This window comes from Hordeum vulgare, chromosome 5H, assembly GCF_904849725.1.
Source record: "Hordeum vulgare subsp. vulgare chromosome 5H, MorexV3_pseudomolecules_assembly, whole genome shotgun sequence".
NCBI lineage: Eukaryota > Viridiplantae > Streptophyta > Magnoliopsida > Poales > Poaceae > Hordeum > Hordeum vulgare.
This window is the reverse complement of record NC_058522.1, coordinates 569,106,636-569,178,724: the sequence shown is the minus strand read 5'-3', so window position 1 is coordinate 569,178,724 and position 72,089 is coordinate 569,106,636. Positions and strand designations below refer to the sequence as shown.

Genomic DNA, 72,089 nt, shown 5'->3' with positions numbered 1-72,089 from the left:
GGTGGTTGAAGCTTTTTTCACCAACGGTTGAAGCTTTTTTTACACCGGTTGAAGCTTCTTTCCAACTGCCGACGCTGGTTGTAGCAAAAGTCAACATCGTGTGTAGCACGGCAAAATACAGGTTGTTGCAAAATTGGACGCTGGTTGTAGCAAAACTCAACACCGTTTGTAGCACGGTAAAATGCAGGTTGTAGCCAAATTGGACACCAGTTGCAGAAAACTAGACACCGTTTGTAGCACAGAAAAATACAGTTTGTAGCAAAATTGAACGCTGGTTGTAGCAAAATTTGACAACGTTTGTAGCACGACAAGTGCGGGTTGTAGCAAAAAATGGACGCTGGTTACAACAAACAATAAGTATGGTTCCAGCTCTGGATTTGGCCGGTTGAAGCAAAAGAAAATGCTGGTTCCAGCATCGTTGTCCACTCGTTGGCACCGCAAACCTTCACCATGGTCGTTCATAGAGACTCGTCGGCACAGCTCACAACGGCGTCCCCCTCACGGTCCCGGCATCACCTTGCAGTAGCAGCAGCAACAAAAACGGGTGCAATTTTTGGTTGCGATGTGACCTGACGGCAGCCTGGAAGCATGCTGGCCGGAGTAACAGCAGCCAGCAGCAGCAAAAAGAAGAAGAAACAAGACACTGGTGATGTGCAGGAGCCATCTGGAAGAAGAAAGAAGAGGAAGGATGGGTGGGATTCATGCGAATGGGTGGCTGGGAGCATTTGCGTGAGAAGATAAGGCCGCACGGGCAAAAAGTGTGTGTGGCCAACGGAACATAGCGATCGTGTGGCTCGCGATGCATGATTTCAGATTCAATCATGTGGCTCGCGACAGGCCGGCCGAGGTGTTTCGGTCGGTGCGTCGTTTTCAAATGTTTCCCAAACTAAAAAGATGAATGACACAACTCTTCCAAAAAAAAAGATGAATGACCGACACTCTTGTTTTGTCCATAGAAGTATAAAGAAAAGATGAATGAGCAACTCGATGATCCCTACGGCGAGGGGGGAATGAACATGTATACGGGGTAAATAAATTCAAACAATAACTGAATTTGTTCAACAAAAAATGTTGACTGTTTCACTAGCGTGTACACGTTTTGCGATGAAAATACATTCATAATATTCTAGGAAACGGGTGCCATTTCATCATGAAAATGTGCAAGTAGGTACTCCCTCCATCACAGTATATTAGGCCTATCTTCAAAATCAGAATTTTTTAGAAATAAGGCGCATGGCATTAATTAGCCTATTAATTAGGACATTTTATGTTTAATTAGACCCTAATTTCATTCCATTCCCATACAAGTGTGGAGTTCACACGGGTTCACATGCATGGCTGCATGCAAGTGTGAATAGAAATCTGCATGCCTCCTCTCTCTCTCTTTCCTTCTCTCCTAATCATTCACACGACCTGCATGCCTCCTCTCTCTCAACTCGCGGCGCACGAGGAAGAAGGAAAGTAGGAAACGCGAGGGGGAGAAGAAGGAAACCGGTGCATGCAGCCAGTTTAATGGACGGGGAGTACTATGCGTCAATTTTACGTATGATTAGGCGCATCTACAGCTAACTGGCTCGGTTTTTCCTTCCAATTAGAAAACACCTAGGTCCTAGAGCCCTCTGAGTTGCGCCTAATAAACTGTAATTAAGGGAGTAAGAAAGTAAGCAATGGTCATTTAAAAAACACATTTTTTTCATTTATGGGATTTTACTATAATGTCATAGTAAACTCCCCAAGATGCATCGAGAGGTATCGCAGAATTCCCATACATCGCTACACTCTTACAAAGATATAATGTCAATGTCAATCATCTACATTGACTACTCATACAAACATATAATGTCAATCATCTACATTGACTACTCATACAAAGATACAATGACATTTAGGTTCGTTAAGTGGAGCAGTAGTGTTTCGTCGAGGAAAATAACAAATTTGGGGTGACATTTCGGGGTAACATTTGATGTTCAAGTTTATTGTTTTTGCATAGGGCAAAATATATAACCTTTTTGTCTAAAAATTTGCAGGTAGCATTAGAATGTGACTATAAATGCATACATTTTTTGTTGATTTTTTTATATTTCAAAAATTATTTTTCTTGAGTAGGAGCAAATGCTTCCGGGAGTCAAATTGGATTTCCCGAAGGTGAAGTCCCTATCCAAAACTAGAGGATTACTTTTGTTTCTTTATTCAGTCAGACACGGATGTCATTTCATCATGAAATTGTGCAACTAAGCAAGAAACTAAACCGTGTCATTGCGAAAAAATACAATATTTTGAACCTTTATCCTATTTTTGGGATTTTATTGTTCATCCCAAGTCTACATCCTCCCGGAATGAGACTGACATTTATATACCCGGTCGAACTTCAAGTCGCACACATGATACATTGCCCCATACTTTTTTGAAAAAAAAATCCAACACCATTTCCGAGAACTCTGAGGGCAGCATACAAGGCCGGGAAACGACTATGACAGACATGCCCACGTGTTGTTCGATGAAATGGTCGACCAATATCTGATACATTCTTGCCCCATATGTCATTGCATCGCTCGTTTCGTTTGTTGCACATACTATTGGATCAATATAGGGATGGTAGTTTCATTAAGATGCATACACTACTAGTTTCATTGAGATGCATACACTACTGCAAGAAGGTCCTAAGACGTCACGTTAATAAGAGACCCCTCGACCAAACTATGTGCGATCCATCAATCGCAAACGGTATAGTTCTAACTCCATCGTCAATACCAAAACCAACAGAACATATTTTTTGGAATTTTTGGAGTCGGTTTTCTTACCATTTCATGTACCTACTCCTTTAACACGTTTCTGGAGCTTCTATAAGGTCTCTCTTATGTGCTCCTCCGGTGTTATCACTTGGATAATGTTAGTTTCAACATTAATGGACGTACCTCAGATGTAATGCTTAATTCTCTGTCCATTTATCACTCTCAAATTTTTGCCTTCGAAGTTATTGATCTTTATAGCGTTGGAGCGATAGACCTCCTCGACAACATATGGGCCTTCCCATTTGGAGAGGAGTTTACCTGTAAAGAATTTGAAACGACAATTCTACAAAAGCACTAGATGTCCTACATTAAATTCTCGTATTTGGATTCTCTTATCGTGCCATCTTTTTACTTTTTCTTTAAATCACTTGTCGTTTTCATAGGTTGTGTCCTCCATTCATCTAGTGAGGTAATATCAAAATAACCTCTTTTCACCGGCAAGTTTAAAGTCATAGTTAAGTTCTTTAATTACCAAATAAGCTTTTTGTTGTAACTCAAGAGGTAAATGACAAGTTCTTCCATAAACCATTTTATAAGGAGACATCCCCATGGGATTTTTATAAGAAGTTCTATAAGCCCATAAAGCATCATCAAGTTTCTTAGACCAATTTTTTCTAGATCTATTGACAGTCTTTTGCAATATTAGTTTTATTTATCGGTTGCTCGATTCAACTTGGCCATTAGACTGGGGATGGTAAGGTTATGTAATTCTATGGTTAACATCATATTTAGCCAGGAGTTTACGGAAAGCACCATGAATAAAATGCGAACCACCATTAGTCATTAAATATCTAGGGACTCCAAACCTCGGGAAAATGATTTATTTAAACATTTTAATAGAAGTGTTATGATCAACACTACTAGTTGGAATTGCTTCTACCCACTCAGTAATGTAATCACAACAACTAAAATATGAGTATACCCATTAGAGGAAGGAAAAGGTCCCATAAAATCAAAGCCCGGGACATAAAATGGTTCAATAGCAAGTGAGTAATTCATAGGCGTTTCGTGACGTTTACCAATGTTACCAACTCCTTGGCATTCATCACATGAAAGGACATACTTACGAGCATCTTTAAAAAGAGCAGGCCAATAAAAACCGGATTGTAATACCTTGTGTGCAGTTCTGTCACCAGCATGTGTACTCCGTAGGCCTCAGAATGACACTTCCTTATGATCTATTTCTGTTCATGCTCAGGTATACAATGTCTAATAACACCATATACTCTTTCTTTATAAAGATGTGGGTCATCCCAAAAGTAATGTCGTAAATCATAGAAGATTTGTTTTCTTTTGTTGATAGGTGAAGTTAGGTGGAATATATTTAGCAACAATGTAATTAGCATAATCCGCATACCGAGGAGTACTATGTGAAGTGTTTATAAAAACAAGTTGCTCATCAGGAAAATTACCATCAATAGGCAGTGGGTCATCAAGAACATTTTCCATCCTAAACAAGTTATCAGCTAGAGGGTTTTCAGCTCCTTTCCTATCAATGATATGTGATACATCTCCAACGTATCTATAAATTTTGATGGTTCCATGCTATTATCTTGTCAGCTTTGGATTTTTATATGCATGAATATGCTATTTTATATATTTTTTGGGACTAACCTATTAACTCAGTGCCAAGTGCCAATTTCTGTTTTTTTCATGTTTTTGACCCTTTTTCAGACGGAGCCTAAATGGAATAAAACTTTACGATGATTTTTTGGACCAAAAGAGACCCCCGAAGGTTTGGAAGAAGGCCAGAAGAGCCACGAGGGAGTCACAAGCCCGAGAGGCGTGACCCCCTAGGCCGCACCTACCAGGCTTGTGACCTCCTCGTCGGCCCAACCGACGTAATTCCACCGCCATAAATTCCTATAAATTCAGAAACCCCCCAAAAGAAACCTAGATCGGGAGTTCTGCCGCCGCAAGCCTCTGTAGCCACCAAAAACCAATATGGATCCCGTTCCGGCACCCTGCAGGGGGGGGGGAATCCATCTCCGATGGCCATCTTCATCATCCCGGCGATCTCCATGACGAGGAGGGAGTAGTTCTCCCTCGGGGCTGAGGGTATGTACCAGTAGCTATGTGTTTGATCTCTCTCTCTCTCGTGTTCTTGAGATGTCTTGATCTCGATGTACCGCGGGCTTTGCTACTATAGTTGGATCTTATGATGTTCTTCCCCCTCTCCCTTCTTGTAATGAATTGAGTTTACCCTTTGAAGTTATCTTATCGGATTGAGTCTTTGAGAACACTTGATGTATGTCTTGCACGTGTCTATCTGTGGTGATCAACTTGCGGGTTTGTGACATTGGGAACCTATGCATATGGGTTGGCACACGTTTGGATATTCATGTCAGTACTCGATGTATGTTTTGCTGATCAACTTGCGGGTTTCGTGACATTGGGAACCTATGCATATGGGTTGGCACACGTTTTGACTCTCCGGTAGAAACTTCGTGGCACTCTTCGAAGTTCTATGTGTTGGTTGAATAGATGATTCTGAGATTGTGTGATGCATATCGTATAATCATGCCCACGGATACTTGAGGTGACAATGGAGTATCTAGGTGACATTAGGGTCTTGGTTGATATGTATCTTAAGGTGTTATTCTAGTACGAACTCTATGATGGATCAAAGGGAAAGAATAGCTTCGTGTTATTTTACTACGGACTCTTGAATAGATCGATCAGAAAGAATAACTTTGTGGTGGTTTCGTACCCGACAATAATCTCTTCGTTTGTTCTCCGCTATTATTTACTTTGGAGTGACTCTTTGTTGCATGTTGAGGGCTAGTTATATGATCCAATTATGTTATCATTGTTGAGAGCACTTCACTAGTGAAAGTATGAACCCTAGGCCTTGTTTCCATGCATTGCAATACCGTTCGTGCTCACTTTTGTTACTAGTTACCTTGTTGTTTTTGTAATTTCAGATTACAAAAACCTATATCTACCATCCATATTGCACATGTATCACCATCTGTTCGCCCAGGCCGTCGTAATTTTTCAGATTTTTTGAGGTACCAGAAGTATACGAAGTATACAGATTGCTACAGACTGGTCTGTTTTTGACAGATTATGTTTTTTATGAGTTGGTTGCTTGTTTTGATGAAACTATGGTTATTATCGGGGGGTACTAGCCATGGAAAAGTGAGAATACAATAGCCAAACACCAATATAGATGGAATTTAAGTTTGCTACAGTACCAAAAGAAGTTGTAGTTTGTTTTCTTGTACTAACGTTATCACGAGTTTCTGTTTAAGTTTTGTGTTGTGAAGTTTTCAAGTTTTGGATGATGTTCTCATGGACGATGAGATAAGGAGTGGAAAGAGCTCAAACTTGGGGATGCCCAAGGCATCCCAAGCCAAATTCAAGGACACCAAAAAGCCTAAGCTTGGGGATGCCCGAGGAAGGCATCCCCTCTTTTGTCTTCAATCCATCGGTAACATTACTTGGAGCTATATTTTTATTCACCACATGATATATGTTTTGCTTGGAGCGTCCTGTATCGTAGGAGTCTTTTCTTTTTGTTGTGTCACAATCATCCTTGTTGCACACCTTTTTGAGAGAGAGAGAGACATGCACTCATCATGATTTTGCTAGAATGCTCATAGTGCTTCACTTATATCTTTTGAGCTAGATACTTTTGCTCTAGTGCTTCACTTATATCTTTTAGAGCACGGCGGTGCGTGATTTGGTAATTGTCTTATGCTATAAAAGTAGTCCCAAATGTGATAGGTACCCAAAGAGGATGCAAAAACCTCCATCTTCATGTGCATTGAGTAGAAAGAGAAGTTTTGATTCCTCTCAATTAGTTTTGAGATGTGGATCCGGTAATATCGAGAGCTATGTTAGTAGGATGTTGTGAATCTAGAGATACTTGTGTTGAAGTTAGTGATTCCCGTAGCATGCACGTATGGTGAACCGCTATGTTAGGAAGTCGGAGCATAATTGATCTATTGATTGTCATCCTTTGTGTTGAGGTCGGGATCGTGCGACGGTTAACACCTACCAACCCTTCCCCTAGGAGTATGCGTTTAGCACTTTGTTTTGATTACTAATAAAAACTTTCGCAACAAGTATGTGAGTTCTTCATGACTAATGTGAGTCCATGGTATAGATGCACTTCCACCTTCCACCATTGCTAGCCTCTTTAGTGCCGCGCTATTCTCGTCGGTACACAAACCCACCATATGCCTTCCTCAAAACAGCCACCATACCTACCTAATATGGCATTTTCATAGCCATTCCGAGATATATTGCCATGCAACCCCCACCATTCCGTCTCATGACTTGTGCCATCACTCTTGCTACCGCGACAACAGACCTTCCCTCGCAACGGCGCCAGGAATCCTGCTGCTACGGGCTACGCCTATAGGGACTTCCTTGGCAAATATGCAAAGGATTTCCCCGCGGCCTTGGAGCCTTGCGTTGGTGTTCCCTTGAAGAGGAAAGGGTGATGTAGCACAGAGGCGGTAAGTATTTCCCTCAGTTTGAGAACCAAGGTATCGATCCAGTGGGAGGATCGGGTCAAGTCACAAGTACGTGCACAAACACAAAGAGCTTGCACCCAACGCTATGAAGGGGTTGTCAATCCCTTATAGATTGTTTGCAAAGTGAGAACTGAAAGCAAAAAGTAAACAAACCAAAGTAAAAGTGAACGTGGAGACGATAGTTGTGAATAGACCCGAGGGCCGTAGTGTTCACTAGTGGCTTTTCTCATGAAAGCAAGTAGACGGTGGGTGAACGAATTACTGTCGAGCAATTGATAGAACCGTGCAAAGTCGTGACGTTATCTATGGCAATGATTATATCTATAGGCATCACATCCAAAACAAGTAGACCGATACCTTTTGCATGTACTACTATTACTCCACACGTCGACCGCTATCCAGCATGCATCTAGTGTATTAAGTTCAAAAGAACAGAGTAACGCCTTAAGCAAGATGACATGATGTAGATGGACAATCTCAAATTTTTGATGAAAGCCCATCTTGTTACCCTTGATGTCAACAACATGATGCGTGCCTTGCTGCCCCTTCTGTCACTGGGAAAGGTCACCGCACGGTATGAACCCAAAACCAAGCACTTCTCCCATTGCAAGAATCATAGATCTAGTTGGCCAAACAAAACCCAAGACTCGGAGAGACTTACAAGGGTATCAAATCATGCATATAAGAAATCAGCAAAGACTCAAATATAATTCATAGATAATCTCATCACAAATCCACAATTCATCGGATCTCGACAAACACACCGCCAAAGAGGATTACATCGGATAGTTCTCCATGAAGATCATGGAGAACTTTTTATTGAAGATCCAAGAGAGAGAAGAAGCCATCTAGCTACTAACTACGGACCCGTAGGTCTGAAGTGGACTACTCACGAGTCATTGGAGAGGTGATGATGTTGATGTAGAAGCCCTCCAACTCCAAAGTCCCCTCCGGCACGGCACTGGGAAGGGTCTCCAGATGAGATCTTGCGGAAACGGAAGCTTGCGGCGGCGGAAAAGTGTTTTCGTGGATGCCCTGATTTTTTTGCGATCTTAGGGAATTTATAGGCCAAAGAGCTAGGGCAGGGGAGCGCCAGGGAGGCCACAAGCCTGGTTGCCGCGGCTCCCCTGGCCGCGGCAACATGGCTTGTGGGTTCCCTGTGGGCCCCCTGCCTTGGCCCTCAAGTCCTCCGATCTTCTTCCGTTCTGGAAAAAATTATTTCGGGGATTTTATTCCGTTTGGACTCCATTCCAAAATCAGATCTGAAAAGAGTCAAAAATACAGAAAAACAGGAACTGACACTTGGCACTGAATTAATAAGTTAGTCCCAAAAATATAAAAGGTATACAAAACATCCAAAGTTGACAAGATAAGAACACGAAACCATCAAAAATTATAGATACGTTTGAGACGTGTCAATTCTCATGTTGCCATTGCATGATCGTAAGATAGCTAGCAAGATGTTTTCAACATCATACGCCATGCTAGATCGTTGCACATCCCGGTATACTGCCGGAGGCATTTACTATAGAGTCGTCATCATTTTGAGCTTTGAAGCTGTGAGTAAATAAAAGTGTGATGATCATCATTATTAGAGCATTGTCCCATGTGAGGAAATAAAAAAAAAGGCCAAAGAGCCAGAAAAGGAGAAAAGAAAAGAAAAGAAAAAAGAGAGTCCTAAGAGCCCAAATGAAAAAAAGAGAAAAGAGAGAAAAAGAGAGAAGGGACAATGCTACTATCTTTTTTCCACACTTGTGCTACATAAAAGCACCATGTTCTTCACGATTGAGAGCTTCTTGCTTCGTCACCACCATATGCTAGTGGGAATCTTCATTATATAACTTGGCTTGTATATTCCAATGATGGGCTTCCTCAAAATTGACCTAGGTCTTCGTGAGCAAGCAAGTTGGATGCACATCCACTAGTTTTCCTTTTGAGCTTTCACATACTTATAGCTCTAGTGCATCTCTTGTATGGCAATCCCTACTCATTCACATTGATATCTATTAATGTGCATCTCCATAGCCCTTTGATATGTCGAGTCAATGTGACCATCTCCTCCTTTTTGTCTCACAACCACCACCACACTCTATTTCACTTATAGTGCTATATCCATGGCTCACTCTCATGTATTGCGTGATAGTTATAAAAAGTTTGAGAAAGTAAGAGTGCGAAAACAATTACTTGGCCAATACCGGGGTTGTGCATGATTTACATTAGTTGTGTGAGGATGATGGAGCATAGCCAGACTATATGATTTTGTAGGGATAACTTTTCTTGGCCTTGTTATTTTGAAAGTTCATGATTACCTTGCTAGTTTGCTTGAAGTATTATTGTTGTCATGTTAATAGCAAACTATTGTTTTGAACCTTACGGATCTGAACATTCATGTCACGTGAAAGAAGTTGCAAAGGACAACTATGCTAGGTAGCATTCCACATCAAAAATTCATTCTTGATCACTTTCCTACTCGAGGACGAGCAAGAGTTAAGCTTGGGGATGCTTGATACGTCTACAACGTATCTATAATTTTTGATGGTTTCATGATATTATCTTGTCAAACTTTGGATGTTTTGCATGCCTTTTATATATTTTGGGACTGACTTATTGACTCAGCGCCAAGTGTCAGTTCCTGTTTTTTTTCATGTTTTTTACCCCTTTCAGAGGACATTTTGAAACGGAGTCCAAACGGAAGAAAATCCCCGAAAAGATTTTTTTCATAACGGAAGAAGATAGGGAACCTTGGGAGCCAAGGCAGGGGAGCCTGAGGGGCCCCACAAGCCCCCACCCTGCGGCCAGGGGGTAGGTCGCGGCCCACAGGCTTGTGGCCCCCCAGGGCGCCCTCTGCCCTAGGGGTTGCGCCTATATATTTCCCAAAAATCCCAAAAAAATCAGGAGATCATCAAAATCACTTTTCCGCCGCCGCAAGCTTCAGTCTCCGCAAGATCCCATGTGGGGCACGTTCTGGTGCCCTGTCGGAGGGGGGATTCGGACATGGAGGGCTTCTTCATCAACACCATGACCTCTCCGATGATGCGTGAGTAGTTCACCATAGACCTACGGGTCCATAATTAGTATCTAGATGGCTTCTTTTCTCTCTTGGATCTTCAATACAAAGTTGTCCATGATCTTCATGGAGATCTATCCGATGTAATCTTATTTTGCGGTGTGTTTGTCGAGATCCGATAAACTGTGGATTTATGATCAAATTATCTCTGGATCTTATTTGAGTTTCTTCTGATCTCTCTTATGCATGATTTCATATCCTTGTAATTCTCTTCGAGTTGTGGGTTTTGTCTGGCCAACTAGATCTATGATTCTTGCAATGGGAGAAGTGCTTGGTTTTGGGTTCATGCCGTGCGGTGACCTCACCCAGTGACAGAAGGGGTAGCGAGGCACGCATCATGTTGTTGCGTTCAAGGGTAAAAAGATGGGGTTTTCATCATTGGTTTGAGATTATCCCTCTACATCATGCCATCTTGCTTAAGGCGTTACTCTGTTCGTCATGAACTCAATACACTAGATGCATGCTGGATAGCGGTCGATGTGTGGAGTAATAGTAGTAGATGCAGAAAGTATCAGTCTACTTGTCTCGGACGTGATGCCTATATGCATGACCATTGCCTTAGATATCGTCATGACTTTGTGCGGTTCTATCAATTGCTCGACAGTAATTTGTTCACCCACCGTGATATTTTCTATTTTGAGAGAAGCCTCTAGTGAACACTATGGCCCCCGGGTCTACTCCACACCATATTTTTAGCATTACACTTTTTATTTCGTTGCACTTTCCGCCTTCAGACCTCACTTTGAAAACAATCTTGAAGGGATTGACAACCCTTTTGAAGCATTCAGTGCAAGCTTGTTTGTGTTTGCGCAAGTACTCTGGACTTGACGAGACCCTTCTTCTGGATCGATACCTTGGTTCTCAAAACCGAGGGAAATACTTACTGCTCCTGTGCTGTTATGACCCACAAGTATAGGGGATCAATCTTAGTCCTTTCGATAAGTAAGAGTGTCGAACCCAACGAGGAGCGGAAGGCTCTGATAAATGGTTTTCAGCAAGGTAATAACTGCAAGTACTGAAAGTAGCGGTAACAAGTGGTGAAGTAGTGAGGTGAAACGTAGCAAGCGAAAAGTAACAAGTAACAAGTAGTAGCAATGGTGCAGCAAGTGGCCCAATCCCTTTAGTAGCAAGGGACAAGCCTGAACAAAGTCTTATAGGAGGAAAAACGCTCCCGAGGACACACGGGAATTTCTGTCATGCTAGTTTCATCATGTTCATATGATTCGCGTTCGTTACTTTGATAGTTTGATATGTGGGTGGACCGGCGCTTGGGTACTGCCCTTACTTGGACAAGCATCCCAGTTATGATTAACCCCTCTCGCAAGCATCCGCAACTATGAAAGAAGAATTAAGACAACGTCTAACCATAGCATTAAACTAGTGGATCCAAATCAGCCCCTTACGAAGCAACACATAGACTGGGGTTTAAGCTTTTGTCACTCCAGCAACCCATGATCTACTTACTACTCCCCAATGCCTTCCTCTAGGCCCAAGTATGGTGAAGTCTTATGTAGTCGACGTTCACATAACACCACTAAAGGAAAAGACAACATACAACATATCAAAATACCGAACGAATACTAAATTCACATGACTATTATTAGCATGACTTATCCCATGTCCTCAGGAACAAAAGTAACTACTCACAAAGCATAATCATAATCATGATCAGAGGTGTAATGAATAGCATCAAGGATCTGAACATAAACTCTCCCACCAAGTAATCCAACTAGCATCAACTACAAAGAGTAATCAACACTACTAGCAACCTTACAAGTACCAATCGGAGTCGCGAGACGGAGATTGGTTACAAGAGATGAACTAGGGATTGGAGAGGAGATGGTGCTGATGAAGATGTTGATGAAGATGCCTCCCCTCCGACGAGAGGAATGTTGGTGATGACAATGGCAATGATTTCCCCCTCCGGGAGGGAAGTTCCCCAGCAGGATCGTCCTGCCGGAGCTCTAGATTGGATCTGCTCAAGTTTGCCTCGTGGCAGCGGCGAAACCACGAAAAACCTCCCGATTGATTTTTTTTCTGGAACGAAACCCTTCATATAGCAAAAGAGGGGGCCAGTGGGCCGTCAGGGAGCCCACAAGCCCTATAGCCGCCACCAGGGGGGTGGCGGCTACCAGGCTTGTGGCGCCCTGGTAGCTCCCCTCTGGTACTTCTTTCGTCCAGTATTTTTTATATATTCCCAAAAAATTCCACGTAAATTTTCAAGGCATTTGGAGTTGTGCAGAATAGAGGACTCATATTTGCTCCTTTTCAAGTCTAGAATTCCAGCTGCCTGAATTCTCCCTCTTCAAATTAACCTTGGAAAATAAGAGAGAATAGGCATAAATATGGTACCACAAAGTAATATAACAACCCATAAAGCAATAAATATCAACATGAAAGCATGATGCAAAATGTACGCATCAACTCCCCCAAGCTTAGACCTCGCTTGTCCTCAAGCGAAAACCAAGTTCTATAAACATGTCCACATGTTTAGGGACGAAGGTGTCGATAAAACATAATACGGACATGAGGGCATCATGATAACACATAGAACAACAATACATCATAAAGATTCTTATGGGAAACTAACAATTCCTTCACAAAGCAAAGTATGAAGCAAAAACCTTACCGAGAAGTAACCAATAAGAGTCCAAAGTCATTGAAGCATTGCAATTTATCATAACATCACAAAGAGTCAAATAAGAGCTTGTAAGGCAAACCCACATACTCAATCATCTCTTTTTATTTTCCACAATTGTTACAACTCACGTGGTACTCATGGTATCAAAGTTTCAGCTGGATACAGAGGAAGATAGGGGCTTATAGTTTTGCCTCCCAACCATTTACCTCAAGGGTAAAGTCAACAATAATAAAGCATAGGCACTCAACTCCAAGTTGATATATGAATATAGATCTTTCCCAAGCATGTGACGGTAGCCAAGACAAAGGCAAAAATAGGGAATTGGTGAAGATCACCATGACTCTTACAAGGACAAAAAGTAAAGGTACAAGATAGGCCCTTCGCAGAGGGAAGCAGAGATTGTCATGCGCTTTTGAGGTTTGAATGCGTGTCCTCTTAGTGCGGAGGAACGTCACTTTATATTGCCTATTGTGATAAAGAACTTTATTATGCAGTCTGTCGCTTTTATGTCTTCCTCATCACAGGTTCGTACAAAGCTTATTTTCCACACACTAATAGATCATACATATTAGAGAGCAATTTTTATTGCTTGCACCGATGACAACTTACTTGAAGGATCTTATTCAATCCATAGGTAGGTATGGTGGACTCTCATGGCAAAACTGGGTTGAAGGTTTATGGATGCACAAGTAGTATCTCTACTTGGTGCGGGAGTTTTGGCTAGTATGAGGTGGAAGCAACCGTCACATGCTGAGGGATCGCTAATCATATAACATTGTTTGGAACCAAGCAAACACAATTCATTATGTTGTCTTCCTTGTCCAACATCTACTCCTAAGCATGTAATAGTTTGGTGAGTGCTCACAATTGTAAAAAGTGTCTAAGATGATATATTTATATGTGAACATCTCTTTCCTTATTACTTCTTATTAATTGCAACAACGACTGAGGTCTATGTTGGTTTATTCTCAACAAGTTTTAATCATCTTACGTGTCATATGTGAAGCTATCACTTCCCATAAGATCATCTCATGATCTTTCATGCTATCGTTCTTTTCATACTTTTGATCACGACACAAAGCAAAGCCCTTGACTAAGATACTCTTCATTATATAGCTCACGAGCTCGAATACATCGGGGGAGAGACAAGGCAAAAGACTCAAACTAAACACTAAAGACTTATTCCTCTAAGAGAAGAAATAAAAACTGAAAAGGAAAGAACTAAAACAAAGGTAAAAGCAAAAGATAAAAAGGTGATACGATACCAGGGCAACTCCCCCAAGCTTGGCACAAACCAAGGGGATTGCCCATACCAATGCTTAGTTGGCTTCCTTTGGTGGTGATGGTGGTGGTGTTGTTGCAACAGTCTGATCCTCCGTCTTCCAAGGCATAGGTGCTCCATCATGGCAGGATGAACGAGTCGCCGGAATCCTCAAATCTACAGCCAACCTTATTGATTTAAATCTATACTCATACTCACAGTTTTGGTTCTGCAGGTCATAGATCTGGCCGTGAAGTTGGTCAACCCTGTCAAAGAGCCTGGAGAGGTGTTTCCCAATGTCAATGGCATCCATCTTGTGATTGCTGGTGAACTCCATGATCATCATGTGGTTGGCGTTGAGTCCACACTCCACCATCCCTTGGCACTTGAAGACTTGTTGCTCCATTGCTTCGAGCCTCATCTCCATGCTTCCGGTCTTCTTAGGCCCCTCAACATCACGGATGTGCAACATCCCCTCGCTCATCTTGATAGATTGAGGGTGTTTCATCACTTCCGTGAGGTAGGGATTGATGACCTTCTCGAAGATCTTGTCCTTAGGAGCGTCTGGGAAAGTCATGATGATCTAGATCTGCCACAGAAACAGGCTCAAAATGAAAATAGAGGAAAAATGCGCGATACGGAGATCAAAACCCTCGGGCGTATATATATATTGATTTTTCTGGGCCAGAAGGAGTGCTCCGCAAGAAAACGGAGTCCGGGAGGCACATGAGGTGCCCACAAGCCCTCTAGCCGCCACCAGGGGGGTAGGTGGCGGCTACCAAGCTTGTGGCCGCCTCGTGCGCTCTCCGGACTGCCTTTTATTTTTCTAATTTTCCAAAAATTCCGAAATGGAGGAAATTTCCTATTGGAAAAGTTTCGGAGTCCAATTACTTACCGAAACAGACACCTCTTCGTTTTGAGGGTCTGAAACAGGCTGATAAGCATCGCTTATGTACTCCTCTGGAGTTATGATATTGATGATATTGGTCTCAACATTTATGGGAGTACGAGAGATGTAATGCTTGATTCTTTGCCCATTTACCACTCTAGGAAAATTTCCTTCCCTGTTATTGATTTTGATGGCACCGGAACGATATACTTCCTCGATAACGTAAGGACCTTCCCATTTAGAGAGAAGCTTGCCTGCAAAGAATCTTAAGCAAGAATTGTATAGTAGGACATAATCACCTACATTGAACTCTCGTTTCTGTATTCATTTATCGTGCCATCTCTTAACCTTTTCCTTGAACAACTTGGCATTCTCATATGTCTGGGCCCTCCATTCATCTAATGAGCTGATATCAAACAACCGCTTCTCGCCGGCAAGTTTGAAATCGAAGTTGAGCTCTTTGATTGCCCAATAAGCTTTGTGTTCCAGCTCAAGAGGTAAATGACAGGCCTTACCGTAAACCATTTTATACGGTGACATGCCCATGGGATTCTTATAAGCAGTCCTATAAGCCCATAGTGCATCGTCAAGTTTGCTAGACCAATTCTTTCGAGATCTATTGACAGTCTTTTGTAGGATCAATTTGATCTCCCTATTACTCAACTCCACTTGACCACTAGACTGAGGATGATAAGGAGATGCAACTCTATGGTTGACATCATACTTAGCGAGCATCTTGCGGAAAACACCATGAATGAAGTGTGAACTGCCATCAGTCATCAAATATCTAGGGACTCCAAATCTTGGGAAAATGACTTCTTTAAGCATCTTAATAGAGGTGTGGTGATCAGCATTTTTAGTGGGGATAGCTTCTACCCACTCAGTGACATAATCCACAACAACTAATATGTGAGTGTACCCACTGGAACTCGGGAAGGGTCCCATATAATCAAAGCCCCAGACATCAAATGGTTCAATGACAAGTGAATAGTTCATAGGCATTTCCTGACGCTTACTGATGTTCCCTATTCTTTGGCATTCGTCATAAGACAAGACAAACTTAAGGGCATCCTTGAAGAGAGCGGGCCAATAGAAACCTGATTGCAATACCTTATGAGCAGTTCTATCTCCAACGTGGTGTCCTCCGTAGGCTTCGGAATGACACTTCTGCAGGATCTGTCCGTGTTCATGTTCAGGCACACAACGTCTAATAACACCATCTACTCCTTCCTTATAAAGGTGAGGATCATCCCAAAAGCAGTGTCTCAAATCAAAGAAGAATTTCTTGTTTTGCTGATAGGTGAAACTGGGTGGTATGTATTTGGCTACGATATAGTTTGCGTAATCAGCATACCATGATGCACTATGTGAAGTGCGGATGACATTTAACTGCTCATCAGGGAAGCTGTCATCAATAGGTAGTGGGTTATCAAGGACATTTTCTAGCCTGGACAAGTTATCTGCTACAGGGTTATCAGCACCCTTTCGGTTAACGACGTGCAAATCAAATTCCTGTAGCAGGAGAACCCATCTGATCAGCCTAGGCTTAGCATCCTTCTTCTCCATAAGGTACTTAATAGCAGCATGATCAGAGTGAATAGTGACTTTGGAGTCAACTATATAAGATTTGAAATTTTCACATGCAATCACGACTACTAAAAATTCCTTTTCCGTAGTGGCATAGTTTCTTTGGGCACTGTCTAGAGTTTTACTAGCGTAGTGAATAACATTCAACTTCTTGTCAACTCTTTGTCCTAGAACAGCACCAACAACATAATCGCTAGCGTCGCACATGATTTCAAAGGGCAAGTTCCAGTCAGGTGGTTGAACAATAGGTGCAGTTATCAAAGCCTTCTTAAGTATTTCGAAAGCTTCCTCGCAATCCTCATAAAAAACAAAAGGAACATCCTTCTGCAAGAGGTTGGTAAGAGGCCTAGAAATCTTAGAGAAGTCTTTAATGAACCTTCTATAGAAACCAGCATGACCTAGGAAACTTCGTATACCTCTGATATCTGTGGGGCAAGGCATTTTCTCAATTGCATCAACCTTAGCCTTATCAACTTCAATGCCTCTCTCAGAGATTTTGTGTCCTAAGACGATGCCTTCATTAACCATAAAGTGACACTTCTCCCAATTCAAGACGAGGTTGGTATCTTTGCATCTCTGTAAGACTCGATCAAGGTTTCTGAGGCAATCATCAAAGGAAGACCGTAAACGGAGAAGTCATCCATGAAAACCTCAACAATCTTTTCACAAAAGTCAGAGAATATAGCCATCATACATCTTTGAAAGGTGGCAGGTGCATTGCATAAGCCAAATGGCATACGTCTATAAGCAAAGGTACCGAAGGGGCAGGTGAAATTGGTTTTCTCCTGATCAGATTGTGCAGCAGGTATTTGCGAGAAACCTGAATAACCGTCTAGAAAGCAGAAGTGTGTGTGTTTGGATAGCCTTTCTAGAATTTGCTCGATAAACGACAAAGGATAATGGTCTTTGCTGGTTGCCTTGTTCAGTTTCCGGAAGTCTATCACCATCCTGTAGCCAGTAATAATCCTTTGTGGGATTGATTCATTCTTATCATTAGGAACGACGGTGATACCTCCCTTCTTAGGTACGTAATGTACTGGACTTACCCAATCACTATGAGCAACATGATAAATGGTTCCTGCTTCCAGAAGCTTTAATATTTCTTTTCTAACGATCTCTTTCATCTTAGGATTTAATCTCCTTTGATGATCAGCAACTGGTTTAGAATCAGGATCGGTTTTAATCTTGTGCTGACATAGAGTGGGACTAATACCCTTAAGATCATCAAGAGTATATCCAATAGTAGCACGGTGCTTCCTCAGAGTTTTTAGTAACTTCTTCTCTTCTTGCTCTGAGAGGAGAGCACTAATAATAACTGGATATATCTCCTTCCCATCAAGATAGGCATACTTAAGAGTATCAGGCAACTGTTTAAGCTCGAACACGGGATCACCCTTTGGTGGGGGAGGATCCCCAAGCAGTTCAACGGGCATATTATTCTTGAGAATAGGATATTGTTCTAAGACAATTTTATCTATGTCATCTCTTTCCTCCATATGCATATCATTTTCATGCTCAAGCAGATATTGCTCTAAAGGATCCGTAGGAGGTACGCCAATAGAGGCAAGAGCAATGATTTCATCCCTACCAGACGACTCTTTTTCATGGGGTTGTCTTCCAAACTTGGAGAAGTTAAATTCATGAGACACACCCTCGAAACTAACCGTGACAGTCTGCTTAATGCAATCAATGTGAGCATTGACAGTGTTGAGAAAGGGTCTACCGAATATGATGGGGCAGAAGCTATCTTGTGTAGTACCAAGGACGAGGAAATCAGTAGGATACTTCGTCTTACCACACATGACTTCTACATCTCTCACAATTCCCAGAGGGCAGATAGTGTCTCTGTTAGCTAGCGTAATAGTGACATCAATGGGTTCTAGCTTAGCAAGTGCGATCTCATCTTTGATTTTATCATATAGGGAACGGGGTATTGCACTAAAACTAGCTCCCATATCACGTAAACCATGGTAACAGTGATCTCCTATCTTGACAGAAACAACGGGAAGGCCAACTACAGGTCCGTATTTGTCTTTCGCGTGAGGTTTAGCAATTCTAGCGGAGTCCTCACAGAATTTGATAAGATGCCCATTTATGTCTTCGGCTAAGAGATCTTTGATAATAGCAACACTAGGTTCAACTCTAATCTTCTCAGGGGGTGCAAGTGGTCTAATGTAACCCCTACGTATCACAGTTGGAGCTTTAGAATAATCCTTTATCCTAGCAGGGTATGGTGGTTTCTCAGCGTAGGCACAAGGAACAACAGGATCACTAAAAGCAATGACTTTCTCTTCAACTAGATTGGTTTTGACTATGTTGCTTTCTATAGGAGGATGATACTTAAAACCGCTTCTCTTTGGGAAGATCAACATGAGCAGCAAAAGATTCACATAGAGAAGCTACTATCTGAGAGTCAAATCCATACTTAGCGCTAAAATCTCTAGAAGTGTTTGTCTCAACAAAAGATTAAACGCAATCAAACTGGAAATTCATACCTGACTCCTTACCTTCCTCCAGCTCCCAATCTTCAGAATTACGTTTGATTCTTTCCAATAAATTCCACTTGTGGTCAATATCCTTCTTCATAAAAGAACCGGTACAAGAAGTGTCAAGCATGGTACGATCTACATGAGAAAGCCGAGCATAAAAGTTTTGAGTGATAATTTCTCTCGAGAGCTCATGATTGGGGCATGAATATAGCATTGATTTAAGTCTCCCCCAAGCTTGAGCTATGCTTTCCCTGTCACGAGGCCAAAAGTTATAAATATAATTCCGATCACGATGTACTAAATACATAGGATAGAACTTTTGATGAAATTCCAATTTCAACCGATTGTAGTCCCATGATCCAGTATCATCACATAGCCTATACCATGTCAACGCCTTATCCTTCAAAGATAAAGGAAATACTTTCTTCTTTACCTCATCCTCGGGAAAACCTGCAAGCTTAAATAAACCACAAACTTCATCTACATAGATGAGATGCAAGTCTGGATGTGAAGATCCATCTCGTGTAAAAGGATTAGCCAGCAGTTTCTCAAGCATACCCGAAGGAATTTCATAAAAGATATTTTCAGTAGGTACCTCAGGTTGAGGAACAACTCCTCGTGCTTCCGTTAGTGGTGAAGATACCCCGCACAAACTCCTCAAAGGAACAATTTCCATAGTGACAAGTCACAATAAATTTCAGCACAGTATATAAATGTTTCCTTACCAATTTCCACTTACCAAAGGCGCTTCACTCCCCGGCAACGGCGCCAGAAAAGAGTCTTGATGACCCACAAGTATAGGGGATCAATCGTAGTCGTTTCTATAGGTAAGAGTATCGAACCCAACGAGGAGCGGAAGGCTCTGATAAACGGTTTTCAACAAGGTAATAACTGCAAGTACTGAAGGTAGCGGTAACAAGTGATGATGTAGTGAGGTGAAACGTAGCAAGCGAAAAGTAACAAGTAACAAGCAGTAGCATGGTGCAGCAAGTGGCCCAATCCCTTTAGTAGCAAGGGACAAGCCTGAACAAAGTCTTATAGGAGGAAAAACGCTCCCGAGGACACACGGGAATTTCTGTCATGCTAGTTTCATCATGTTCATATGATTCACGTTCGTTACTTTGATAGTTTGATATGTGGGTGGACCGGCGCTTGGGTACTGCCCTTACTTGGACAAGCATCCCAGTTATGATTAACCCCTCTCGCAAGCATCCGCAACTATGAAAGAAGAATTAAGACAACGTCTAACCATAGCATTAAACTAGTGGATCCAAATCAGCCCCTTACGAAGCAACACATAGACTGGGGTTTAAGCTTTTGTCACTCCAGCAACCCATGATCTACTTACTACTCCCCAATGCCTTCCTCTAGGCCCAAGTATGGTGAAGTCTTATGTAGTCGACGTTCACATAACACCACTAAAGGAAAAGACAACATACAACATATCAAAATACCGAACGAATACTAAATTCACATGACTATTATTAGCATGACTTATCCCATGTCCTCAGGAACAAAAGTAACTACTCACAAAGCATAATCATAATCATGATCAGAGGTGTAATGAATAGCATCAAGGACCTGAACATAAACTCTTCCACCAAGTAATCCAACTAGCATCAACTCTAAAGAGTAATCAACACTACTAGCAACCTTACAAGTACCAATCGGAGTCGCAAGACGGAGATTGGTTACAAGAGATGAACTAGGGATTGGAGAGGAGATGGTGCTAATGAAGATGTTGATGAAGATGCCTCCCCTCCGATGAGAGGAGTGTTGGTGATGACGATGGCGACGATTTCCCCCTCCGGGAGGGAAGTTTCTGTTGGAAATATGCCCTAGAGGCAATAATAAATTAGTTATTATTATATTTCTTAGTTCATGATAATCGTTTATTATCCATGCTATAATTGTATTGATTGGAAACACAATACTTGTGTGGATACATAGACAAAACACTGTCCCTAGTAAGCCTCTAGTTGACTAGCTCGTTGATCAAAGATGGTCAAGGTTTCCTGGCCATAGGCAAGTGTTGTCACTTGATAACGGGATCACATCATTAGGAGAATCATGTGATGGACTAGACCCAAACTAATAGACGTAGCATGTTGATCGTGTCATTTTGTTGCTACTGTTTTCTGCGTGTCAAGTATTTGTTCCTATGACCATCAGATCATATAACTCACGGACACCGGAGGAATGCTTTGTGTGTATCAAACGTCGCAACGTAACTGGGTGACTATAAAGATGCTCTACAGGTATCTCCGAAGGTGTTCGTTGAGTTAGTATGGATCAAGACTGGGATTTGTCACTCCGTATGACGGAGAGGTGTCTCGGGGCCCACTCGGTAATACAACATCACACATAAGCCTTGCAAGCAATGTAACTTAGTGTAAGTTGCGGGATCTTGTATTACGGAACGAGTAAAGAGACTTGCCGGTAAACGAGGTTGAAATAGGTATACGGATACTGACGATCGAATCTCGGGCAAGTAACATACCGAAGGACAAAGGGAATGACATACGGGATTATATGAATCCTTGGCACTGAGGTTCAAACGATAAGATCTTCGTAGAATATGTAGGATCCAATATGGGCATCCAGGTCCCGCTATTGGATATTGACCGAGGAGTCTCTCGGGTCATGTCTACATAGTTCTCGAACCCGCAGGGTCTGCACACTTAAGGTTCGACGTTGTTTTATGCTAATTTGAGTTATATGGTTGGTTACCGAATGTTGTTCGGAGTCCCGGATGAGATCACGGACGTCACGAGGGTTTCCGAAATGGTCCGGAAACGAAGATTGATATATAGGATGACCTCATTTGGTTACCGGAAGGTTTTCGTGCATTACCGGAAAAGTTTCGGGCTCATCGGTAGTGTACCGGGAGTGCCGGGAGGGGTGCCGGGGACCATCGGGAGGGGTGTCACGCCCCAAGGGGTCTCATGGGCTATGGGAAGAGATAAACCAGCCCCTAGTGGGCTGGAATAAGTTCCCACTAAGGCCCATAAGGTTTGAGAAGGAAAAAACACAAGGTGGAAAGAGTTTCCAAGTGGGAAGGTGGAATCCTACTCCAAGTAGGATTGGAGTAGGACTCCTCCACCTCCAATTTCGGCCAAACCTTTAGGTTTTGAGGCTGCCTCCTCCCCTCCCTCCCACCTATATATACGGAGGTTTTAGGGCTGATTTGAGACGACTTTCTCACGGCTGCCCGACCACATACCTCCATAGTTTTTCCTCTAGATCGCGTTTCTGCGGAGCTCGGGCGGAGCCCTGCTGAGACAAGATCATCACCAACCTCCGGAGCGCCGTCACGCTGCCGGAGAACTCTTCTACCTCTCCGTCTCTCTTGCTGGATCAAGAAGGCCGAGATCATCGTCGAGTTGTACGTGTGCTGAACGCGGAGGTGCCGTCCGTTCGGTACTAGATCGTGGGACTGATCGCGGGATTGTTCGCGGGGCGGATCGAGGGACGTGAGGACGTTCCACTACATCAACCGCGTTCACTAACGCTTCTGCTGTACGATCTACAAGGGTATGTAGATCACTCATCCCCTCTCGTAGATGGACATCACCATGATAGGTCTTCGTGCGCGTAGGAAAATTTTTGTTTCCCTTGCGACGTTCCCCAACAGTGGCATCATGAGCTAGGTTCATGCGTAGATGTCTTCTCGAGTAGAACACAAAAGTTTTTGTGGGCGGTGATGTGCGTTTTGCTGCCCTCCTTAGTCTTTTCTTGATTCCGCGGTATTGTTGGATTGAAGCGGCTTGGACCGACATTACTCGTACGCTTACGAGAGACTGGTTTCATCGCTACGAGTAACCCCGTTGCTCAAAGATGACTGGCAAGTGTCGGTTTCTCCAACTTTAGTTGAATCGGATTTGACCGAGGAGGTCCTTGGATGAGGTTAAATAGCAACTCATATATCTCCGTTGTGGTGTTTGCGTAAGTAAGATGCGATCCTACTAGATACCCATGGTCACCACGTAAAACATGCAACAACAAAATTAGAGGACGTCTAACTTGTTTTTGCAGGGTATGCTTGTGATGTGATATGGCCAACGATGTGATGTGATATATTGGATGTATGAGATGATCATGTTGTAATAGATAATATCGACTTGCACGTCGATGGTACGGCAACCGGCAGGAGCCATAGGGTTGTCTTTATAACTAACGTTTGTGCTTGCAGATGCGTTTACTATTTTGCTAGGACGTAGCTTTAGTAGTAATAGCATGAGTAGCACGACAACCCCGATGGCGACACGTTGATGGAGATCATGATGATGGAGATCATGGTGTGACGCAGGTGACAAGAAGATCGTGCCGGTGCTTTGGTGATGGAGATCAAGAAGCACGTGATGATGGCCATATCATGTCACTTATGAATTGCATGTGATGTTAATCCTTTTATGCACCTTATTTTGCTTAGAACGACGGTAGCATTATGAGGTGATCTCTCACTAAAATTTCAAGACGAAATTGTGTTCTCCCCGACTGTGCACCGTTGCGACAGTTCTTCGTTTCGAGACACCACGTGATGATCGGGTGTGATAGACTCAACGTTCACATACAACGGGTGCAAAACAGTTGCACACGCGGAACACTCGGGTTAAGCTTGACGAGCCTAGCATGTGCAGACATGGCCTCGGAACACATGAGACCGAAAGGTCGAGCATGAATCGTATAGTTGATATGATTAGCACAGGGATGCTTACCACTAAAACTATTCTCGACTCACGTGATGATCGGACTTGAGATAGCGGATTTGGATCATGTACCACTCAAATGACTAGAGAGATGTACTTTTTGAGTGGGAGTTCTTAAGTAATATGATTAATTGAACTAATTGTCATGAACATAGTCTAATGGTCTTTGCGAATTACGATGTAGCCTACGCTATAGCTCTACTGTTTTTTATATGTTCCTAGAGAAAATTTAGTTGAAAATTGATAGTAGCAACCTTTGCAGACTGAGTCTGTAAAACCGAGGATTGTCCTCGTTGCTACACAAAAGGCTTATGTCCTTAATGCACCACTCGGTGTGCTGCACCTCGAGCATCGTCTGTGGATGCTATGAACATCCGACATACACGTTACTGATGACTACACGATAGTTCAGTGCAAGATACTTGATGGCTTAGAAGCAAGGCGCCGAAAACGTTGTAAAACGTCACGGAACATAAGTGATGTTCCGAAGAGATGAAATTGTGATTTCATGCTTATGTCCTTGTTAAGAGGTACGAGACCTCCAAACAAGATTCTTTGTCCACAAAGTAAAGGAGAAAAGCTCCATCGTTGAGCGTGTGCTCAGATTGTCTGAGTACGACAATCGCTTGAATCAAGTGGGAGTTAATCTTCCAGATGAGATAGTGATGGTTCTCCAAAGTCACTGCCACCAAGCTATGAGAGCTTCGTGATGAACTATAACATATCAAGGATAGATACTGTGATCTTTTGAGTGATTCGCGATGTTTGACACTGCGAAAGTAGAAATCAAGAAGGAGCATCAATAGTTGATGGTTAGTAAAACCACTAAGTTTCAAGAAAGGCAAGGGCTAGAAGGGATACTTCGTGAAACGGCAAAACAGTTGCTGCACTAATGAAGAGACCCAACGTTAAACCCAAACCCGAGACTAAGTGCTTCTGTAATAAGGGGAACAGTCACTGAGGCGGAGAAACTCTAGATACTTGGTGGATAAGAAGGCTGGCAAAAGTCGAGAGAAGTATATATGTGATATACATAATGTTGATGTGTACTTTACTAGTACTCCTAGTAGCACGAGGGTATTGGATACCAGTTCGGTTGCTAAGTGATTAGTAACGCGAAATGAAAGCTACGGCATAAACGGAGACTAGCTAAAGGCGAGGTGACGATACGTGTTGGAAGTGTTTCCAAGGTTGATATAATCAAATGTCGCACGCTCCCTCTACCATCGGGATTGGTGTTGAACCTAAATAATTGTTATTTGATGTTTGCGTTAATCGTGAACATGATTGGATCGGGTTTATTGCAATACGATTATTCATTCAAGGAGAATAATGGTTACTCTATTTACTTGAATAATCACCTTCAATGGTTTATTGAATCTCGATTGTAGTGTTACACATTGGTACCAAAAGATACGAGTTAATAATGATAGTACCACTTACTTGTGGCACTGCCGCTTGAGTCATGTTAGTATAAATTGCATGAAGAGGCTCCATGCTGATGGATCTTTGTACTCACCTGATTTCGAATCACTAGTGACATGCAAATCATACCACATGAGCAAGGCCTTGTTTTCATTGAGATGAAATAAGATAGTAACTTGTTGGAAGTGATACATTTTTAATGTATGCAGTCCAATGGGTGCTGAGGCACGCAGTGGATATCATTATGTTCTTACTTCACTGACGATTTGAGTAGATACTAGAGTATTTACTTAATGAATCACAAGTCTGAAATATTGAAAAGTTCAATTCTGTTTCAGAGTGAAGTTCGTCGTAACAAGAGGATAAACTGTCTACGATATGATCATGGAAATGAATATCTGAGTTACGAGTTTTGGTACACAGTTAAGACAATGTGGAAGTTGTTTCGCAGTTCATGCCACCTGGAACATCATAGTGTGATGATGTGTCTGAACATCATAGCCACGCACTATTTGGTATGATGCATACTATGATGTCTCTTATCGAATTACCACTATCGTTTATGGGTTATGCATTAGAGACAACCGCACTCACTTTAAATAGGGCACCGCGTATTTCCGTTGAGATGACACAGTATAGACTGAGGTTTAGAGAAATCTAAACTGTCGTTTCTTGAAAGTTTAGGGTTTCGACACTTATGTGAAAAAGTTTCAGTCTGATAAGCTCGAACCCAAAGCGGATAAATGCATCTTCATAGGATATCCAAAACAGTTGGGTACATCTCCTATCTCAGATCCGAAAGCAAAGTGTTTGTTTCTAGAAACGGATCCTTTCTCGAGGAAAGGTTTCTCTCGAAAGAATTGAGTGGGAGGGTAGTAGAACTTGATGAGGTTATTGAACCATCACTTCAACCAGTGTGTAGCAGGGCGCAGGAAGTTGTTCATGTGGCGCCTACACCAATTGAAGTGTAAGCTGATGATGATGATCATTGAGCTTCGAATCAAGTTACTACAAACCTCGTAGGTCGACAAGGTCGCGTACTGCTGCAGAGTAGTACGGTAACCCTGTCTTGGAGGTCATGTTGTTGAGCAACAGTGAACCTACGAGTTATGGAGAAAGCGATGGTGGGCCCGGATTCCGACAAATGGCTGGAAGCCATGAAATCCGAGAGAGGATCCATGTATGAAACCAAAGTATAGACTTTGGAAAAACTACTTGATGGTCATAGGACTATTGAGTAAAGATGGATCTTTAAAAGAAGACAGACGATGATGGTGATAAGTCACTATTAAGAAAAGCTCGACTTGTCGCAAAGATGCTTTCGATAAGATCAAACAGTTGACTATGATGAGACTTTCTCACTCGTAACGATGCTAAAAGTCTGTTAGAATTATGTTAGTTGTTGATGCATTATTTATGAAATATTGCACGTAGGATGTCAAAACATTGTTTTCTCGACGGTTTCCTTGAGCAAACATTGTATGTGATACAACCAGAAGGTTTTGTCGATCCTAAAGATACTAACAAGTATGCAAGCTCCAGCGATCCTTCAATGGACTGGTGCAAGCATCTCGGAGTTGGAATATACACTTTGATGAGATGATCAAAGATTTTGGGTTTGTACAAGGTTTACGAGAAACTTGTATTTCCAAAGAAGTGAGTGGGAGCACTATAGAATTTATGATAGGTATATGTGGTTGACATATTGTGGATCAGAAGTAATGTAGAATTTCTGTAAAGCATACAAGGTTGTTTGAAAGAAGTTTTCAAAGGAGTACCTGGATTATGCTACTTGAACGTTGAGCATCAAAGATCTATGGAGATAGATCGAAAGCGCTTAATAGAAGTTTCAACAAGATGCATGCCTTGACAAGTTTTTGAAAGAGTTCAAAATAGACCAGCAAAGAAGGAGTTCTTGGTTGCGTTGTGAGGTGTGAATTTGAGTAAGACTCAAAACCCGACCACGGCAGAATAAAGAGAATAGACGAAGGTCGTCTTCTATGCCTTAGCCGTAGAAACTAAAGTACGCCATGCTGTGTACCGCACCTGAAGTGTGCCTTGACTCAAAGTATGTTGAGAGGTACAGAGAGTGATCCATGATTGAATCACTAGCAGCGGTCGAAATTTATCCTTAGTAACTAATGGACTAAGGAATTTTTCTCGATTATGGAGGTGGTTAAAGAGTTTGTCGTAAAGGGTTACGTCAATGCAAGCTTTGACACTAATCCGGATAACTATGAGTAGTGAAACGGATTCGTATAGTAGAGTAGATATTTGGAGCATTTCCGAATAGCACGTAGTAGCAGCATCTATAAGATGACATAAAGATTTGTAAAGAACGCACGAATCTGAAAGTTTCAGAACCGTTGACTAAAACCTCTCTCACGAGCAAGACGTGATCAGACCCCACAACTATATGGGTGTTGGATTCGTTGGAATCACATGGTGATGTGAACTAGATTATTGACTCTAGTGCAAGTGGGAGACTGTTGGAAATATGCCCTAGAGGCAATAATAAATTAGTTATTATTATATTTCTTAGTTCATGATAATCGTTTATTATCCATGCTATAATTGTATTGATTGGAAACACAATACTTGTGTGGATACATAGACAAAACACTGTCCCTAGTAAGCCTCTAGTTGACTAGCTCGTTAATCAAAGATGGTCAAGGTTTCCTGGCCATAGGCAAGTGTTGTCACTTGATAACGGGATCACATCATTAGGAGAATCATGTGATGGACTAGACCCAAACTAATAGACGTAGCATGTTGATCGTGTCATTTTGTTGCTACTGTTTTCTGCGTGTCAAGTATTTATTCCTATGACCATGAGATCATATAACTCACTGACACCGGAGGAATGCTTTGTGTGTATCAAACGTCGCAACGTAACTGGGTGACTATAAAGATGCTCTACAGGTATCTCCGAAGGTGTTAGTTGAGTTAGTATGGATCAAGACTGGGATTTGTCACTCCGTGTGAACGGAGAGGTATCTCGGGGCCCACTCGGTAATACAACATCACACACAAGCCTTGCAAGCAATGTAACTTAGTGTAAGTTGCGGGATCTTGTATTACGGAACGAGTAAAGAGACTTGCCAGTAAACGAGATTGAAATAGGTATACGGATACTGACGATCGAATCTCGGGCAAGTAACATACCGAAGGACAAAGGGAATGACATACGGGATTATATGAATCCTTGGCACTGAGGTTCAAACGATAAGATCTTCGTAGAATATGTAGGATCCAATATGGGCATCCAGGTCCCGCTATTGGATATTGACCGAGGAGTCTCTCGGGTCATGTCTACATAGTTCTCGAACCCGCAGGGTCTGCACACTTAAGGTTCGATGTTGTTTTATGCGTATTTGAGTTATATGGTTGGTTACCGAATGTTGTTCGGAGTCCCGGATGAGATCACGGACGTCACGAGGGTTTCCGGAATGGTCCGGAAACGAAGATTGATATATAGGATGACCTCATTTGGTTACCGGAAGGTTTTCGTGCATTACCGGAAAAGTTTCGGGCTCATCGGTAGTGTACCGGGAGTGCCGGGAGGGGTGCCGGGGACCATCGGGAGGGGTGTCACGCCCCAAGGGGTCTCATGGGCTATGGGAAGAGATAAACCAGCCCCTAGTGGGCTGGAATAAGTTCCCACTAAGGCCCATAAGGTTTGAGAAGGAAAAAACACAAGGTGGAAAGAGTTTCCAAGTGGGAAGGTGGAATCCTACTCCAAGTAGGATTGGAGTAGGACTCCTCCACCTCCAATTTCGGCCAAACCTTTAGGTTTTGAGGCTGCCTCCTCCCCTCCCTCCCACCTATATATACGGAGGTTTTAGGGCTGATTTGAGACGACTTTCTCACGGCTGCCCGACCACATACCTCCATAGTTTTTCCTCTAGATCGCGTTTCTGCGGAGCTCGGGCGGAGCCCTGCTGAGACAAGATCATCACCAACCTCCGGAGCGCCGTCACGCTGCCGGAGAACTCTTCTACCTCTCCGTCTCTCTTGCTGGATCAAGAAGGCCGAGATCATCGTCGAGTTGTACGTGTGCTGAACGCGGAGGTGCCGTCCGTTCGGTACTAGATCGTGGGACTGATCGCGGGATTGTTCGCGGGGCGGATCGAGGGACGTGAGGACGTTCCACTACATCAACCGCGTTCAGTAACGCTTCTGCTGTACGATCTACAAGGGTATGTAGATCACTCATCCCCTCTCGTAGATGGACATCACCATGATAGGTCTTCGTGCGCGTAGGAAATTTTTTGTTTCCCTTGCGACGTTCCCCAACACCTCCCACGTTTCGGAGCACCACTGATCCACCAAGGCCTCCCAACAATCCATCTTATCCACACACCATCTCGGGGGCACCTAAGTTAATAAAGAGAAATTTGAGCGCGTAAGAACCAAATCAAGGAAACTAACTACAAAGCCTTAATAATATGTAATTATCAACGTCAGGAATATGTTCTTTCTTTTCATAATCTCTCCGGGTGGCAAATTTAGTGGAATGACAAATACAGGCCAACAACTGTATTGTGCTGCCGTCATACCATACACATTTAACCCATCCATGCTGATGGCAACTCTAGGTTGCCTTGGATCTTCCGATTTATCCTTATGTAATGCATCGAAGTGCCTCCACGCAAAACCATCTGAAGTGTGTACCAGCATCTTGTTCCCATCCGCCTCTAGTTCGGTTCTTTTGCCCAATTTGTGCCATGTCATCTGTCTGGCCGTCTCTTCGACCATGAAAAGACGTTGAAGTCTTGGTACGATTGGCAGATATCGAAGAACACTAATGGGGATTTTGGTCTGATTCTTCTCACCCATGCCGTTGTCTACCACAATATACCTGGAAGAATTGCAAATGGGGCAATAGTTCAAGGCCGCATACTCAAGCCTAAATAAGGCACATCCATTCTCATAGGCATGTATCTTCTCATAGGGCATCTTAAGTACACGGAGGATTTTCTCTGACTGGTACAGGTTTGCAGGCAGTACATGGCCTTTGGGTAGAAAGCGTCCAAATATCGTCATCACCGCGTCGTAGCATTCTCTGCCTAGGTTGAATTGAGCCTTCAGAGCCATTACTTGTGCGATGGCATCCGGCTGACAAAGCTCCGTCTGCTCGTGGAGAGGGCGTTTTGAAGACTCCAACATTTCATAGAAGGCCTTTGCAGATTCCTCCATCTCATCGTCCGAATCACGAGCATCCTCAAAGTCTTGCACCATGTCTTCAATCCCGGTACCATGCTCGTCGGTGCGACGATGAATCACCTCAGCTCTGGCACGTTGGTCAGACTCACCATGAAAAGTCCACACCATATAATTAGGCGTAAAACCCCACTTCTGCAGGTGTTTACCCATTTCAAACTCTGTCTGCTTTTTCCAGTTGTCGCAGTTGGGACAGGGGCACCATGTTTTATGCTGGCCATTTGCAAATGCGGCTCTCACAAACCCCCTGGTTTTTGTTAACCATTCATGGGTCATGTATTTCTGACTAGGGTGACCAGTGTACATCCAAGCACGATCACTCATGTTGCCTAGCTACCTATGGGGGCACAAGAAATAAATATATAATTCATCATCTATATTCATACGCTAATCAAGTTTGTCAGTTTTATTACGTCCATGCAACTTACACGCTAATAGGTAAAGATATGTCCTAATCCCACCCGAGTATGTGTAGACTGGGTTCGTTTTCCCATGCTCTGCTCCAGATGCGACGCAGAATTTCGGCATCAACTCCCCGCTGTTCTCCTGATACACGTCTCGGCAATAAGCAGAGAGGATGTGTACCCGGAGAACAACAGGGGAGGCACTGACGAAATTCCGCATTGGATCCGGAGCACAGCATACGGGAAAACAAACCCAATCTACACATACTCGGGCTGTCCATGGATAATGTTGGACAATTCGAAAGGATGGCGGTTATAAATATGCAAAGAAATGCATATTTATAGATGTCGCCCTTTCGAACGGGAGACGCATACTGGTCACGCATACTCATGATTGAAGAAACCTATAGTTAGCAAGTTTCATTGGCACGAAGACCGGGACAGAGCAAATTAAGGGGGTAGGAGGAGAAGTCATTTGTGCTCATCAACAAACGCAAGGGCGGAGCTCGTCCAACGCACGTGGAGGTCGTCGAACAACTGCACATTGAAATTCACCCGATCAACACAAATATGATGTTTTTATAATTAACATAATCGGAAAATATGTGACCTAACTCATAATTTACAAAATTATGACCCCGTCGGCTTAGTGGCGGCGATGGTCGGTGGTGTCGGGTGTCGGTGGCGTCGATGGTCGGTGGTGTCGGGTGTCGGTGGCGTCGACGGTCGGGGGTTAGTTGTGTCGGTGGTCGGGGGTTAGTGTTGTCGGGGGTCGAGGATCACTGGCGTCGGGGGTTGGGGTCTCTTTGGTCAACAAGAGGCCGAAGAGGTGTCGGGGGTCGGGGGTTGGGGGTCAATGGTGTCGGGGGTCGGGGGTAGGGGGCCGGGGGTCGAGGGTCAGGGGCGTCGGGGGTCGGGGGTCGAGGGTTAGTGGCGTCGGGAGTCAAGGGTCAGTGGCGTCGGGCGTCGGGGGTCGAGGGTCGTGGGTCAGTGGCTTCTGTAGTCGAGGGTCAATGGCGTCGGGCATCGGGGGTCGGGGGTTAGTGGAGTCGGGGGTCGGGAGTCGGGGGTCGGGGGTCAGTGGTGTCGGGCGTCGGGGGTCGGGAGTCGGGTCTCAATGGCGTCGGAGGTCGGGGGTCGAGGGTCAGGGGTTGGTGGCGTCGGGCGTCGGGGGTCGTGGGCCGGGGGTCGGGGTCCTTTTTTTTCTTCTTCTCCTCTCTCCTCTTCTTCTTCTTCTTCTTGATCATCATATTCTTCTTCTTCTTCTTCTTTCTCCTCCTCCTCCTCCTCCTCCTCTTCTTATTTCTTTTATCTTTCTCCTCCTTTCCTCTTTCTTCTTCTTCTTCTTCTTCCTTTTTCTTCTAGTTTATTATTCTCTTATTTTCTTCTAAGTTTTTTTCTATCTATTGTTTTCTTCTCTATCTACCTTTTCTACCTAATAAACTAACTATCTAATTTCTGTTTTCTAAAACATACACAAGTAACATGAATCAACTTACTTACACTCTTTTCAACAATACACATGTATCATCATGAAGGAATTCCACAATATAACCAACTCACTCTTTTCAACTTACTGTGTAATAAAATCCAGCCTCCTATGAACAATTTAAGCTGAGAAAAAACAAGAAATAAAGAAAAAAAGAAAAAAAATTACCTACAGTGGCGCCCCTTTGCTGGGAGGAGGGGAGCGGGGAGAGCCGGTAGTCGGCGGCGGGGAGGAGGGCCGCGGGGAGGAGGGCAGTGGGAGGAGGGCAGTGGGGAGGAGGGCAGTGGGAGGAGGGCAGCGGGAGGAGGGCCGCGGGGAGGAGGGCAGTGGGAGGAGGGCCGCAGGGAGGAGGGCAGTGGGAGGAGGGGCGGGCGAGCTCCGGCCGTGGGGGTGGCGCCCCTTTGCGGGGAGGAGGGGAGCGGGGAGAGCCGGTAGTCCGCGGCGGGGAGGAGGGCCGCGGGGAGGAGGGCCGCAGGGAGGAGGGCGGCGGCGGTGGGTCGGAGCAGTGAAGGGAGGAGGGCGGCGGGCGTAGTGAAGGGAGGAGGCCGCAGGGAGGAGGGCGGCGGCGGTGGGCGCGCGCGAGATGACAACAGATCGATGGGGGAGCGTGCCGTTAGGGGAGCGGGGGTGGGGGTTGGGTGCCGTTAGGGGGAGCCCCCCTTTGCCGTCTGCAGAAGCTGGGATGCGGACGGCAAAGGGGTGGGTGGGTGGGGTGGGCTTCGGACGTTAGGGGGAGCCCCCCTTTGTCGTCCGGGTTTTCTTTGCCGTCCGCCTTCGGGCCCTTTTCCATGTGTCAGCAGACGGAAAAGAGGTGGCCGACGGCAAATAAAACCTTTGCCATCAGCAACCTCTTTGTCGTCTGCTTTGTGCCAGCTGACGGCAAAGAAGATCTTTGCCATGTGTCAGCAGACGACAAAGGCATGGCAGATGGCAAATTTCTCAATTCCAGTAGTGATTAGCACAAGAAAACAAACTACCACCCCTTTAGGTATTGTAGCAATCTCGATTTCTATTTATATTGGTGTTGGGCTACTGTATTCTCACTTTTCCATGGCTAGTACCCCCCGATGTTATCCATAGTTTCATCGAAACAAGCAACCAACACAACAAAAACAGAATCTGTCAAAAACAGACCAGTCTGTAGAAATCTGTATATTTCGTATACTTCTGGTACCTCAAAAATTCTGTACAATTACGAATGCGTGGGAAAAAGGTATATTAACCAGTAGCAAAAATAATCAACTCAAAATCTCTTTCTTAATAAAAATGAAAAATCATCTCGTGAGCGAAAAGTTTTTGTCTTTTTCCAGCAGGATCAAACAACCATCACCAAGACTAGTCATAAAGGTTTTGCTTGGCCCAAACACAAAAAAGAAACACAAAAAACACAATCATAACAGAATTATGATGGTGTGGACGCAACAAAACAGAAAGAAAAAGATAAATTCATTGGGTTGCCTCCCAACAAGCGCTATTGTTTAACGCCCTTAGCTAGGCAAAAAGCGATAGAATCACATATCGTCGTCTTTGGTGCTCAAACCATAAGTATCCCTCATCATGGATTCATAAGGCAATCTTATTTTCTTTATAGGAAAGTGCTCCATGCCCTTCCTTAAAGGAAATTGAAATCTAATATTCCCTTCCTTCATATCGATGATAGCACCGATAGTCCTTATGAAAGGTCTACCAAGAATAATAGGGCATGTAGGATTGCAATCAATGTCAAGCACAATGAAATCCACGGGTACATAGTTCCTATTTGCAATAATAAGAACATCATTGATCCTTCCCATGGGTTTCTTGATAGTAGAATCCGCAAGATGCAAATTAAGAGAACACTCTTCAATCTCATTAAAACCCAGAACATCACATAAAGACTTTGGAATTGCGGTAACACTAGCACCCAAATCACACAAAGCATTGCATTCATAGTTTTTTATTTTGATTTTGATAGTAGGTTCCCACTCATCATGAAGCTTTCTAGGGATAGAGACTTCCAATTCAAGTTTCTCTTCAAGAGATTTTATCATAGCTTCGACGATATGATCGGTAAAGGCCTTGTTTTGGTTATAAGTGTGTGGAGAGTTTAGCATGGATTGCATCAAGGAAATGCATTCAATCAAGGAGCAGCTATCATAATTGAATTCCTTGAAATCCAAAGTAGTAATTTCATTACTACTCAAAGTTTTAATATCTTCTACTCCACTTTCATTGCTTTTAGCATCAAGATAGATGTACTCCGAATCATTGGGGCGTTTTTCAACCAAGGTGGATTCATATCCAGCCCCATCATCATTAGGTTTGACACAAGAAAACAAAGATTCAATGGGAGTCACACCAAGCACTTTAAGATCTTCGTGATTCTTATCACGAGAACACGCCTTTTTAAGCCATTCATGTCTAGCATGAATTTGGGCAGTTCTTTCTTTGCTCTCACTCATGGAAACACGCATAGATTTCAAAGTTTCATCCATATTGATCTTGGGAGGAGCACATCTAACTTTCAAAGCATCAATATCACTAGACATTCTATCAACGCTCTTAGCCAAATCGTCAATTGAGTAGTTTTTCCTCTATGGACGCATTGAAAATATTTTGCGAGTTGATAAACTCTTTGATATTACTCTCTAGATCAGAGGGTAATCTATTGTAATTTCCATGAGTATTGTTGTAGGAGTTGCCAAAGTTATTAGAGGAGTTACTAGGAAAAGGCCTAGGAACATAGTATCCTCTAAAAGCATGTTGTTGCCAAAATTATTCCTACAAACAAAATTAACGTCCAAGCTAGCGTTGCTACTCTCAATCAAAGAAGACAAAGGCATTTCATTAGGATCTAAAGGAGCACTTCTACTAGCAACCAAATTCATCAACTCATCCATCTTAGCACTCAACGAGTTAATTTCTTCTATAACATGTACCTTCTTACTAGTAGGTGACCTTTCAGTGTGCCACTGAGAGTAGTTCGTCATGATATTGTCTAGGAGTTTTGTGGCTTCTCCTAACGCGATTTGCATGAACGTTCCACCTGAGGCTGAGTCCAAGATATTTCTAGAAGATAAATTCAAGCCAGCGTAGAAGATTTGTATAATCATCCAAAGACTCAAGCCATGAGCGGGACAATTTATAATCATCAATTTCATTCTCTCCCAAGATTGTGCAACATGTTCATGATCAAGTTGCTTAAAATTCATGATATCATTACGGAGAGAGATAATCTTAGCCGGCGGAAAATACTTGGATATATAAACATCTTTCCACTTATCCCAAGAATCGATACTATTTTTGGGCAAAGACGAAAACCAAGTTTTTGCTCGATCTCACAACGAGAAAGGAAAAAGCTTCAATTTAATCACATCATTATCCACATCTTTCTTCTTTTGCATATCGCAAAGCTCAATGAAGGTGTTAAGATGGGATGCGGCATCTTCACTAGGAAGGCCGGAGAATTGCTCTTTCATAACAAGATTCAACAAAGCGGCATTGATTTAGTATGACTCCGCACTAGTGGCGGGAGCAATCGGAGTACTAATAAAATCATTATTATTAGTATTCGAGAAGTCACAAAGTTTGGTGTTTTCAGTCATGGTGACATCAGCAAGGAAGCAAGCACACAAGTGAAAAAAGAGCAAGCGAGAGAAAAGGGAGAACGAAAAGGCAAACAAAAAAGGCAAATATTTTTTTGTAAATTTTTGTTTTTCTCAGAAGTGGGGGAGAGGAAAACGAGAGGCAAAAAATTAAATGCAAGAGATGAGTTTGCGGCACTTACTTGGATGAGTTCTTGACTTGATCCTCCGCGGCAACGACGCCACAAATTCTTCTGCTGCAGCAACAGACAATAGTGCCAGAGATTGACACGTTGACGGTGGCTGGGCTTGCGTTGGTTTTTTCCTTGAAGAGGAAAGGGTGGTGCAGCACAGGAGCAGTAAGTATTTCCCTCAGTTTGAGAACCAAGGTATTAATCCAGTAGGAGAATCTCGTCAAGTCCAGAGTACCTGCGCAAACACAAACGAGCTTGCACCCAACGCTATAAAGGGGTTGTCAATCCCTTCAAGATTGATTGCAAAGTGAGATCTGAAGGCGGAAAGTGCAACGAAATAAAAGAGTAAGGCTGAAAATATGCTGTGGAGTAGGCCCGGGGGGCATAGTGTTCACTAGAGGCTTCTCTCAAAATGGCAAATATTACGGTGGGTGAACAAATTAATGTCGAGCAATTGATAGAACCGCACAAAGTCATGGCGATATCTAAGGCAATGATCATACATATAGGCATCACGTCCGAGACAAGTAGACCAATACTTTCTGCATCTACTACTATTACTCCACACATCGACCGCTATCCAGCATGCATCTAGTGTATTGAGTTCATGACGAACAGAGTAACGCCTTAAGCAATATGACATGATGTAGAGGGATAAACTCAAACCAATGATGAAAACCCCATCTTTTTACCCTTGATGGCAACAACACGATGCGTGCCTCGCTACCCCTTCTGTCACTGGGTGAGGTCACCGCACAGTATGAACCCAAAACCAAGCACTTCTCCCGTTGCAAGAATCATAGATCTAGTTGGCCAAACAAAACCCACAACTCGAAGAGAATTACAAGGATATGAAGTCATGCATAAGAGAGATCAGAAGAAACTCAAATAAGATTCATAGATAATCTGATCATAAATCCACAATTCATCGGATCTCGACAAACACACCGCAGAAGAAGATTACATCGGATAGATCTCCATGAAGATCATGGAGAACTTTGTATTGAAGATCCAAGAGAGAGAAGAAGCCATCTAGCTACTAGCTATGGACCCGTAGGTCTATGGTGAACTACTCACGCATCATCGGAGAGGTCATGGTGTTGATGAAGAAGCCCCCCGTATCCGAATCCCCCCTTCGGCAGGGCACTAGAACGTGCCCGAGATGGGATCTTGCGGAGACAGAAGCTTGCGGCGGCGGAAAAGTAGTTTCGATGATCTCCTGATTTTTTCTGGAATTTATGGGACTATATAGGCGAAAGACCTAGGGCAGGGTAGGCCCAAGGAGCCCACAAGCCTGGGAGGCGCGGCCCCCCTGGCCGCGGCTAGGGGGCTTTTGGGGTCTGATACGTCTCCATCGTATCTACTTTTCCAAACTCTTTTGCCCTTGTTTTGGACTCTAATTTGCATGATTTGAATGGAACTAACCTGGACTGACGTTGTTTTCAGCAGAATTGCCTTGGTGTTGTTTTTTGTGCAGAAATCAAAGTTCTCCAAATGTCTTGAAAATCTATGGAGATTATTTTTTGCAAATATGAAAAATACCTGCGCAAAGCCACAAGCCCTGCCACCGCCACCCCTCTAGTGGCGGATGGCAAGCTTGTGGGGCCCACGTGGCTCTGCCGCCCCCAATCTCAGCTCTATAAGTTCACTTTCGTCCCAGAAAAAAAGGAGAAGATTTCGTCGCGTTTGCAATACGGAGGCGCCGCCACAACCTGTTCTTCATGTGGAGGGCAGATCTGGAGTCCATATTGGGCTCCGGAGAGGGGAAATCGTCGCCATCGTCATCATCAACCTTCTTCCCTCTCCAATTCCATGAAGCTCTTCGCCATTCGTGAGTAATCTATTCGTAGGCTCGAAGGGCGGTGATGACTAGGATGAGATCTATCATGTAATCGAGTTAGTTTTGATGGGGATTGATCCCTAGTATCCACTATGTTCTGAGATTGATGTTGCTACTACTTTGCCATGCTTAATGCTTGTCACTAGGGCCCGAGTGCCATGATTTCAGATCTGAAATTATTATGTTGTCACCAATATATGTGTGTTTTAGATCGATTCTTGCAAGTTGTAGTTACCTACTATGTGTTATGATCCGGCAACCCCGGAGTGACAATAACCGGAACCACTCCCGGTGATGACCATAGTTTGAGGAGTTCATGTGTTCACCAAGTGCTAATGCGTTGGTCCGGTTCTTTATTAAAAGGAGAACCTTCATATCCCGTAGTTTCCTTTTGGACCCCGCTGCCACGGGAGGGATGGACAATAGATGTCATGCAAGTTCTTTTCCCTAAGCACGTATGACGACACACGGAATGCATGCCTACATCACATTGACGAACGGGAGCTAGCCACATATCTCTCCGTGTTATAACTGTTGCATGATGAATATCATCCAAACAAATCACTGACCCATTGCCTACGAGTTTGTCCTACTGTTGCTTGCTACTGTTGCTACTTGCTACTGCTGTCACTACTGTTGTTCCTTGTCGCTGCTATTACTCGTTACACTGCTGCTACCTGCTACAATCTTAATTCGCTCGTCGTTGACGGGAACAGACAATTTCCGTCAACCAGGCAACTTGGCGCTATTGATACAATCGTTAGGAATAGTGTGCCGTCAACAGATCGTTTTTGACACCGTTGTTATCATACTACTTTGTTGTTACTACTTTGCTTGCAGATACTAATCTTTCAGGTGTGGTTGAATCTGACACATTCAGCTGCTAATACTTGAGAGTATCCTCTCACCTCCTATAGGCGATCAACAAATTTGGGTCGAATACTGTACCCTCGAAAACTGTTGCGAACCCACGCGCTGGTGGGCCATCAACAACATTATTCTAGTTTCGTTGTCGGGGAGTGCTAGCAGCATTCTTCTAGTGCTATTGCAGGGGAAGGTCTGTTGTCACAGAATCAGCATTCGTCCAGCTATTGCCAGAGAGTGCCAATCAACATTTTTCTAGCGCCGTTGCCGGGGAGGTATTGCTATATTCTCGGAGTTACTTGGGATTTATATCTGCTGATCACTATGAAGAATCTGAATGATCCGAAAACCAAAGTCTTGCCCTCAACTACGAGGGGAGGTAAGGAATTGCCATCTAGCTCTGCACTTTATTCACGTTCAGTTATGAGTAAGTTTGCGACATCACCTCCTGCTAGAAATCCTGATATGTCGCCTGTGCTTGATGATGCTTATGATGCTACTGCTAGAGATGCTATGCCTGATGATACTATGCTTGATACTGCTAGAGATGCTATGCTTGATACTGCTTTGCCTGATGATGCTAGAGATGCTATTTTGCCTGATGATGTTATGCTTGATACTGCTAGAGATGCTATGCTTGATACTGCTTTGCCTGATGATGCTAGAGATGCTATTTTGCCTGATGATGCTATGCTTGATACTGCTAGAGATGCTACTTTGCCTGATATGCCACTAGGGGTGTTCCTTGATGCTCATATTGCTAGAGTTACTACCAATGCCCGTGATGCTTCTGGAACTGCCGATACTATTGAGATAGAACCTGCTTTTGCTCCTGCTAGATCTAGCTCTCCTAGATATGAATTGCCTGATATACCTGAGGGTTACGTTATGGAGGGAGAGATAGCTGAGGATTTTCTTGCGTGTAAGGATGCCTATGATGCTGAGAAATTACTTCTCAAGTGGAAGGAAAAATCTCTGAAAGCTAGGATGAAATATGACCCGAAGTTTGCCACTTCACCTATCTTTATCACCGATAAGGATTATGAAATCTCTGTCGATCCTGAGATAATCTCTCTAGTCGAATCTGATCCTTTTCACGGTTATGAGTCTGAGACGGTCGTAGCCCATCTTGCCAAACTACACGATATAGCCACCCTTTTCACTAGTGAGGAGAAGATCCGCCACTACTATATCCTTAAGCTGTTTCCTTTCTCTTTAAAGGGTGACGCTAAAGCCTGGTTCACCTCTCTTGCTCCTGGATGTGTGAGTAGTCCCTAGGATATGGTCCATTACTTCTGTGAGAAATATTTCCCTGCCCATAAGAAGCAAGCTGCCTTGCAGGAAATATACAACTTTGCTCAACTCCAAGAAGAGAGTCTCCCACAAGCTTGGGGGAGGCTCGTCCAGCTACAGAATGCTTTGCCTGATCACCCTCTTAAGAAGAACGAGATACTTGATATCCTCTATAACGGACTTACCGATGCCTCTAGAGACCACCTAGATAGTTGTGACGGTTGTGTTTTTAGGGAACAAACTGTAGAACAAGCTCAGACCCCACTAAATAACATCTTGATCAACGATAATGCTTGGACTATTCCCGAACCACCTCCTAAGCCAACTCCAAAGAAAAGAGGTATTCTATTCCTCAACCCCGAAGATATGCAAGAAGCCAAGAAATCTATGCAAGAGAAAGGCATTAGATCTAAAGATGTCAAAAATCTACCACCTATCGAAGAGATCCATGGTCTCGATAACCCGATACAAGTAGTAGAAGTGAATTCTCTGCGTAGGTTTGATGAGAGTGATATTCCTTTTGATAAACCTGCTAGCCTATGCTTTGATGAATTTGACAACTTTGTTGCCAAACAACAAAGTTTCAATGATTATGTTAGCAGACATTTGGAACAAAGTACTCGTATGCTTAGCCATTTAAGTGCTTGTGTAGACAGAAATGTCAATGATATGAAGCTTCTGAGTAAACATGCCTCTATGATTACTACTCAGGTAGAACAAGTACTTAAAGATCAGAATGACCTACTCAATGAATTAAATGACAACTCTGTCAGAGTCATCACTAGAGGAGGCAAAATGACTCAGGAACCTTTGTATCCTAAAGGTCATCCTAAGAGAATTGATCAAGATTCTCAAGGAATCAATGCTGATACATCCAGTCATCCTAAGGAGAAGAATAAGGATGATAGAAACCTACATGCCAGTTCACCAAATACTGTCACACCTGAAGAACCTAATGATATTTCTGCGTCTGATGCAGAAACACAATCTGGTGATGAACATGAACCTGGTGACAATATGGACAATGATGTTCATAATAATGCTCAACCTAGTAATGAGGAGGATGTGGAGATTGAACCTTCGGTTCATCCTGATAACCCACAACCTAAGAGATATGATAAGAATGACTTCACTGCTAGGAAGCATGGTAAAGAAAGGGAGCCATGGGTTCAGAGATCTATGCCCTTTCCTCCTAAACCATCCAAGAAAAAGGATGATGAGGATTTTGAGCGCTTCGTTGAGATGATAAGACCCATCTTTCTGCAGATGCGGTTAACTAATATGCTCAAGATGTCTCCGTATGCCAAGTACATGAAAGATATCGTGACTAATAAACGGAAGATACCAGATCTTGAGATCTCCACCATGCTTGCCAATTACACTTTCAAAGGTGGAACTCCTAAGAAACTTGGTGATCCCGGAGTGCCCACTATACCTTGTTCCATTAAAGGAAACTACGTAAGAACTGCCTTATGTGACCTTGGAGCCGTGTTAGTGTTATGCCACTCTCTCTTTATCGTAGACTTGAATTGGATAAGTTGACACCCACTGAAATTTCTCTGCAAATGGCCGACAAATCAACTGCTTTCCCTATCGGCATTTGCGAGGATGTGCCTGTTGTGGTTGCTAACACCACTATCTTAACACTTTGTTATCTTGGATATTCCCAAGGACGATGCCATGGCTGTCATCCTCGGAAGACCCTTTTTAAACACTGCAGGGGCTGTTATAGATTGCAATAAAGGCAATGTCACTTTCCATGTCAACGGTAATGAGCACACAGTGCACTTTCCAAAGAAACGATATCAAGTACATTGCATCAATGCTATTGAAAAGACTTCATTGATTCTTATTGGGAGCTTTGAATGCCCTATTCCTCGTGTCAAGATGAAGTATGATTTGCTTGTTGGGGAGATACATATCCCCATTGAGGTGACTTAGTGGCTACTCGAAAATTCTCCGTTCTCTCTTGCGATTCGAGAAGGTTTTGTCATGAGGACTTGATCAACCCCATTGACGGATTTCTTTCGATGACCATGAAATGGATGAATCAAAGAGTCACATACCTCTATTTTGAGCTTTCATTTTTTGTTGCTTAGAATAAAAATGATAGATTTGGTTTAGTTTTCCTGTTTTCTGTTTTAGCGTCCCGGAGAAAAATACCTCGAAAATAAAAGTTCTCCGATGGTCCTCAAAATTTAGTATGATTTTTTCTGGAATATTTGAAAAATATTGGGCCTGAGAGCTGGCCTGGGGGCCTGACCAGTGGGCCACAAGCCCTGCCACCGCCACCCCTGGTGGCGGCTAGCAAGCTTGTGGGGCCCACAGGGACCCCCTCCACTCATTCCAGCTCCCATCCTCTTCTTCCACCTCCAGAAAAAAATGTTTCGCAGCTCAAACCCGTGTTCTTGCTCATTTGGCTGTGATTTTCGATCTCCTTGCTCAAAGCACCATTCTCCGAAGCGTTTTGGGGAAATTACTCCTTGGTAAGTGACTGCTCCATTGGTCCAATTAGTTTTTGCTCTAGTGCTTTATACTTCGCGTATTCTTGCTACCTTGGTGACCCTGTTCTTGAGCTAGAAATGTTGATTTTAGCTGGCCCCAAGTAGTTTTAGCGCGTCATACAGTCTCTAGGCACTAGTAGGAGTAGTTGCTACAAGGTATGGTTGGTCTTTATTCACTTTTCTCTTGAACTTCAAAATTTCAGCAAAGAGAAATTATGTTCAGGAGGAAGTTTCATGGTGGTTCCTCAAGTAAGAAGGGTCCCCGTCTTTCTTTTCGGGTGCCCGAACCTTTTCAACTAAGGGACGCACCGGTACAACCATGTGAATGGCCTTCCGATGAGTTCATGATCGAAGCAGGTTTCAAGGATGAGTTTGATACATTTGTCCGCAATGCCGGGTTAGAAGAATTCCTCTCAGATAAATGTGAACAGTATGCTATGCTCACTGCCTCTTTCGTGCGTAGATTTAAATTTTCAGTTGGCCGTGACTCATCCATACTGTTTGATCTATACGATAAATCGTACGCCATGGATTTGGAGGATTTCAATAGGATTTTCAAGATACCCGATGGGGGTAGTATTAATGATCCTTCTAAGTCTTCGGTCAGAGACTTTGTCTCCAGTATAACTCTTGGAGAAACCAGAGATATCACGCAAGCCACCATAGGAAGCATCCATTTCCTTGCCTTGCACTACTTTGCCCTCTTCATAGGTAGGTGCATTAACGGCAAGGGTGCACATTGTCACCTATGCACTTCCGACCTTAGTATCCTTAAGAGCGCACTAACAGGTGATAGAAGCTTCAATATGGGACCTATAATAGCAAGGAGGCTGAATAATAATGCCAGTGAGGGGGATTTCTTTGGTGGAGTTTATGCTACACGCTTAGCAAATTTTCTTGGAGTATCCATCCGTTCCGAAGACCATCCTCTCTGTTTAGCCTACCTTGATCATGTCGCTCTAACACGCTACCAGTTCCTTGAGAGAGATCATGGATCCCTCCTATACCGCTTGATATTTAACCGGCAGCATGTTTTCCATATTACCCTTTCTGCTCCTGCTTTCTTTAATTTTCAGGTAAAACGAAGATACTACATAACCATAGGAGAGGCAGAGGAGTATGAGAGGGAGGCGACGGCTGATCGACTTCGTGAGGCAGCTATTCAGGCAGTGGCTGCAACACTCCCGTATAACACCCATTATGATTTTGGGTTTCGCCATGACCATCCTGTTGGAAATATGCCCTAGAGGCAATAATAAAATGGTTATTATCATATTTCCTTGTTCATGATAATCGTCTATTGTTCATGCTCTAATTGTATTAACAAGAAACAGTAATACATGTGTGAATAAATAGATCACAATGTGTCCCTAGCAAGCCTCTAGTTGGCTAGCTCGTTAGTCAATAGATGATCATGGTTTCCTGATCATGGGCATTAGATGTCATTGATAACGGGATCACATCATTGGGAGAATGATATGATGGACAAGACCCAATCCTAAGTCTAGCACTAGATCGTATTGTTCGTATGCTAATGCTTTTCTAATGTCAAGTATCTTTTCCTTCGACCGTGAGATTGTGCAACTCCCGGATACCGTAGGAGTGCTTTGGGTGTATCAAACGTCACAACGTAACTGGGTGACTATAAAGGTGCACTACGGGTACCTCCGAAAGTGTCTGTTGGGTTGGCACGAATCGAGATCGGGATTTGTCACTCCGTGTGACGGAGAGGTATCTCTGGGCCCACTCGGTAGAACATCATCATGAGCTCAATGTGACTAAGGAGTTAGTCACACGATGATGTGCTACGGAACGAGTAAAGAGACTTACCGGTAACGAGATTGAACAAGGTATAGGTATACCGACGATCGAATCTCGGGCAAGTTCCATACCCACAAACAAAGGGAATCGTATACGGGATTGATTGAATACTTGACATCGTGGTTCATCCGATGAGATCATCGTGGAGCAAGTGGAAGCCACCATGGGTATCCAGACCCCGCTGATGGTTATTGGCCAGAGAGGTGTCTCGGTCATGTCTGCCTGTCTCCCGAACCCGTAGGGTCTACACACTTAAGGTTCGATGACGCTAGGGTTATAGGGAATTGTTATACGAGGTTACCGAAAGTTGTTCGGAGTCCCGGATGAGATCCCGGACGTCACGAGGAGCTCCGGAATGGTCCGGAGGTAAAGATTGATATATAGGACGGGTGGTTTCGGATACCGGAAGTGTTTCGGGCATCACCGGTAACGTACCGGGACCACCGGGACCATCGGAGGTGGCCCCGGGGGACCACCGAAGGGGGGCAACGACCCCGGGAGATAAGGTGGGCCAAGTGGGGGTGGGAACCAGCCCCTAGGTGGGCTGGTGCGCCTCCCCACTCAGCCCATAGCGCAAGGGAGAGAAAAGGGGGGGCAAACCCTAGGCCAGGTGGGCCTAAGGCCCACCAGATGGTGCGCCACCCCCTCCTCCCCCTTCTAGCCTCCGCACCTCCAATCTGGGGGGGGCTGCTGCACCCCCTAGGGTGGGAACCCTAGGGGTGGCACCCCCTCTCCCATCCCCCTATATATATCGGGCACTTTTGGCCATTGAGACGCACGGTTTTTCCCTCTCTCTCGGCGCATCCCTGCTCTTCTTCCTCCTCCTCTCCGCCGGTGCTTGGCGAAGCCCTGCCGGGAGACCTCGTATCTCCATCGACACCACGCCGTCGTGTTGCTGGAGTTCTCCCCAACCTCTCCCTCCTCCTTGCTGGATCAAGGTGCGGGAGACGTCACCGGGCTGCACGTGTGTTGAACGCGGAGGTGCCGTTGTTCGGCACTAGATCGGAATCGCTACGAGTACGACTCCATCAACCGCGTTCTAGTAATGCTTCCGCTTAGCGATCTTCGAAGGTATGAAGATGCTCTTACCCCTCTCTCGTTGCTGGTCTCTCCATAGGAAGATCTGAATATGCGTAGGAAAATTTTGAATTTATGCTACGTTACCCAACACATCCATGGGAGTAGACCAAGCTAGGCCAAAAGCCTAAGCTTGGGGGAGTACGTGTTCTCACCGACCCTACATTCATGCTTATGCTTTCACTTTGTTAGCCGGTGTTCACACTTTTCCACTGTATCATCCATGCTAGTTTATTTTTCGTTTTCTTGTTTTGTGTCCTTTTGAGAAAACCCAAAAAGATGATAATGGCCATATCATGTCACTATATGATTGCATTGTGATGTTTATCATGTTTTACATCTTATTGCTTAAAACGATGGTAGCATAATAAGATGATCCCTCTTAAAATTTCGAGAACGTATTCCCCTAAGTGTGCACCATTGCGAAGGTCCGTTGTCTCGAAGCACCACGTGATGATCGGGTGTGATAGATTCTAACGTTCGCATACAACGGGTGTAAGCCAGATTTACACACGCGAAACACCTAGGTTGACTCGACGAGCTTAGCATGTACAGACATGACCTCGAATGCAAGAGACCGAAAGGTCGAACATGAGTCGTATGGTTGAATACGATCAGCATGAAGTTGCTCACCATGGTGACTAGTCCGTCTCACGTGATGATCGAACACGGGTTAGTCAACATGGATCATGTATCACTTAGATGACTAGAGGGATGTCGATTTAAGTGGGAGTTCATACTTAATTTGATTAAGTGAACTTAATTGTCATGAACTTACTCTAAAAGTTGTCTTTATAAATATTGTAGATGTCCAACATCAACCTCAACTTCAACGCATTCCTAGAGAAAAACAAGCTGAAAGATGATGGTAGCAACTATGCGGACTGGGTTCGCAACTTGAAGCTCATCCTTGAAGCAGCTAAAAAGGATTATGTCCTTAATGCGCCGCTAGGTGACCCTCCCGCTCCCGCAGCAGCCCAGGTCATTCTGAACGTCTGGCAAACGCGGAGTGATGACTACTCTCTGGCCAGGTGTGGCATGTTATACAGTTTAGAAACGGGGCTCCAAAGGCGTTTTGAGCAACACGGGGCATATGAGATGTTCCAGGAGCTGAAGCTAGTTTTTCAAGCTCATGCCCGTGTCGAGAGATATGAAGTCTCCGACAAGTTATTTAGCTGTAAGATGGAGGAGAACAGTTCTGTCAGTGAGCACATACTCAAAATGTCTGGGTTACACGGTCGTCTGACTTCACTTGGAGTCGAACTTCCGGATGATGCTATAATTGACAGAATCCTCCAGTCTCTCCCACCAAGCTACAAAGGCTTTGTGCTTAACTACAACATGCAAGGGATGGAGAAGACCATTCCCGAGTTGTACTCGATGCTCAAGTTTGCAGAAGTAGAAATCAAGAAAGAGCATCAAGTGTTGATGGTCAACAAGACCACTAGTTTCAAGAAAGGCAGGGGTAAGAAGAACTTCAAGAAAGACGACAAAGTTGTTGCCGCACCCGGTAAGCCAGATGCCGGGAAGAAGAAAAAGAACGGACCCAAGCCTGAGACTGAGTGCTTCTATTGCAAGGGAAAGGGTCACTGGAAGCGGAACTGCCCCAAATACTTAGCGGACAAGAAGGCCGGCAACGTTAAAGGTATATGTGATATACATGTTATTGATGTGTACCTTACCAGCGCTCGTAGTAGCTCCTGGGTATTTGATACCGGTGTTGTTGCTCACATTTGCAACTCAAAGCAGGAACTGCGGAATAAGCGGAGACTGGCCAAGGACGAGGTGACGATGCGCGTCGGGAATGGTTCAAAGGTCGATGTGATCGCCGTCGGCACGCTGCCTCTACATCTACCGTCGGGATTAGTTTTAAACCTTAATAATTGTTATTTAGTACCAGCTTTAAGCATGAACATTGTATCAGGGTCTTGCTTAATGCGAGACGGCTACTCATTTAAGTCAGAGAATAATGGTTGTTCTATTTATATGAGTGATATGTTTTATGGTCATGCTCCGCTGGTGAATGGTTTATTCTTGATGAATCTCGATCGTGATGTTACACATATTCATAGTGTCAGTACCAAAAGATGCAAAGTTGATAATGATAGTCCCACATACTTGTGGCACTGCCGCCTTGGTCATATCGGCGTTAAGCGCATGAAGAAGCTCCATACTGATGGACTATTAGAGTCTCTTGACTTTGAATCATTTGACACATGCGAACCGTGCCTCATGGGCAAGATGACTAAGACTCCATTCTCAGGAATAATGGAGAGAGCAACCGACTTATTGGAAATAATACATACTGATGTGTGTGGTCCAATGAACGTTGAAGCTCGCGGTGGTTATCGTTATGTTCTCACTCTCACCGATGATTTGAGTAGGTATGGGTATATCTACTTGATGAAGCACAAATCTGAGACGTTTGAAAAGTTCAAGGAATTTCAGAGTGAGGTTGAGAATCAACTTGACAGAAAAATTAAATGTCTACGATCTGATCGTGGAGGAGAATATTTGAGTCACGAGTTTGGCACACACCTAAGGAAGTGTGGAATCGTTTCACAACTGACGCCGCGTGGCACACCGCAGCGCAACGGAGTGTCTGAACGTCGTAATCGCACTTTATTAGATATGGTACGATCTATGATGTCTCTCACCGACTTACTGCTATCATTTTGGGGATACGCATTAGAAACTGCAGCATTCACTTTAAATAGGGCACCGTCTAAATCCGTTGAGACGACACCGTATGAACTATGGTTTGGCAAGAAACCTAAGTTGTCGTTTCTTAAAGTTTGGGGCTGCGATGCTTATGTGAAGAAACTTCAACCAGAAAAGCTCGAACCCAAAGCGGAGAAATGCGTATTCATAGGATACCCTAAGGAAACTATTGGGTATACCTTCTATCTTAGATCCGAAGGTAAAACCTTTGTTGCCAAGAACGGATCCTTTCTAGAGAAAGAGTTTCTCTCGAAAGAAGTAAGTGGGAGGAAGGTAGAACTTGATGAGGTAATTACACCCCCCTCTCGAACAGGAAAGTAGCGCAGCGCGGAAGTTGTTTCTGTGGCGCCTACACCGACTGAAGAGGAAGTTAATGATGATGATCATGAAGCTTCGGATCAAGTTACTACTGAACCGCGAAGGTCCACAAGGGCACGCTCCACACCAGAGTGGTACGGCAACCCTGTGATGGAAATCATGTTGTTAGACAACGCTGAACCTTTGAACTATGAAGAAGCGATGGCGGGCCCGGATTCCAACAAATGGCTTGAGGCCATGAAATCCGAGATAGGATCCATGTATGAGAACAAAGTATGGACTTTGGTGGACTTGCCCGATGTCCGGCGAGCCATAGAAAATAAATGGATCTTCAAGAAGAAGACTGATGCAAACGGTAATGTAACCGTTTACAAAGCTCGACTTGTCGCAAAGGGTTTTCGACAAATTCAAGGAGTTCACTACGAAGAGACTTTCTCTCCCGTAGCAAAGCTGAAATCAGTTCGAATCATGTTAGCAATTGCCGCCTTTTATGATTATGAAATTTGGCAAATGGACGTCAAAACAACGTTCTTTAACGGGAACCTTAAGGAAGAGTTGTATATGATGCAACCAGAAGGTTTTGTCGACCCTAAGGGTGCTAACAAAGTGTGCAAGCTCCAGCGCTCCATCTATGGGCTGGTGCAAGCATCTCGGAGTTGGAACATTCGCTTTAATGAGGTGATTAAAGCGTTTGGGTTCATACAGGTTTACGGAGAAGCCTGTCTGTACAAGAAAGTGAGTGGGAGCTCTGTAGCTTTCCTCATACTATATGTGGATGACATATTATTGATGGGGAATAATATAGAGATGTTGGAGAGCATAAAGGCCTATTTGAACAAGAGTTTTTCAATGAAGGACCTTGGAGAAGCTGCATACATATTAGGCATCAAGATCTATAGAGATAGATCGAGACGCCTCATAGGTCTTTCGCAAAGTACATACCTTGACAAGATATTGAAGAAGTTCAATATGGAAAACTCAAAGAAAGGGTTCTTGCCAGTTTTGCAAGGTATGAGATTGAGTAAGACTCAGTCGCCGACCACGGCAGCAGATAGAGAGAAGATGAGTTCTGTCCCCTACGCTTCAGCCGTGGGCTCTCTAATGTATGCCATGCTGTGTACCAGACCTGATATAAACCTTGCCATAAGTTTGGTAGGGAGGTACCAAAGTAATCCCAGTACGGAACACTGGACAGCGGTCAAGAATATCCTTAAGTACCTGAAAAGGACTAAGGAAATGTTTCTCGTTTATGGAGGTGACGAAGAGCTCGTCGTAAAGGGTTACGTCGACGCTAGCTTCGACACAGATCCGGATGACTCTAAGTCACAGACCGGATACGTATATGTGTTGAATGGTCGGGCAGTGAGTTGGTGCAGCAACAAGCAAGAAGTTGTGGCAGCATCTACATGTGAAGCGGAGTACATAGCTGCTTCAGAAGCGGCTCATGAAGGAATTTGGATGAAGGAGCTCATCACCGACCTTGGAGTGGTTCCAAGCGCGTCGGGTCCTATGACACTCTTCTGTGATAACACTGGAGCCATTGCCATAGCCAAGGAGCCCAGGTTTCACCGGAAGACAAAGCACATCAAGCGCCGCTACAACTCCATCCAGGACCATGTCCAGAGTGGAGTGATAGATATTTGTAAAGTACACACGGATTTGAATATTGCAGACCCGTTGACTAAACCTCTTCCACGAGCAAAACATGATCAACACCATAATGCTATGGGTGTTCGATACATCACAATGTAACTAGATTATTGACTCTAGTGCAAGTGGGAGACTGTTGGAAATATGCCCTAGAGGCAATAATAAAATGGTTATTATCATATTTCCTTGTTCATGATAATCGTCTATTGTTCATGCTATAATTGTATTAACAAGAAACAGTAATACATGTGTGAATAAATAGATCACAATGTGTCCCTAGCAAGCCTCTAGTTGGCTAGCTCGTTAGTCAATAGATGATCATGGTTTCCTGATCATGGGCATTAGATGTCATTGATAACGGGATCACATCATTGGGAGAATGATGTGATGGACAAGACCCAATCCTAAGCCTAGCACTAGATCGTATTGTTCGTATGCTAATGCTTTTCTAATGTCAAGTATCTTTTCCTTCGACCGTGAGATTGTGCAACTCCCGGATACCGTAGGAGTGCTTTGGGTGTATCAAACGTCACAACGTAACTGGGTGACTATAAAGGTGCACTACGGGTACCTCCGAAAGTGTCTGTTGGGTTGGCACGAATCGAGATCGGGATTTGTCACTCCGTGTGACGGAGAGGTATCTCTGGGCCCACTCGGTAGAACATCATCATGAGCTCAATGTGACTAAGGAGTTAGTCACACGATGACGTGCTACGGAACGAGTAAAGAGACTTACCGGTAACGAGATTGAACAAGGTATAGGTATACCGACGATCGAATCTCGGGCAAGTTCTATACCGACAGACAAAGGGAATCGTATACGGGATTGATTGAATTCTTGACATCGTGGTTCATCCGATGAGATCATCATGGAGCAAGTGGAAGCCACCATGGGTATCCAGACCCCGCTGATGGTTATTGGCCAGAGAGGTGTCTCGGTCATGTCTGCCTGTCTCCCGAACCCATAGGGTCTACACACTTAAGGTTCGATGACGCTAGGGTTATAGGGAATTGTTATACAAGGTTACCGAAAGTTGTTCGGAGTCCCGGATGAGATCCCGGACATCACGAGGAGCTCCGGAATGGTCCGAGGTAAAGATTGATATATAGGACGGATGGTTTCGGATACCGGAAGTGTTTCGGGCATCACCGGTAACGTACCGGGACCACCGGGACCACCGGAGGTGGCCCCGGGGGACCACCGAAGGGGGGCAACGACCCCGGGAGATAAGGTGGGCCAAGTGGGGGTGGGAACCAGCCCCTAGGTGGGCTGGTGTGCCTCCCCACTCAGCCCATAGCGCAAGGGAGAGAAAAGGGGGGGCAAACCCTAGGCCAGGTGGGCCTAAGGCCCACCAGATGGTGCGCCACCCCCTCCTCCCCCTTCTGGTCGCCGCACCTCCCATCTGGGGGGGCTGCCGCACCCCCTAGGGTGGGAACCCTAGGGGTGGCACCCCCTCTCCCCTCCCCCTATATATATCGGGCACTTTTGGCCATTGAGACGCACGGTTTTTCCCTCTCTCTCGGCGCAGCCCTGCTCTTCTTCCTCCTCCTCTCCGTCGGTGCTTGGCGAAGCCCTGCCGGGAGACCTCGTCTCTCCATCGACACCACGCCGTCGTGTTGCTGGAGTTCTTCCCCAACCTCTCCCTCCTCCTTGCTGGATCAAGGTGCGGGAGACGTCACTGGGCTGCACGTGTGTTGAACGCGGAGGTGCCGTTGTTCGGCACTAGATCGGAATCGCTACGAGTACGACTCCATCAACCGCGTTCTAGTAACGCTTCCGCTTAGCGATCTTCAAAGGTATGAAGATGCTCTTACCCCTCTCTCGTTGCTGGTCTCTCCATAGGAAGATCTGAATATGCGTAGGAAAATTTTGAATTTATGCTACGTTACCCAACACATCCATGGGAGTAGACCAAGCTAGGCCAAAAGCCTAAGCTTGGGGGAGTACGTGTTCTCACCGACCCTACATTCATGCTTATGCTTTCACTTTGTTAGCCGGTGTTCACACTTTTCCACTGTATCATCCATGCTAGTTTATTTTTCGTTTTCTTGCTTTGTGTCCTTTTGAGAAAACCCAAAAAGATTTTCCTTTCTTCTTTTGCTTGTTGGGAGTTTTCCTGTGTGAACAGTTTTCTTTTTCTTTGGTCAAGGTAGAAGATATTGGTTACAATGTTTAGTGGTTCTTGCATGCATACCTGTTTAACTTTCAAAGAGCCATATTACTTTGTCTTCTCCTTTGTGTTTGCCTGCAGATTCAGCTTAGTCCAATGCACGAGCACTCTTATTATTGTTCACATCGTTCGATCGTGCAAGTGAAAGGCAATAATGGTGATATATGATGAAGTGACTGAGACTGAAAAGCTGGTATGAACTCTATCTATTTTGTTTTTGTAAATATGACTAGCTTGTCGATCCAGATTCAGCTTTGTTGTGAGAGAACCATGTTTGCAATGACAACTTAGAGATCATAGTTTCTGATGCCATGCTTATTTAGCTGAGAGTTTATAATGGTTTGTCTTGAATGCCAACGTAGATCTTGAGATGACTATGATGTAGTATGATAGGATGGTATTCTCCTTTGAATGATTCAAGTGGCTTGACTTGGCACATGTTCATGCATGTAGTTGAAACAAAAATCAACATAGCCTCTATGATGTTAGTGTTCATGGTGATTTATATCCTGTTCATGCTTGCATTCAATGTTAGTCAAACTCATTGCATCTTGATGACTGTTGTCGCTCTCTAGTTGGTCGCTTCCCAGTCTTTTGCTAGCCTTCACTTGTACTAAGCGGAATACTGCTTGTGCATCCACTTCCATAAACCCAAAAGTTTTTCCATGAGAGTCCACCATACCTACCTATTTGCGGTATTTACATGCCGTTCCAAGTAAATTTGCATGTGCCACTCTCTAAACCTTCAAGAAATAATCTGTTTTGCATGCCCGAACCGCTCATGTGGTGACAGGGGGCTATTGGTATCTTCCATGCTAGGAGTGTTATCCTCGACATGTGTTTATTCACTGTCATTCACGAGAAAGGGGCCGGTAATTGGAATTCCCAGTTCCACGCTTAAATCGAAAACATAACTGTAAAACAAGACTCCCCCCGGATTGATGTTAGTATGGACGGTACCCGAGGATTCGGCTAGCCGTGGAGTGTGATTGATTGGTGGTGGGGGAGTTAAAACCTTACTTTTCTGTTTGGGAACCGCCTATAGCATGAGTAGCATGGAAGGTATTGAGAACTCTTGGTCATTGCGTTGACAATGAAAGCATGTCACCCAAAATTATTATCTCTGTTTTCAAAGCTTGAGCTCTGGCACCTCTACAAATCAATGCTTCCCTCTGCGAAGAGCCTGTCTATTTATTTTCCTGTCGAGTCATCCTCTTCTTATATAAGCACCAATTAGAGAGCACCTCTGTCATTTTTATGCTTTGCTTTTGATTGATATTGAGTATGACTATGACTGGATCTTCGTTGCTATGAATTACAATGTTTAGTCAGCCCTTGATCTTTGAAAGTGCTCTGCATTTATGTTTTGCGGTCTCGGAAAGAGCTAGCGAGATACCACCTATTCATATTGCTTCATGCTTGCTTTGATTGAAGTGTTGGTATTTGAAACTCATTATTATTTGCTCGTTAGCTGATTATGCCATTGATATTAGTTTACCGTGAGACCTTCGTGTTACTTGCTTATGTGGTTAACTTGTGATCTTGCTGAAATTCTGGTTATGAGTTAGACATAGTTGCAACAACAAGAACAAACAGAGTTTGTCAAAGTTTTTCTTTCTCTCTCAGTTTGTCAAATGAGTTGATTGAGGACAAGCAAGGTTTTAAGCTTGGGGGAGTTGATACGTCTCCATCGTATCTACTTTTCCAAACTCTTTTGCCCTTGTTTTGGACTCTAATTTGCATGATTTGCATGGAACTAACCTGGACTGACGCTGTTTTCAGCAGAATTGCCTTGGTGTTGTTTTTTATGCAGAAATCAAAGTTCTCCAAGCGTCCTAAAAATCTACGGAGATTATTTTTGGAAAATATGAAAAATACCTGCGCAAAGATCCACCGGAGGAGGTGGGCCACTGGGCCACAAGCCCTGCCACCGCCAGCCCCTGGTGGCGGATGGCAAGCTTGTGGGGCCCACGTGGCTCTGCCTCCCCCAACCTCAGCTCTATAAGTTCACTTTCGTCCCAGAAAAAAAAGATTTCGTCGCGTTTGCGATACAGAGGCGCCGCCACAACCTGTTCTTCATCTGGAGGGCAGATCTGGAGTCCGTTTTGGGCTCCGGAGAGGGGAAATCATCGTCATCGTCATCATCAACCTTCTTCCCTCTCCAATTCCATGAAGCTCTTCGTCGTTCGTGAGTAATCTATTCGTAGGCTCGCTGGGCGTTGATGAGTAGGATGAGATCTATCATGTAATCGAGTTAGTTTTGATGGGGATTGATCCCTAGTATCCACTATGTTCTGATATTGATGTTGCTACTACTTTGCCATGCTTAATGCTTGTCACTAGGGCCCGAGTGCCATGATTTCAGATCTGAAATTATTATGTTGTCACCAATATATGTGCGTTTTAGATCCGATCTATTACTAATTACTACTACTGTCACTACTGATGTTCCTTGCCGCTTCTATTACTAATTACACTACTGCTACCTGCTACAATCTTGATTCGCTGGTCGTTGACGAGAACAGACAATTTCCGTCAATGAGGCAACTTGGCTCCATTGATACAATCGTTAGGAATAGTCTGCCGTCAATAGATCATTTCTGACACCGTTTTTATCATACTACTTTGCTGTTACTACTTTGCTTGCAGATACTAATCTTTCAGGTGTGGTTGAATGTGACACATTCAACTGCTAATACTTGAGAGTATCCTCTCACCTCCTATAGGCGATCAACAAATTTGGGTCGAATACTCTACTCTCAAAAACTGATGCGAACCCACGCGCTGGTGGGCCATCAACAACATTCTTCTAGTTTCGTTGTCAGGGAGTGCTAGCAGCATTCTTCTGGTGCCGTTGTAGGGCAAGGTCTGTTGTCAGAGAATCAGCATTCGTCCAGCTATTGCTAGAGAGGGCCCATCAGGGTCCCTGGAGACCCTCTGCCTTGGTTCTCAAGCTTCCCGATCTTCTTCTGTTTCGAAAAAAAACTTTTTGGAAGTTTCGTTCCGTTTGGACTCCGTTTAAAATCCTCCTCTGAAAAAGGTCAAAAACACGGAAAAAACAGGAACTGGCACTTGGCACTGAGTTAATAAGTTAGTCCCAAAAAGGATATAAAAGGCATACAAAACATCCAAATTTTGACAAGATAATAGCATGAAACCATCAAAAATTATAGATACGTTGGAGACGTATCAGTCACCCACTTGAGGGAAAATTGCTACTGTCCTACAAACCTCTGCACTTGGAGGCCCAACAACGTCTACAAGGAGAAGGTTGCGTAGTAGACATCAAGCTCTTTTCTGGCGCCGTTGCTGGGGAGGCTAGGTAAGCGGCACTCACCTCCCGTCAACGAAGCTCTTTTCTGGCGCCGTTGCCGGGGAGGTTAGCGCTGGAAGGTATATATTTAGATCTTGCAATCAAATCTTTTTGTTTCTTGTTCTTTCACTAGAAAACTACAAAAAAATGGAATTGAGGATGCCTCATATGCTCCATCTTTTCAATGTCTTTCGTGATCATGATGGGAAGGAAAATTGTGCTCAAGTGCTGAAAGAAGAATTACATAGAATGCTTGGCATGGAATATGTGAATGATGAGCATGATTGCAATGTTGTTAGCATGAATTCTTTGAATACCCATGATGCTAATGATATGCAAAACCACAAGCTTGGGGATGCTATATTTGATGAAGATGATCTTTTTACTTCTTCCACTTTGAATGATCAAAATCATTTTGATGAAAGCATGCCCCCTATCTATGATGATTATTATGAGGATACTTATGATATAAAGAAGAGGGATGATAAAACTTGTCATACTCTCGAGAACCCCTTTGCTAAATCTTGCTTTTTCATTGTGGACACAATTTGTAGTGCTCAAGTCTTTTACGATACTCCCACTACTATTCTTGAGAATAGATTTCCTTATGTGGAGAGTAGTAAAATTCCTATGCTTGTAGATCATGAAAAGAAAGCCTTAGGTGCTGGTTATATTGTTGAATTCATTCATGATGCTACTGAAAATTACTATGAGAGAGGATCATATGCTTCTACTTATTGCAATAGTATCAAGCTTCCTCTCCATGTGTTGAAATTTTTGAAGCTATGCTTGTTTTGCCTTCCTATGCTAGTTGATTCTTGCTCCAACAAGTTGTTTGTTCAAAAAATCCCTATGCATAGGAAGTGGGTTAGACTTAAATGTGCTAGCCATATTCTCCATGATGATCTCGTTGTGCTTCAATCCTTATCTTTTATGTGAGCATCATTAAAATCATCATGCCTATCTAAGGGCGTTAAACAACAGGGCTTGTTGGGAGGCAACCCAATGAATTTATTTTTGCTTTTTGCTTTCTGTTTTATTTTGTCCACACCATCATAATTCTGTTATGATTGTGTTTTTTGTGTTTTATTTAGTGTTTGTGCCAAGTAAAGCCTTTATGATTAGTTTGGGTGATAGCTGTTTAATCATGCTGAAAAAGACAGAAACTTTCTACTCACGAAATTATTTTTAATTTCTATCCAGAGAGAGATTTTGAGTTGATTATTTTTTCTTCTGATTTATACTCAAATTTCCCTAATTGTCATAATTTTTCAGAGTTTTTGGAAATGCATAAGTATGGTTAGCATTCAGATCATTACAGACTGTTCTGTTTTTGACAGATTCCATTTTCAATGCATAGTTTGCTTGTTTTGGTGTTTCCATAGATTATTTTGAGTAATATAAATTGTGGAAATAGTAAGATACAGTAGGAATTGTGTGAAAATAATTATGAGTCTTGTTTTGACAGTACCCAAGTGATTGATTTGCTCGTTATCATACTAACCCATCTCATGAAGTTCCGTTAAGTTTTGTGTTGTGAAGTTTTCAAGTTTTGGGTAGAGTTTCGATGGACTATGGAACAAGGAGTGGCAAGAGCATAAGCTTGGGGATGCCCAAGGCATCCCAAGACATATTCAAGGATACCAAAAAGCCTAAGCTTGGGGATGCCCCGGGAAGGCATCCCCTCTTTCGTCTTCAATCCATCGGTAACTTTATTTGGGGCTATATTTTTATTCACCACATGATATGTGTTTTGCTTGGAGCGTCATTTTATTTTGTTATAATAAGGTACTTAGGATCTGAAATTCTTAGATGGTAGAGTCTCCACATAACCAAATAGTTGTTCAACTACTCATTGAGCTTCACATATATCTTTTGGAGTAGTTTGCCTTTTGCTCTAGTGCTTCACTTATATCTTTGAAGAGCATTGCAATGGTTCTATTTTATAGAACTAGTTGAACTCTCGTGCTTCACTTAGATCATTCTGAGAGTCTTAAACAGCATGGTAATTGGCGTGTGCTATGAAATTAGTCCTAAATATGATAGGCATCCAAAGAGGATATAATAAAAACTTCCATATTCAAGTGCATTGATTAGTAAGAGAAGTTTGACTCCTCACAATTAGTTTTGAGATATGGATATGGTAATATTAGAGTTATGTTATTAGGGTGTTGTGAATCTAGAAATACTTGTGTTGAATTTAGTGATTCCCGTAGCATGCACGTATGGTGAACCGCTATATTAGGAAGTCGGAGCATAATTGATTTATTGATTGTCATCCTTTGTGTGGCGGTCGGGATCGCGCGATGGGTAACACCTACCAACCCTTTCCGTAGGAGTATGCGTTTAGCACTTTGTTTCAATTACTAATAAAAACTTTCACAATAAGTATATGAGTTCTTCATGACTAATGTGAGCCCATGGTATAGATGCACTTTTACCTTCCACCATTGCTAGCCTCTCTAGTACCGCGCAACTTTCGCCGGTGCACAAACTCACCATATACCTTCCTCAAAACAGCCACCATACCTACCTATTATGGCATTTTCATAGCCATTCCGAGATATATTACCATGCAACTCCCACCGTTCCGTCTCATGACATGTGCCGTCACTTTCATATTGCCATTGCATGATTGTAAGATAGCTAGCGAGATGTTTTAACGTCATACGCTAAGCTAGATCGTTGCACATCCCGGTACACTGCCGGAGGCATTTCCTATAGAGTCATCATTGTTCTAAGTATTGAGTTGTGAGTAAATAAAAGTGTGATGATCATCATTATTAGAGCATTGTCCCATGTGAGGAAATAAAAAAAAGGCCAAAGATGCCCACCAAAAAAATGAAAAGAGGCCAAAGAGCCCAAAAAAAAGAGAAAGAGAAAAAGAGAGAAGGGACAATGCTACTATCTTTTTCCACACCTGTTCTTCAAAATAGCATTATGATGATAGAGAGTCTCTTGTTTGGACACTTCCATATACTAGTGGGAATCTTCATTATATAACTTGGCTTGTATATTCCAATGATGGGCTTCCTCAAAATTGCCCTAGGTCTTCGTGAGCAAGCAAGTTGGGTGCACACCCACTAGTTCTCCTTTTGAGCTTTCACACACTTATAGCTCTAGTGCATCCGTTGCATGGCAATCCCTACTCATTCACATTGATATATATGGATGGGCATCTCCATAGCCCATTGATACGCCGAGTCAATGTGACCATCTCCTCCTTTTTGCCTCACAACCTCCACCATACTCTATTCCACCTATAGTGCTATATCCATGGCTCACGCTCATGTATTGCGTGAGAGTCGAAAAAGTTTGAGAAAGTAAGAGTGCAAAAACAATTACTTGGCCAATACCGGGGTTATGCATGATTTAAATTCGTTGTGTGGGGATGATGGATCATAGCCAGACTATATGATTTTGTAGGGATAACTTTCTTTGGCCTTGTTATTTTAAAAGTTCATGATTACTTTGCTAGTATGCTTGAAGTATTATTGTTTTCATGTCAATAGTAAACTGTTGTTTTGAATCTTACAGATCTGAACATTCATGCCACAAGAAAGAAGTTACAAAGGACAAATATGTTAGGTAGCATTCCACATCAAAAATTCGGTCTTTATCACTTCCCTACTCGAGGACGAGGAGGAGTTAAGCTTGGGGATGCTTGATACGTCTCCAACGTATCTATAATTTTTGATGGTTCCATGCTATTATCTTGTCAACTTTGGATGTTTTATATGCATGAATATGCTATTTTATATCTTTTTTGGGACTAACCTATTAACTCAGTGCCAAGTGACAATTTCTGTTTTTTTTCGTGTTTTTGACCCTTTTTCAGATGGAGTCCAAATGGAATAAAACTTTGCGATGATTTTTTTTGGACCAAAAGAGACCCCCGGAGGTTTGGAAGAAGGCCAAAAGAGCCACGAGGGAGGCACAAGCCCGGGAGGCGCCCCCCCCTAGGCCGCACCTACCAGGTTTGTGACCTCCTCATGGGCCCAACCGACGTAATTCCACCGCCATAAATTCCTATAAATTCAGAAACCCCCAAAAAAAACCTAGACCGGGAGTTCCGCCGCCGCAAGCCTCTGTAGCCACCAAAAACCAATCTGGAGCCCGTTCCGGCACCCTGCCGGAGGGGGAATCCATCTCCGGTGGCCATCTTCATCATCCCGGCGATCTCAATGACGAGGAGGGAGTAGTTCTCCCTCGGGGCTGAGGGTATGTACTAGTAGCTATGTGTTTGATCTCTCTCTTTCTCTCTCGTGTTCTTGAGATGTCTTGGTCTCGATCTACCGTGGGCTTTGCTACTATAGTTGGATCTTATGATGTTCTTCCCCCTCTTCCTTCTTGTAATGAATTGAGTTTCCCCTTTAAAGTTATCTTATCGGATTGAGTCTTTGAGAACACTCGATGTATGTCTTGTGTCTATCTGTGGTGATCAACTTGCGGGTTTGTGGCATTGGGAACCTATGCATATGGGTTGGCACGCGTTTGGATATTCATGTGAGTACTTGATGTATGTTTTGGTGATCAACTTGCGGGTTTCATGACATTGGTAACCTATGCATATGGGTTGGCACACGTTTTGACTCTCCGGTAGAAACTTCGGGGCACTCTGTGAAGTTATATGTGTTGGTTGAATAGATGATTCTGAGATTGTGTGACGCATATCGTATAATCATGCCCACGGATACTTGAGGTGACAATGGAGTATCTAGGTGACATTAGGGTCTTGGTTGATATGTATCTTAAGGTGTTATTCTATTACGAACTCTATGATGGAATGAACGGAAAGAATAGCTTCGTGTTATTTTACTACGAACTCTTGAATAGATCGATCAGAAAGAATAACTTTGTGGTGGTTTCGTACCCGACAATAATCTCTTCGTTTGTTCTCCGCTATTAGTGACTTTGGAGTGACTCTTTGTTGCATGTTGAGGGCTAGTTATATGATCCAATTATGTTATCATTGTTGAGAGAACTTCACTAGTGAAAGTATGAACCCTAGGCCTTGTTTCCACGCATTGCAATACCGTTCGTGCTCACTTTTGTTACTAGTTACCTTGCTGTTTTTGTAATTTCAGATTATAAAAACCTATATCTACCATCCATATTGCACTTGTATCACCATCTCTTCGCCGAACTAGTGCACCTATACAATTTACCATTGTATTGGGTGTGTTGGGGACACAAGAGACTCTTTGTTATTTGGTTGCAGGGTTGCTTGAGAGAGACCATCTTCATCCTACGCCTCACGCAGATTGATAAACCTTAGGTCACCCATTTGAGGAAAAATTGCTACTGTTCTACAAACCTCTGAACTTGAAGGCCCAACAACGTCTACAAGGAGAAGGTTGCGTAGTAGACATCAATATGCAAGTCAAATTCTTGGAGTAATAGCACCCATTTGATAAGCCTAGGTTTAGCATATTTCTTTTTCATAAGGTATGTAATAGCAGAATGGAGAGTCGTCGCTGATAAACAGTGATTTCCATATCATCTATGAGGCTTGCGACAAAAATAACCTGAACGTGAATAGGAGGATCATGGGAAGGTTTTGAGCGGCAATTGACAGCATCGGGCTACACGGGAGATCAAATGTAAAAAAGAGAAGATATACGTGATCAAATGAGTGCAAAGATCCAACAATGGTCAGTATTGAAAAAATGTTTTCTAACCTAGAATGGGAAGCCCTATTCCCCTCCTACATGCTGATGGCTGCTGCAACGGCTTGTTCGGATCATTGCCCCTTGCTTCTCTCAAACACTATGACACCACCGAGGAGAGCCACATTCAAATTTGAATCCTTGTGGCCACGCTTCCCGCGTTTCTAGGAGACGGTCGCCCGTGCATGGCAACACCCGATGCATCACACTTGTCCTCTCATCAGGCTCAGCACAAACATGCGTCGAAGTGCTACAGATTTGAAGATTTGGGCCAAGTCCCTCTTCAGCGATGCAAAAGTATAACTCCATCTCGCCTGCGAGGTTGTTCTGAGATTGGATGTCGCTCAGGAAAAGAGAAGCCCGTCTTAGAGTGAATTCCTTCCCCGCAAGCAGCTTAAACAAATTTTTTTGGGTCTTGCGGTTGTCGAGCGAGCTCGTAAGAGGCAAGCTTCAAGGATCACCTGGCTTAAGCGGGTGATGCATTCGGTATTAACTGAATACCACACCGAATTAGTCGGTTAACCGAATTTTCGGTTTTCTTTTTTATGTTGGCATTTTTGGTTTTTAGTTTTGTAAACCGAATTGGAATAAAAACCGAACGGTAGAAACCGAAAATTCGGTTTATACCGAATGCCCACCCCGAGACATGCCAACTATCCCAAATGAGGGACTTGATAACCCCTTCTCTGAGCCAGAGGTCTCGGTTGCGGTCATGGCATCTCCGGTCGAGCGTGCTCTGGGCGTGACGACTTTTCGACAACGTTCTTCCAGAGCTGCTCTTGAACATTTCTATCGGTTGTGTGGTGGCAACTTTGCTGATCAGAATACGGCTCTCATTGCCCTGATCCCCAAGAAAGATGGAGCAAGGAAAATGAGTGATTTCCAACCAATCACCCTCATCCACTCAATTGCAAAGCTGATCTCCAAAAAACTATCTATGCGCCTTACTGTTGTCATTTACAAGATTATCAGCCCTGCCCAGACGGCGTTCCAGAGAAAAAAGTGCATCCACGACACTTTTTTGTATGTGCATAACACTGTCAGAGCATTGCACCAAGGCAAAACTCCAGCGCACCTGCTCAAACTTGACATTGCCAAGGGCGCATAAACCTTGGGTCCTGTGCAGTGCTGATCGGTCTTTGTTCGCGACCTCCACCAGCGTGATCATCGGCGATTGGGCAACGACCTCGTTCTGGTTCTGCTCGTGGCTTGGGGCAGACATCTGTGTCTGGCATATCTAACGGTCTTCGTCCTGTCCATCAAAAAAAAAACAATAAGAGATGCTCTGCTGAATATCTTTGTCATGTCAATAAGGAAAAACAGAACAATAAGAGATGCTCTGCTGAATGATCGTTGGATTCTAACTATGGAGCAAGGATCAGCAGACTCCATCAAATGGACGTTGTGCAGCTTTGGGCAGTACTCCGCATGAACGGCTTACATGGCCCAGTTTGAAAACTGTCAACCAAGCAACTTCGAAAACTGTCAACCAAGCAACTTCGAAGAGCTCATCTGGAAGGTGTGGGCGGCAACCTGCACTGGCTGCTGCGCTCTCAGCCCAGAAGTGTGGAACGGAGGCTCGACGACCGACCGCGGCAAATAGGTGTGGGCGGCAACCTGCACTGGCTGCTGCGCTCTCAGCCCAGAAGTGAAGGGCGCAAAGATAATGATCGCACTCAGCAAATGGACACCATATAATCGAGGCATGTCATAGGGACGTGGAGCAATGGAGGATGGCCGGCGCAAAATGCATTGAACAGCTCTTTGGGGAGATGACGACGTGAGGAGTTAGCTTCTGAAAAGGATCATAGGTGCCGAAAACAAAGCTTTTCTCAAAATGCTGTAATTTTCTTTCACCCACCGATCGCTTGATCAACATTTTTCATTCCCTCCTCTAAATCAATTGAACGCCTGCGATGCTGGATCTTTCAAAAAAAAAAAACTAAGACAGAGAGGAATTTGAGGTCAACAAATTTATGCCATGTGGCAGCTACAAAAAGATACCAGTGCATATGCTAAATTCCAAAGAACCTACAGAACTGCAGCACAAGTAAAACCATCAAGCAAAGCAGCCTCGACTTCCATCAAGACAACTCCTTTTTGTTGTAACTATTTCAAACAGACACAAAGTGAGAGGAATATCAAGGACATAAGCCCCGTTTTTAGAAGCCACAAACAAAATATAGACAGTAATCTGTGAACATATGGGTGGGAGACAATACCAGGTGAAGATAACAATAACAGGGACGAACTGTATTAAAATACTGACACAAAACCTGGACGAGTGCATCAATCAAGGTAAAAAGAGCAAGCAGAAAAACTGCGAGTAGAAAAGCTAGTGCAATGAACCAAGAACACAACAAGATGGATTGCTGGACAAACATGAAAAATATAGAGCAAGACTAGCAATAAAGAACCAGGCAGAGCTCTCAAGATCTAACACAAAAGCAAACACAAGACATAAAAAACTACCAGGGTATAACAGATATATGATCTAAGTTTTAACATCGAGAGACATCAAAACAAAGTGCCAGTACCACGACAGATAGGACATTGCAATAGCAATACAGCGACAGACTCAATTGACAGAAAATAGCGCAGCTCTCTTAGCAGCATAAGCAAACTAGACCATGTAACAGAATCAAAAATTTAGAGCTTGTCCTCAAAATCAGATAGAGGGGTCATCTGTTCCTTGAGACCCTTGCGCTTGCGGATCTCCGTGACAAGGGTGGCAGACTGGGAGCCAGCCTCCAAAGGATCAGAAGACATGATGTCCCAGTGGTCAAACACACACTGGGGGAAAGCCTGGCCAGAAGTAGCTGCCCTGAGGGTACTTGAGAACCCGAAGGACTCAATGACCGGGAGGTAAGCCTTGATGTTGTACAGCGGGGTACCAGGTCTCTGCATCTCTTCAAACACGTGCCCTCTCTTCTGATTCAGAACACCATAGATACCACCAAGTGCATTCTCAGGGGCCTGGATCTCAACCAGGTACACAGGCTCCAGCAGCCTTGGCTTAGCCGTGAGCTGAGAAGCGTAAATGACCCTCCTGGCTGTTGGGATGACTTGACCACCACCCCTGTGAATAGCATCAGTGTGCAGAACAACGTCACAGACCTCAAAGCAAATGCCACGCATGTTTTCCTCAGCCAGAGCACCTTCCTTTGATGCCCACTGGAACCCAGCCACAACAGAGTCCTTGATTTCATTAAGATACTGCACTCCCTTACACATGTCAACAACCATGTTCGGGCCAGTCGTTTCAGGTCCAAAGCACCAAATCTTCTTGGCAAGATCCTTGTCCCACCCGAACTCCTCAGAGAGGATCTTGGAACGCACCTTGGGATCATCACGTGGGCCAATGCGGCCATCATCAATAGCCTCAGCCAAGCCCTCCTCTAATGGGCGAGCTTCCATGTAAAGACGGTTATGCTTGTTGGGGGACTTGCTCATGACAGTGCGGCAGGACTTCTCCAGAACAGTCTCACGGAAGGAGACGACGGGAGGGGAAACAATAATTTCAGCACCACCCATGAAGTCCTCCTGCAGATCCTTCAAACAGATTTCAAGGTGAAGCTCTCCAGCTCCAGCAATGATATGCTCACCAGACTCTTCAATGCTACAGAGAACCATAGGGTCAGACTTCGCCAGCCGCTTCAAACCCTCAACAAGCTTAGGAAGATCAGATGCCACCTTGCACTGAACAGCAACACGCACAACAGGGGACACAGAGAACTTCATTGCCCTGATTGGGCAGGCATCAACTTCCTTCTCATTTGTCAGGGTTGCATTCTTTGTGATGAACTGATCCAAACCAACCAACGCAACAGTGTTACCACAGGGAACATCCTCAACAGACTCTTGCTTCTTTCCCATCCAGATAACAGTACGCTGGACACTCTTCACATACAGATCCTTCTTCTGGCCAGGAACAAAGTTGGGACCCATGATACGGACCTTCATGCCAGTTGCAACCCTCCCAGCAAAAACACGTCCAAAGGCAAAAAATCTACCCTTGTCAGATGCTGGAATCATCTTGGAAACATACAACATAAGAGGACCATCTGGGTCACAGTTCCTGATAGCATTTGCATATATATCATCAAGGGGTCCCTCATACAAGTTCTCCACACGATACCTCTGCGCCTTTGAAGGAGAGGGGAGGTGAAATATCATCATCTCAAGCAGAGCGCGACTGGCAGGCAGCCAAGTTTGCATCACACGCTTCATGAGAGCCTTGCCCATCAAGTCCTTCTCATCATTCTTCATGGTCACACCAAGCTTCTTCAACATAGGCCACAACTTATCCTTCTGATCATTCATGCAGGTGGCTATGATTTGCTTGATTGGCTCATAGCAGAACTGAACAAAACCCCTCTTGCAGGTAGCTGTCCCAGTGTTCTTAGAGGTCCATTTCTTTGTGGCTGGGTCAAAGAAGTTCTCACCCCACAGCCTCTCCATCATCTTCGCCTCATCAACTCCAAACTTGGAGGCATACATCTTCGCAAAGTTTGTAAGGGTGAAAGCCCACCCATGCAGACCAGCAGAGAATGCAACAGTCCCCTTCTCTGGGTACACTTGGACATCACCAAGGAGCACATCTTCATATGTTGCCATGATGACATTGGCATTTTCAATGACACGGGAGAAAGTCTGATATGCTTCCTCACCTTCCACTTGAAGCTCAAGGAAGCATCTGTCCATCTTGTTCACGGTGAGGACAGGCCGAATCCTCTCACCAAGAGCTTGGCGCAGCACAGTTTCAGTCTGCACACAGACACCCTCAATACAGTCAACAACCACCAAAGCACCATCAGTGATACGAAGAGCAGCTGTGACTTCCGAAGAGAAGTCAACGTGGCCAGGTGAATCAATAAGGTTGATCAGGTACTCATCACCATCCCTGTCGCCCTTGTACATCTCGAGTGATTCAGGAGTCATCTGATAGAAAAGAGAGATGCCCGTGGATTTGATTGTAATACCACGTTCTGCCTCGTCTGCACGCGTATCAGTCATGCGAACATCACCAGCTACTTCCTGGGCAATAATCCCAGCAGCTGCCACAAGGGAATCCGTAAGCGTAGACTTGCCTGTACACATGTAAAAAATACAAGGACAATGCACAATTTTAGTATTCTGCCAACAAAAAGGATCAAGTTTGAACAGTAGAACACAATTCATAAGAACTGGGAATTGAATATATTAAGTTTTTAAGAATTAAGTAGTACACAACAGCACAGTACATTGAGACAATCCAGAAACAAGAGAATATGAAAATAAAACAAACCAGGTACAGTAACATGGCTAAACACAATCTACTGGGACAAAGCAAGAAAAACAGCACATGTATGAGATCATCAAATCAAAGTTATTAAGCACAATGGTGCAAATTGCTGAGCTTATAAATTGTAACAAATACAGCCATTAACATGATTATAAACCAAACTGGGTAGATTTTGAAACCCAGGACCCCAAGTTAACTGAAACTCTACGACACGCGTGGGAGTACATTTTAAGGTTACTAATTATTTTGAGTCCTGGGACAATGAGTTAACTGAAACTCTACGACACGCGAGATGGAACTAATTAATTAAAACAAATCTGAACAGCTAATTAAACCAATTTATTGAAATAAACAGTTTACAGCATTAAGAACAGACAATAAAAACGATGATCAACGAGTTTCTAGATTAACCCAGCAGTCAGAAACCACTGTTCACTGTTCAGGCACATACCATGGTCGACATGAGCAATAACAGACATGTTACGGATATTGTTCTTTTTGTCCATAATTCCACGGAGCTCCTCTGCAGTAAACTTCACCATCGTGACTGCCTTTGAATATCACACCGAGAATTTAAGTTCCTGTCCAGAGAACGGCAAAGTTATGAGAAATGAACAAGAATCAGATGTGAACTACTAAACGTAAATGTCCAGCACTGTAATATAATGATAATGTTGAAGTAACTGTAACCACAATTGTCTACTAAAAATGCTTAATATTGAAGAAAAAAACAATCCAGAACAAACAGGTAATGCAAAAAAAAAATCACGGCAAGAAAAGCAATCAACTATGAAAAGTGTCCTTGCAAAAGCTGGTCCTCCAGTATTGAAGGTGCTGCACAACTATGAGGAACAAACATGTATGGATTTCACAAATTAAACCAAAAACTTCCAGATGTGTACAACTAACCAAGAGGTGAATACTAGTAAAACTTGACAGGAATTGGTCTAATCAAGTTAGAAAGGCTTAATAAGTATATATACTATTAAGTGATCTGTACATGAATAAGCAAGCATGTATCTGCTGACCATTAAGTGACCAGTAAGTCATGTAATTTAAATTTCATTATTACCACATAACTATAATCAGTACGCAAGCACAAAAGCTGGTACAACTCAAAAAGCATAGCTTGACGCCTGATTAGACAGGGAACCAAGCAACCATGTAACAATTTCTTTTCCAAGCAATGTATGAATTGCAAAGCACTGTAGAAGTAGAGCCCCAAAACAAGACGGATAATGGTCAGGTCAGAGAGAAACTAATACAGGGGTAGCATTGGGAAAAAACAAATCATACATGATGAGCACAGAGAAAAATGCAGAAGATGCCCACATATAATAGTTCAGATCAGAGAAAAACTCATGCAGAACGCCTATAATAGTTCAGATCAGAGAAAAATTCATGCAGAACGACTGAACTAAAATTACATAAGAGTAGTAGTAAAGCACAGCGACATAGGCATCTTCCCTTTTACACATTAAATTAAATTAGATTAAGCATGCGAGACAGTGACATGCATCTCCCTCCATTTTCTCCACGCTGAACATGATGGCAGAAAAAAAAATCGACCAGACTACGACAGGCAGCAAATCGAGCAAGCAGAACTCTGCAGCTCGAACGAGTTCCAACGAATCCAATGGCCGAGCAGCCAAGCAAAGCAGCCAAAAGTAGAAGATAACAGAACACGAACCCGAACAAAAAAAAAACATAGACCGGCGTCGACCGCACCGCAACGACGGAAACCACGGGCGCCTACCACCTAAGCGACCACAGGTAACTGGCGCACGCACGCAGGGGGAGGAACGAGGGGCATCGATCCAACTACGCCGGAACGGATCGCTTCCGGAGCAACCGAGCGGGGCGAACGGAGCGGCAGATCTACCGCGGGAATGATGCGCGCACGTCCCTGACGACCACGAATCCGGCGAACCAGAGCCTAGATAACCCAGTGAAGCCGCTCGACTGGGTGGCAGCTAGCTGGCAGCGGACGCGGCGGCGGGCTCCGGGGAGAAGCAATCGGAGGAGCGGGGGTCTCACCTTGGGGCTTCGCGTTCCGCGTCCCGATCCGGCGGGGAGGATGAGATGAGGAAGCGGCGGCGGAGAAGAGGGCTTCGGGTTTAGGGGACGGGGACGGGGACAAGGGGTGGAGAGGGAGGATTGCCGATATACTTCAACTGCCGCTGTCCTGGCCCAGATGCGTGTGGTGCAGAATGGGCGGCACGCAACCACGGCCCGGGAGTAGCTGGCTGCGTCGACTGAAGGCCCGGGCAAATGGGACCTCCTAACTGGCACTGCAGGCGCCAGTTTCGCTTGCTGGCGCCCACGCACCTCTGCTAGTGTCCCGGCCCATATACGCAGGCGCTCCTAGACCAGTGACTGGTGGCGGGCTCGTTTCAGTCAGTCGTTGACTAATAGTATGAAAGAAAATAAAAAAACTCGTAATTAAGGGGGAAAATTGTGAATTTGAAAATTTCACGGATTTTGAAGAAAAGATCACGAATTTTTCAAAAAAGTTCATCAGATATGGAAAAGTTCATCGGATTTGAAAAAAAAAGTAAATCAAATCTGAAAAAAGTTCATCGGAATTGAAAACCGATCATAGGATTTGAAAACAAGTTCATCGGATATGAAAACAATTCATCAAATTTGAAAAAAAACTTCATTGATTTTGAAAAGAGTTCATCAAGGCTGAAAAAGTTCATCGAATTTGGAAAAAAAATCATCAAATGTGAAAACAAAAATCATTGATCTTGAAAAAAGTTCGTCCAATCTGAAAAATGTTCATCAAAATTGAAAATAAAATTCGTCATTTTAGAATAGCTTCTGGTCTTCTCCTTTTTCTAAAATAAAAAAAATGATCTTCTCCTACTGCTGAAAAAAAAATATCTTCTCCTGCCCCTAAAAAAACTGATCTTCTCCTTCATCATTTTAGAATAGCTTCTGGATGCAAGGTGATATATGCCATTAATGACCACCAGGGTGGTCAGCATGCTATGGTTATTCGCAAAATTAGCATGAGCCCATTGGAATTTCCATTTGTCTCATTTGTCCACCAAAAACATAAAAGCCCCATACGAAAGCATGCAACTTAACTAACACATGCACTGACCGAGATAATGAAATAAACTGCATGCTCAATGTGCCCAGTGAGATAGTGAATGAGAAATATTTGGGAATACCCTCTAACATCGAAAATTCAAAGAATGGGCCTTCAAATATTTGAAGGACCTATTGTGGAGCAGGATTCCGGGATAGATGGAACAAACTCTCTCTACATCAGGCAAAGAAGTGTTAGTCAAGTCGGTTGCTTAGGCAGTTCCGGTGTATTCAATGTCTTGCTTTAAACTTCCGAGGGGATTGTGTGAACATGTGAACATGCTAATCAGGAAATTCTGTTGGGGGGACCAAAATAGCCAAAGGAAGCCTCATTGAGTCTCATGGAAGGATATGACGCAAACAAAAACAATGGGGGCTTGGATTTCAAGGACATTGAGTTGTTCAACCTTGCATTGTTGGCAAGACAAACGTGGTGCATGCTTCAAAATCCTCGGTCCTTAAGTGCTTGAATCCTAAAGAGTGTCTACTACCCACAATCATCAATTCTTCATGCAACTTTCGTCAATCATCCTAGCCTGGAGACCAATTATAGAAGGGGCGGGATACATTGAGACAAGGTCTCATTAAACGGATTGGCAATGCTGAGACAACGAGAATATGGTCATGGAATTGGCTTCCGAGAGATGAGATGATGCCACCCTATAGTTTCTTAGTGCAGAACCCCCGAACGTTCGTCTCTGAACTCTTGTTATCGAATTCAGCCACATAGAATGTACGTCTAGTTAGAGGGGTTTTCATGCCTTTTGATGCGGCGATCATAGCCAAGATTCCCCCGCGCGAGAAATATCGAGGATGTATGGTTGTGGCACTTCGAATGGAATGGCCGGTTTACCGTTAGATCAGCAGATAACATGTTGGTGGCGACCAAGAAACGCCATGAAGCATAGCTAAAGGGATCGGTCGGATCTCCGAGCGGTACAAGAGAAGAAAAAGGTTGGAAAAGGTTGTGGAAAATAGAAGTGCCAAGAAAGGTGCGCATGTTTGTTTGGCGACTTTCAAAACACTCTCTCCCAACTGAGGATGTGAGGGCTCACCAACACATGGCCACGTCTCGAGCATGCGGTCTTTGTGGAGCAGCGGATTCATGGCGCCACTCTTTACTTGAGTGCACCATGGCATGATGCACATGGGCTTTGGTTGACCAAGATGTGGGTCAGAGCTTGATAGCTAATGCAGAACCGAGTGCCAAACATTTGTTGTTCTTCCATAAGGAAGCATTTATCGCATGACTTGTTCGTGAAGCTCACTGACACACTTTGGGCCATTTGGAGAACTAGGAGAAAAGCATACATGAAGGCATATTCCAAAGTCCTAAATCTTTGCGCTCGTTTACCACAAGATTCATTGCAAAGTTGGAGATATTACAAGAAGGCAAACCACATAACATTGGAGGAATACAAACCCCCGCAGGAGCATCTATTCGGCATCAAGCAAAAGCTCCACTTGTGAATTATGCCAAGATTCATGTATATGCGGGAATGGAGAGGTGGAGCAGCTTCGGTTGTGTGTCGGGTTCACAATAGCGTTTGTCTCGAAACCTCGACACTAGTCATAGATGGTGTTGATGACCCGATAATAGTGGAGGTGATAGCATGCAGGGAGGCACTCTGTCTAGCGGAAGACCTACACTTACAACAATTCATTATTGCTTCTATAGACATGAGTCAACGTTCGTGATCGTGCATGATGTGTGTATGGTTAGTAAACGATTATAAACGGAGGCGTCACAACAGGTATGGCATTGTAGTATGCGTGTAAGTAATTTTGTTTTTGAAGGTCGTGCCAGCAACTTTGAGGCGCACAGATTAGCTAAATAAGCAGTTAATCTATCTCCCAAGCATCATCTATGGTTTGATCAACCTCACACTACTGCAGAAAATTCTAGCTATGATGTGACAAAAAATAGCCTTGCTGGCGTGAATACCCGACGCCATCAATATCCCGCCACAATTAAAAAATAGTGGTGGGATTGAAGACGATGCCAATAGTATATTACATGTTACTCGCGTCCACATAGTCCAACGTTATGAATTAATTTTTTGGATAATGAAAAAAAAAATACTTCAGAGACTAAGAATTTAAACTTCACAAAAGGTATTGATCAATTAAACATACTCGTAAACTTTAGAGTTTACAACTTAGTACTGATCAACTAAACATACTCATAAACTTCAGAGTTTAAAAAATCACAAAAGATACTGAAATAATTAAAACTACTCTTCATCAAGGA

The 72,089-nt window shown here is 43.7% G+C and overlaps 1 protein-coding gene across 1 annotated transcript; it reads right to left on the bottom strand.

The window, feature by feature from the left end:
- Window positions 1-63,919: 63,919 nt before the first annotated feature.
- On the bottom strand, window positions 63,920-68,889 carry LOC123453181 (elongation factor 2-like). The gene is made up of 3 exons (XM_045129953.1): window positions 68,780-68,889; window positions 67,194-67,323; window positions 63,920-66,548 (listed from the first exon to the last, which is right to left on the bottom strand). Exons 2-3 carry the CDS (start codon window positions 67,282-67,284, stop codon window positions 64,108-64,110), a joined length of 2,532 nt encoding a protein of 843 aa, XP_044985888.1. The 5' UTR covers window positions 67,285-67,323; window positions 68,780-68,889; the 3' UTR covers window positions 63,920-64,107.
- Between the last annotated feature and the right edge of the window lie 3,200 nt (window positions 68,890-72,089).

Coding starts and splice junctions, on each gene's coding strand:
- LOC123453181 (XM_045129953.1), bottom strand. CDS start 67,284: ATGGTGAAGTTTACTGCAGAGGAGCTCCGTGGAATTATGGACAAAAAG. Junction 66,549..67,193: donor TATTGCTCATGTCGACCATG/GTATGTGCCTGA, acceptor ACATGTGTACAG/GCAAGTCTACGCTTACGGAT.